We start from the raw sequence: 70,212 nt of genomic DNA, 5'->3' as shown, positions 1-70,212 counted from the left end.
CAGGGTTGGGGAGACTGGGGAGAGAGCTTGGAAGGAAGAGGGTGGTTTAATTAGCTTGGGGGGAGTTTCAAGGCACTTTGCGGGGACTTTTGGTTTTGATTTTTTTTTTTGTCATTGTTTTCGCTATTAAAAGTTGTTTCTCAACAACTGCTCCCTGTCTGTGTGGGAGAGGGAGGGGACACATGGAAACAGTGCCCAAGAAGTGCAAAACCAAACCCCACGGAGCCCCAAATCCCACCCCACAAGCTGAAGGGAACGCAGCCTCCCCAGGGCCGAGCCCCATCCCCAGCAGAGCAGGCAGGGGCAGGAGGGGACTCCCCTGTCACCGGGGAAGCAGCCCCGGACTAGCAAAAGCCCCAAGGAACATCCCAGTGAGGGTCCTTGAGCTCCCTCACCCCACCTTGCAAACAGCACACCCACCCCAGAGAGCCCTCAACTCTCAAGTTATCTGCAAAGGCTTTTATTAACTGCAAAATCATTAAAAAGTGGCTAAAGCCCCAGCTCAGGGCTGCCACGGGCCCGGCTGTGCCACAGCCGAGGCATCTCGGGTTCATTCCACAAGCGAACCTCTCAGCAGTACAGCACACACCGAGCGCTGCATCCCCACCTTCATGGCCTTCTCCCACCTCAGAAGGTTCAGACATCCCTCCGTCAGGCACTGGCTGCGGCCCAGGCCTGGACTTTGGCTCAGAGGCTGACAAGGAAGGGCAGATCGAGGGTATCGGGGATGCGCAGCTCATCCAGGTGCAGGGGGGAGGTAGCGAAGGGCAGGTGCACAGGGAAGAGGAGGCTGGCGTCCACCAGGAGCTGCCTGGGTCTCTCTCCATACTGGTCCTGCACTTGCTTCTGCAGGGGAGGACAGTAGAATCATAGAAACACTAGGTTGGAAGAGATTCACTGGATCATCGAGTCCAACCATTCCCATCAATCACTAAACCATGTCCCTCAGCACCTCATCCACCCGTCTTTAAACCCCTCCAGGGAAGGGGACTCTACGCCCTCCCTGTGTAGCCTCTGCCACTGCTCAATGACCCTTTCTGTGAAAAATGTTTTCCTTATGTCCAGCCTGAACCTCCCCTGGTGGAGCTTGAGGCCATTCCCTCTCGTCCTGTCCCCTGCCAGCTGGCAGAAGAGCCCAGCTCCCTCCTCCCACAATCTCCACTCAGGTAGTTGGAGAGAGCAATAAGGTCTCCCCTCAGCCTCCTCTTCTCCAGGCTAAAGAACCCCAGGACTCCCATCCAAGGCTGCCCCAATAAGGAGGTCCGTGTAGGACAGTTTTTCCCCCAACACTAGGTCCCTCTTACCTCAACGCTGCTGATGAAGCTGGGGCTGATGCGCTCCTCCAACCCAGCCGCTGGGGTGTAAGCCTGGAGGATCCTCACTACATGGAGGAGATGGTGGGTACCAGAAGCAGGGAAGAGACTGGCAGCCCTAGTGCTCCCAGAGAGGCCAAGGAGCCCCAGTCCAGCATCAGGACCTAGCAGGCAGCGAGCTCCAACCCCCCAGTACCTGCTGGGGCGTCAGCACAGGCTACAGAGAGCTCCAGCGCCTTCCTTTGTCACCTTCTTCCCCTGCAGCTGCTGGGTAGCCTGGAGCAGGGGCTCCAGCACCTCGTGTGCCCCACTCTGCTGCAGCCCCTCTGCGCGCAGCCACTGCTCCAAGCGGCTGATGTTGTCCCTGCCAAGGGGAACCAGCTCAGGGGGAGGGCACAGCTCGTAGCCCAGCTCCCCTTGTCCTGCTCGGGGACCCACCTAAGCCAGATGCCACGGCTCCAGGAGCACGTGTCCTTCCTCAGCAGCAGGTAGTTGAGGGTGGTGCCGCTGATGAGGAAGAGGAGCTGGCGCAGAGCCTGGTGGCCCCCGCTGGGGAACAGCCCATAGCACTCCAGCGCTGCCTGGAAGGAGCTCAGCTGCTGCGGCAGCTCAGGCAGGGGGTGGGCAGGGGTTGATGAGGAGCGGCGGTGGCCAGGAGGGCAGGAGGAGGACAAGCCCTGGCTGGGCTCACTCTCCAGCATTGCAGCAACTAAGGGAGAGAGAAAACTCATCGTAAGGAGCCAGAGACCTCGCAGCGTGCCTCAAACAGCCACTACACTGCTCCCTGGCTGTGTCCCAGCTGGGGCTGGTGACACCTCCGAGATGGCTGGTTCAGTCCAGCCCAGGGACTGGCCCGACTCCGTGAAGCTGCAAAGCAACAGAAGAAGGACAGGGACCTGCTGGAGCAAGTGCAGAGGAGGCCACCAAGTTGATCCAAGTGCTGGAGCACCTCTGGTACGAGGACATGCTTATGGAGTTGGGGTTGTTCAGCCTGGAGAAGGCTCCAGGGAGACCTTAGAGCAGCTTCTAGGACTGAAAGGGGCTGCAGGAAGCCTGGGGAGGGGATTTTAACAAGGGCCTGGATGATAGGGTTAGGAGGAACAGCTTTAAATTGGAAGACGAAAGATTTAGATCAGACAATAGGAAGAAATTCTTCAGGATGAGGGTGGGGAGGCCCTGGCCCAGGTTGCCCAGAGCAGCGGGGGCTGCCTCATCTCTGGAGGTGTTCAAGGCCAGGCTGGATGGGGCTTGGAGGAAGCTGATCCAGTGGGAGGTGTCCCTGCCCTGGAAGGGGAGGAACTGGATGGTCTTTGAGGTCCCCTCCAACCCAAACTGCTCCAGGATTCTACGACAGAGGCTGCTCCCCATGGATACATCCCAAGGTCCCCAGGCTGCTGAGCCTACTTTAGCTCCCCAGCCACCTCGTCCAAGCCAAGAGGCTCGAGGAGCACATGGTCCCTAATGGAAGGGGCCCCCATTTCAGAGCCGACCTTCTCCCCAACTCTAGGTGCAGCCTCTGTAACAGAGCAGGTGGCTCACACACAGCACAGCTAGGGAGAATCATTGCAGAGCCCCAAAAGTCACTGTGCCTTGCAGGCATCCTCCAAAGAGTGAATGACGGCTCTTTCCGTTTAAGGGCTTGTAAGGACCCAGCCAGGGTTCACCAGTGCTTCCCTTTGAAGTTTTAAGTGAGCTTGAAGCTGCTCTCAAGAGCTCTCTCAATCCCTGGATCTGCTCCAGCAAGGGATCTGGTACCTGCTGCCAATCCACAATTAGCTGCCCTCTTTCCTGACACGCTGTTCATCCCAGGAGAGAGGAAAGCACAACGCTGGGACATCTTGGGCTTTCAGCATCGGCTCCCTCCGTGCTCTGCCCCGCCAGTCCCATCCTGCCACCCCCATGCGGATGCTGAGCAGGAAGCATCCCCATCCCTCTGTTAGGAGAGCTGAGCAGTTCGCCCAGTTTTCATGAGTTCATGCAACAACGTGTAGGAAACTGTTCTTCCGCACACCTACAAGTCCTCAAGCAGCAGCTTGAAATGACTTTGCATGCTCTGAAATGCAGCTGAAATGCGAGCTGGAGCAGGCAGCTGCTGTCTTCCCCTCAAAAGAGAGAGCAGCAAAGAGAGAGCGCGGCTAGAGCCTGCTCTGGGCGTGCTGATCCTCAGCCCTTTTCTTAGCACTGTCATCAACTGCTTAAAACCGTGATCCAAGGCCATCAAGTTTGGATCAGCATTTTGAAATGCCCTTTTTCAAGGCTGACTTTAGGCTGCACAAAACTTTGTAACCCGTGGTCTTCCCTGTGTCACAAGACAGACATTGATAGGCACAAGATCATAAAGCAGTTTGGGTTTATTGATTAAAGCCTGTTGAAAGGAGATGCTGCCAGAAGTAGAGATCTCTGAGAGTGCTCTTTGTGCTGTAGATTGAGGCTCTTGCTTTGCAGTTCTGTGCCCTGCTGGGATCCTCTCTCTCCTTCTGACATGGCTTAGGGAAAGGTGTAGTGATGCTGTATGGAACCAGCATCCCCCTTGCCTGCAAAGAAAATGATCCTGCACTGAAAATATGGTGTGAGTTCCAGTGTGTGAAGAAACAGTTGAAGCCTGAAGCTGGGATAAATGTGATGGCGCTAGAACTGGCTGAGAGCATTTTAGGCTCTGACCTGAGTCCTTTTTGGCCTGAACAGGGTTTTGGCTTTGCACAAGCACAGCGAGAGCTGGGGAGGAACTTCCCTAAGGCTGGTGTTGGCTTTAGGCACGACCTTGGCAGCAGGGAGGCTGGGGTTCAGCTCACCAACCTTAGGGCCCCATTTTGCCTTCGATTCTCAGTGACTCCCCAGCAAGAAGGGCACTGCCCACAGCTGGAGGCTCTTGGGGGCTGTGGGTCAGGGTTAAAGCTCAGCACCTGAGATGGTTTTGTGCAGGAACCTTCTATCTTCAGGAGGGTAAAGGCTTCTTGAACTCATCTGAGTGCAGTCAGCATCGCAGCCAAGCCACAGGGCTACGCAGCCACTGGGTCCAGTGCCTCTGTTGTGCTGAGCACAAACCGCTCCTTGCCTTTTGGTTTATCTTTCTTCTTTTCTTTCTTTCCACCAGTGAGCTGCTTCTGGGACCTGTACCGACCAGCTTCACCTTCCTGCCGAAACACAAGGCAAATTCCTACAGATAGGGCTGAGAGGAGGCTCTTTGCTGAAGCATCAAGGTGCTCAGCTGTTTGCCAGGATGAAATAAAATTTGATGTTTTTAGAAGCTCAGTTGCCTTCTTGCCCCCAGCGCTGGTCCCTGCCACAACCAGGGACAGCATGGCCCTGCCAGGAGGAGAGAGAGCTGCTCTCTTCCCCTTCAGGAGACGAAAAGTTGTGATGGGGATATTTCAGCAAGGGCAGGGGGAAAACGTGCCAGCATGAGCTTCCCTTGCCCCCTCGAGCTCCTTCCACCAATCCCTCCATCACTCCAGCCAGTGCAGGGGCAGAAGCGCAGGCAAAGGGCACAAAGGCGGTTGCCGTGTGTCACAAAGAGGATGCAGAGCCCCCCACCTTGTGTCCTGGGACACCCCAGAGAGTCCTTGGTGACCGACAGTTAGAAGGCACCATGGCCCAGAGGAGACAGCAGCTCCCACTGCCTGGTGCTCAGGCCTCGGCCAAACGCCGGCGCGTTGAGCCAGTTATCACGTCCAAAGCTTTCTGCGCGGGAGGTAGGGACTCACCCCGAGCTCTGCAGCCCGATTTTGCTCTTGGGGGACAAGAGCAGAGGTGACGCCGACCCCGGCTCCTGTCTCTCTTCCAGGCTCAGCCCTCCTGCCACAGCAGCCTGGGCAGCAGCAGCCCCTGCCCATGGCCTTGGCTCCCTCGGAAGAGGTGGCAGCCCAGGACCTGCAGGCCCCACCAGCAGGTAGAGCTCCCCTGTCTGCTCTGGCCCCCAGCACCTTCCACACCTGCAGCGTCCCCACCAGCCCTGTCCCCAAGCAACGATGGCACAGAGGGCAGCGAGCTGGGCCGAGCGTCCCTGCCCTCGCCCGCGTGACGCGGGCCCAGGAAATCCCAGGGCCAGAGAATCCCAGTTCCTCGGGGTCATCTCTCCCGTGTCACCTCCTGGAAACCAGTCCCCTCCCCGATTTGCAACCCCCCTCCCTCCAGCAACGGAGCTCACCCTGCAGGGAAGGCCCCACCACAAACTCCCCACGTGCCTGGTGCAGAGCTGGAGGTCGTGGGTGATGGGGACTAGCACGGTGGGTACCTCTGGAGGTTCCCCCAGCCTAGCATGACTCCCTCTCACCCCCACAGGGCCGCAGGTCGCTCCAGCTGGCTGCTCTTTGGACATCCATCTCCAGAGCAGCCAGCAGCCCATCACCTTCCCACCTCCAGTGACAACATCTCTTGGAGGGCCCAGGATGGCTCCATGGTGCACGGTCCTCTTGGTTCCCTGGGGCAGTAAGACCACCCTGACCATCCCAGCCCCAGGGACATGCTCCTGCCAAGACCCCAAACTCCTGACATCCACCAAGGAGAAGCCACAGAAGAACAACAAGATGAAGATGGTGGTGGCCCAGGCCCCACCAGCAGCATCTGTAGTCTCCAGCCGTGGCCAGAATAACATCGGAGAGCAGCCCCAGGCCATTAACACCAGCAGTGCAGCCAGCTCCAGCACAGAGGCCTCTTTGGAGAATGGCATCTCCCCAGGCAGCGATGTCACCTCCAGCCCCTCTCAACTGCCTGAGGAGGTGCCCCTCAAAGAGGCCCTGAAATACTTTGATTGTTTTGTGGAGGAGGTGGGGGACGTGGCCAGCAGCAGCCCCACCGAAGAACAACTTGGGGGCACTGCTGTCGCCTTCCCCCCGTGCCCCTTCTCCTCCCTGGCACTGCCTGAGGAGCTGCTCTCGTCGGACTACAGCGTCCCAGAGACTGCAGATGCCATCCTGGGCCTGGAGGAGTTTGCCAGGAGTTTGGGGCCCCAAGACCCATGGCAGGACGGTGAGATGGACTTTGGGCCGTCCCAGTGTCCCGCGCTTGAGCGGCGGGGGGCAAAGAGAGAGAAGAGCCCCTCGCCATCACCACCCAGCAAGCGCAGGGCACTGGGAGAGGGGGAAGGGGTGGAAGGGTGGGATGGAGAAGGGGAGCAGGGTTGGGGAGGATGGGGAGAGAGCTTGGAGGGAAGGGGGTGGTTTAATTAGCTTGGGGGGGAGGTTCATGTCACTTTGAAGGGACTTTTGTTCTTGGTTTTTTTTGTCATTGTTTTCGCTATTAAAACTTGTTTCTCAACAACTGCTCCCTGTCTGTGTGGGAGAGGGAGGGGACACATGAAAACAGTGCCCAAGAGGTGCAAAACCAAACCCCACGGAGCCCCAAATCCCACCCCACAAGATCCAAGCGAATGGAGCCACCCCAGGGTCGAGCCCCATCCCCAGCAGAGCAGGCAGGGGCAGGAGGGGGCTCCCCTGTCCCCAGGGAAGCAGCCCCGGACTAGCAAAAGCCCCAAGGAACAGCCCAGTGATGGTCCTTGAGCTCCCTCAACCTACCTTGCACACAGCCATCAAGGAGGCAGAAATGGACCTTGATCCATCCCAGTGCTCGGTGTTTGAGCGGCGGGGGCAAAAGAGAGGGAAGAGCCTCTCACCATCACCACCCAGCAAGCGCAGGGCACTGGGAGAGGGGAAAGAAGTGGGAGAGTGGGAAGAGGTGGAAGAGTGGGAAGAGGTGGAAGAATGGGATTAGAGAGAGGGAAGGGGTGGGATGGAGAAGGGGAGTAGATTTAGGGAGGATGGAAGGGTGGCCTTCACCCTCATCCTCACCCATAAGCGCTCGACCTCCGCATCGCAGCCATCGAGCTGTGTCCAACCAAACCCCTCCCCAACACACACAGCCCCCCCGGCTCTCCTTCCCTGCCGATCCCTTCGGAAGAGCTCACAGCCTGCACTGCAGCCTGGCCGGCACGGGGCTCAGCCGCCGTGTCTCTGGTTTTCTTTCAGCTTGCAGCAGCTCCTGTCCTGGGCCAAAGCCTGTCTGTGCGGGGGGCACGGGGAGCTCTTTCCCAGCAGCGCCGTCCCCTTCCCAGAAGAGCTGGCAGTGGGGCAGGAGACGAGTGAGCAGGGCCTGGAGTTGAGTGTTGGCCACGTTCTCCTTGCCTGCTTGGTCCCTCAGTGCCTCCAGGGTGGAAGCTGCTGCCTTGGCTGCTGCTCTGGTGCCTTCAAGGGGAAGAGGCGGCTGGGCAAGAGCCCCCAGGGCTGAGGTCTTGGCGAGGGAGAGAGGAGAAAACAGACCTGGAACCGCCTGATCATTGCTTGGTTTTGCTGTTGTTGGAGTTCTGCAGCGTCTTGCTGCACCCTCTTTGACTTATCCCGTCGTGGGCAGGAGGAGTGCGAGTGGCTGGGCTGGGCAGACAGCAGGGAAAGCAAGTGCTGCCGTGCCTGCCGGGGCCTGGAGGAACCGCGATTCTTCAACTTTCTCCATGATTTTTGCCTCCAGGGGCTGTTAATGCTGATTTCTCACCAGGGTGGCCTTAGAGACAAAGGTTTTATTCCCCTGGAAATGGCAGGGGCTGGCTGCTATTCACCTGTTTGCTTCCATTTCCAGCCAAGAGACCTTGTCCACCTGCCCCGTTCTTCCCCCTGGACTTTGCCAGGGAACAGGGACTTTCTCCTCCCTCAGAGCAGGCGCTCGCTGGCTCCGCTCACACCTGACGACTGCTCCACGGTTGTGCTGGTGCTGTGATGCTGCTCAGCCCGGGGACAGGAGGCTTTTAGTGGCAGCTCAGCTCCAGGGCTGGGAGTTGAGAAGCTTCCCGTGTGCCCCGGCCTTGCTGCGGCCACGCTGGGTCAGCGCAGGGCAGGCAGCTGCGGGGCAACTCCCTGCCGGCGAGGATCTCTTTCCACCCCAGGAATGAACTCGGCGTTAGGGAAGGAGCTCCCAGTTCATGGTGTCTCCTTAGAAGTGTTGTGACGCGAGTGGTGTCCCTCAGGGCTCTGTTGTGGGAGCAGAGCTGTTTAATGGCCTCATCACGGGTGGGTACGGTGGATCGAGTGCGTCCTCAGCCAGTTTGTGGGTGCCAGCGAGCTGAGTGGTGCATCGGATTCACCTGGGGAGGGGACGCGATCCAGAGGGACCTTCAGGCAAGGGAACATCGCGTGGTTGAGAAAGGACGAGGGCAAGGTCCCTGGAGCAGAGAAGGCCCTGGGAAACCTTATAGTGATGTGTGGTCATGTGAACCCTTTCAGTGAAGACGTTTTTCCTGATGTCCAATCTAAACTTCCCTTGACACAACTCGAGGCCATGCCCTGTTGTCCTATCACCTGTCAGCTGGGAGAAGAGACAAACATCCACCTCACCACAACCTCCTCTCAGGTAGTTGTAGAGAGAAATGAGGTCTCCCCTCAGCCTCCTCCAGGCTCAACAACCCCAGCTCCCTCAGCTGTTCCTCCTAAGACTTGCTCTCGAGCCCCTGAAGTGTCTGTGAGCTCTGCCTCTGCGTACAGGTTAAAGGAAAACGTTCCTTTGCTCCTGAGGCGCTACACGACTTGTCTGATCTCCCTTAGGAGCGTGGATGGCTCATTGTCCACCCTCTACAGAAGTTCCCTGCTATGAAACATCACCTTGTGGCCTCTGCGTTGCTCAAACGAAAGAAGGAAACTAGTAAAATGCAAAACATTTATTTGAGTGTGTTGTACAAAAAGTTTCCAGTCATAAAATGTATATTACAAATCATTGAAAAAGACAAGACATTTGGCATGCATATTCTAAAAAGAAAAAAAAACCACTTTGAAATGGTAAAGTCTAGATCATTATGTAGTTTTCTTAAGTTCCACGTGAAGGTTTTCATCATTTTTGTCTCTGTCATTCAATTTGAAACCTTTTTCACAATTCCTTATTTTAAAAACTTGAACCTTCAAGACGCGGCAGCAGCTGAGCAAGGGATTGGTGAAACCGAGCGGTGACCCCGAGCCAGAGCTACCGAAGTATCAATTGTTAAAACAACAACAACGAAAAAAATCACCATTCAAGTCACAAGGCATCACTGTTATGTCAAGAGTTCAACTGAGAAGGTACTAGTGTGCCCAAATGGAAAGCATTTTGGCTTAAATTTGTTTAAAAGAGCTTATTGCTTGTAAATTTTAGTGTAATGATGATCTGGGTAGCTGGAATACACAATAACATCCACCTTGCCAACACTGAATTGTCGCTTCATTAAAAGCTAACTAGAAAAATTGGACGTTCAATAAAACACGTTATTTTCCTGAACTCCGAGTCAATTCACTGCTTGTGCTATCCTGAACGGAGTCTTTCCATATCAAGCATCCTTTTCACTCTCTAGACCTTAGCATTTCAAGAAAGGCATTACGTTTACAAATAATAATTGCATGTAAATATGGGTTTGTATAAAAAAAACCACTTTGAAGTTATTTTAAACTGGTTTAAAGCTAAGCATATTGAAGGGCAAATAAAAATTCTGTTTCCCAGGCCATTTTAAGTGAGAAAAGAAACTCTCCGATATAATTTGTCTTGGAATTCAGCTAAAACAATCTTTTGAAAAAATGCAATCATTATCTCACCTTCCACTCACTGGTTTACAACAAGGCTTTGTTTCCTGCTCGCACGGGATTTGGACCCAACAGTGGCAATGAAATCCAGTATCGCCTACGGATACACCTTTGTTAAGACTTTCAAAAGAAGAAACAGACAGAAGAGACAGAATGGTTTAAGAGGGAGGAAGGCAGAGAGAGAATAGTTTAAGGGTGAGGGAGAGAAGTGGCCATGAGAGACACAGGACACACAGCACGCGTGTTTTCACGCAGCGTCAAAGTCTGTCTGGTGCACACAAACACATTCTGGGGCGCACAGAGGGCTTCCACAAGCCTCTCCTAACCAACCCCTGCTCAGGTTGCAGTTAAAGGGCCTTTAGAGGGGGTGGGCATTAAGGAGAAGAAAGAAGGGTGTACAAACCCAGTGAGATCCCTGAACTGAAGATGAGGTGTCCCGTTGGTCAAGGATAAACCTGCACAGTACAGGATCTCGTTCACAGTACGGTCTGCTTCGAGCTGCAGACGCACTCGTCTGGCTTTTGCATCACAGCTCACGGGAAGCAGATGTTTGGTTTCTTCCTGAGACTTTTGGTTCCTGCTACAAACACAAACCGTGGCTGCCGGCTCCCAGCTAACGGCAACCTGGGGCTGCAGGTGAGCGGTGCCAACGGCTGGTTTTGCCAGGGCCGGAGCACGGAGCCAGCCGGAGCGGGCGCGCTGGGGGACAACAGCCGCTCCACTGCCTGGAACAAGTCGCTGTCACACAACAGGGAAAGGAGCGAACGCATAAGCGAGGGAGACAGAAGCGGCACGAGCTGCCCGAGCGCTCGCTGGCCGTCCCGTACTCTGCAGGCTGCCACGTCACCACGGCTCTGCAGAAGGACCGACACGCTCCACCACAGGCATTCTCAAAGGGCACGGACCGAGGAGCGGGTAGCACGTGTTTATCATATTTCATATGATGTTCTGGTATGATCTACACAATGAAGAGACTGGCTGTTACCTATTAATAGGAATTGATTAACTATTCTGCTGTGCTTACGCTTTTATTCCTTCTCCTTCTTTACCAGTGAGAATCATTTAGGAATCATTTTAGCTTTTTCACCCAGAATAAAGTTGTTTGCTTATTTTTCTGAAATAAAAACATCCATGTGGGTAGTTACACTCAAGTAACTACTCTGATAAATGCTATAGCGGTGAATTGCCCTAACCAGAGAAGCCTTAAAATATTTTGTTCTCCTGACAAGTCATATCTATTTCTCCTTCCAGCTCTACACCTGATACCAAACACGGGAGGAGAAATACTGACTGTCCTCCAGCTTCTTCAAGAGCAATGCACATACAGGCTCAAACAGGACAAGAGGACAAGGGGAACTGGGTTTTATTTAACTAAAAGCTTTAATTATCCTGAAAATTAAAAAAACCAAAACTGAACAACCCCAGTCCTTGAAAGATAGAAATAAACCCATTGCTTTTTGGTTTGGTAAAGCCAAAAACCCTCCCAGCATGGAGCGCCAGCTCTAAAGGGATGGTGCCGTTACACAGAAGCTCAGCAGCAAGAGCAAGAGGAAAGGACGGCATCTGGAGAAGATGCACACACAAAAACGTATGTGGAATACAGTAGTTTTACTGTGTCTTGTAATTTACCGCTAGGAATTACTTCTTGCGTTTTCAGTAGCCATTTAGAAAGCCCCGTGGTGCAGAATCACCCACACTCGGTCTGTGGGCATTCAGCTCTTCCTGCAGTGTCGGTCACTGCTGTCTGAACATCCCTAAGTACCTACACACGGTACTGAAGAACAAACTGAACTGTTTCCAGAGCTAAAGGAGACAGTTCTGAGTCAAGGGACAAGTCCTGCAGATGGTTACTGAAGGGCACAGCGCTCATCACAGCAGATCTGCGAGCACCAGGCCTTAAGGCTATGAGAAGACACAATATTCGTACAGTAGCTGCTAAGAAAACTATGGCTCAGGTAGCAAAAGTTTTTTCTTTGTTCAAGCTGCCTTTCCTAGCCCGTCCTTTACAAAGAAAATCATCACAGAAAAAATGCAAAGGACCTACACGGCGTTAGGGTTTCAGATCAAACGTAAACTCGCAGGACAACTTTAAAGAAGAATTAAAGAGTGATCTCAGAACTGGCCGATGTAAAAAAAATATATATACAAGACCTTCAGGAAAAAAAAAAGCATAACACCCTCAAAGATTATGTGAGTGTGATAGGAGCTGTGGGTCAGAAAGGGAAATGCTGCCCAGTGGTTGGAAGGTGCCATTGCAAAAATACTTTTATATTGATTGCATTAATTTGCATAACAGTAAATTTAGAAAAGGTAATTGCTAACAGTTATGTCTGAGAAACATAATTTCACTAGATACATTTTACAGAGATAGACATGATTTACTACATATTTAACCTTCTACTCAAGCAGAGTGGGAAAATCACAGCAAAGTACATCGATCGGGTTCTCCCGTCAGCCCAAACAGCCAAATCTGCATTCTGCTTTTTAATGGATCTTCTGAAAATGGATTAAAACATAATTCTGATTTTCTATTAGTTTCTCTTCAGTAATTCCGTCATCCCACTCAAAGAGAGAAAAGTAGCATCTTCGATTTATTTTTAAATGGCAAAACAAAGCCATAAGCTTAAACCCCGCTTTGTTCCCACCCTGCTTGCGTTACAAAGCCCTCAGTCAGAGCCACTACGCTGCCCTCCTAGGTTACAGCTGTCAGTCACAACGCTGCTCAGAGATCATAATGTCCAAAAGCCACCGAAAACAGCCACGCTTTGCCGCCTGTTTGATGAGTTGGAACGATTTGCTGACGAGATCAGAGTTCATGAGTGCAGGTAAAAAACAGGATTCTACGCTGGCATCACATGGTATCCAAATTCTGTATCCAAAGCAATAACTGGTGGAGGAACCACTCGCCGGTACAGCAGCCACTACATTCTTTGGAGCAATCAGATACTTCCCCCAGTGCTTCGAGATGCACTGCTCTACGAACACTAACCCTACGGGAGGCAGGGATCTCCTCCCAAGTGCAGCAGAAGAAACCCTAAGCCAAAGGGACGCTGTCAGACACAAAAGGCATCAGACAAATGCAAATCACCTGCTGCTCATACAGAGCATTTTTTATACAAAGCGTTATCCCCCCCTCACTGTTAGATTTTACCTCGAGCAGCTGAATGCCACAAAGCAAAGCCCGTCCTGCCCCACAGCCATTCCTTTTAACTCTTTTAAAAGCCATTAAACTATTTCTGTCCTATTTTGCAAATGCAGCTCCTTAGGATATCTGACAGCGTCCCTTTGAACAGAAGTGTGAACAAGCTGCATCTAGTACTGATTAAAATGTCAACATTTACACAGGATAACATTTAAAATCCCCAATATTTATCATCGCCGGAAGTAAAAATATTCTTAACATCTAAAATCATAATCATTCTGTTCAATGCTGAGCGTCAAAAGCATTAAGTCATGATGCTTAACATCATAAACGCTGTTTATCACCACTTACGCCCATGATTTAACAAGGTCTCACTTGTAAAAATGTCAAAATCCCTTGAAAATCAGGCAATTAAAGGCTGGGTGTGACAGTGCCGTACCTTAAGAGGGCGTGGAGAGCCCACCCTCCTCCACTTTTTACAGTCAGGATGTGCAGCCGAGGTGCTGAGAGACTCAGTTTTTACCACTAGGCCGACAAACCCTGGAGCAGGACAAGACGTCGCAGTCCTGGGCCAAGAACATCTGCGACGCCGCTTCCCTCTGTCACCTCTGCTGCGCAGCATTTGTAACAAAGCAGGCTCTGCTCTCCCTAAGCTGAGGACACCAGACACCACTATTTCTTAAAGTACGGCATGAAGGAAACACCCCTGTGCATCTCCTGCAGGTGAACATACTTTCTTCACTTTTTTTTTTTGTTGCGTTATCCTGGGTTTTTTTTACACAATTACTGATTTACCAAACACTCAGGAGTCTCATCCCATTTTAGCTAAATATTTTCTTTCTGCTGCAGGGTTGTACGTAAGACTTTAAACTCTGTATGGGGAAAACTGTTGTATTCCAATATAGTGTTTCAAAAGAGAGGGAAAAATAAAGCGATCTGTTAAAAATCCTGGCAGTTTTGTTCAGTAAAGGTGTTTTTTTAATTTTTTTATGAAAAATGTACCAAGGAGTAAACATCAAAGAAATCAGATGATGCATATAAAAATAGTTTTCAGTGGCTCTGGAGGGAAAAAAATAGCAAAAATAAAAGGAAATAAATGAAGAAAAATAGCAAATAATGGTTTCTTTTTTTCTTTCTTCACATCACTGAGCATCCTCTAGAGGTCGTTCTGGGATCACCCTGAAATAAGACAGACACAGCTGAGCTTGGTTCTTACACTGTAAGCCTGGTGCCCATCGCAGTGGTTCAAAGTGATTTTTTTTGTCATTTAGGGATATTCAGGGAAAACCACGACTAGCAAGAGAGTCCAGCAGAGGTCCCAGCTGCAGCCAGGACAAAGGCACTGCTGCTCTGGCTGTGGTGTTCCGCGCTGGAGTGAGTGGATACTCTCTTTTACACTACTTTTTACACTGATACAGAGGATAAATCAAATTCGTGGTGTCATTGCTTTAGAGCAGGAAGTTCCCTGCATTATCGCAAATCATGTTTCCATCTGAGAGAGATCTGGGCTGCACAGCCTCTTCTTTGGGTAAAATAAGGTTTCTGTTTCAGGTGCTTTATAGAATCATAGAATCTCTTGGTTGGAGAAGAGCTTTGAGATTGAGTCCAGCCGTCTCTAAATCCCTGAGCACCTCATCTGCCTGTCTTTAAAATCCCTCCAGGGATGGGGGCTCCACCACTGCCCTGGGAGCCTCTACCAGTGCCCAAGAACCCTTTCTATGAAGTAACTTTTCCTGATGCCCAATCTGAACCTTCCCTATTGCTGTCACTTGGGAGAAGAGCCCAGCACCCCCCTCACCACAAACTCCTTTCAAGCAGCTGCAGAGAGCGATGAGGCAGCTGCCTTTTCTCCAGGATAAACACCCCCAGCTCCCTCAGCCACCTCTCATAACCCCTGTGCTCCAGCCCCTTCTCTAGACACACTCCAGCCCCTCAGTGTTCTTCTTGTACTGAGGGGCCCAAAACTGAACCCAGGATTCGAGGTGCGGCCTCACCAGTGCCGAATACAGGGGCACAATCGCTTCCCTGGACCTGCTGGCCAGACTGTTTCTGAAACAGGCCAAGGTGCCACTGGCCTTCTTGGCCACCTGGGCCGCTGCTGGCTCATGTTTAGCCACTGTAAACCAACAACTCTCTCTCTACACTATACATACTACAACTGCGCTACTCAGTTTCCGAAAGACTAAGAAAGCCTTCAGAACTCCACTTCAACCCTGCACAGCGTGAGTTCTGTGTAAGAAGAGCTCCTGATGGGCGCTGCTCAGGAGGACAGACCGCTTGAGCTTGGAATAAATGTACAATATTTTCTGATACCCTTGTATCAAGTGTCTTTATCCTTTTCACTCAGCTGACTGCTGGACAGTTACTCCACAGTACTTAACTAAGGGTTATGAGAACATGCAGGTGGCATTATTACAGAAAACAGGTTGATTTCAGATGCAGCAGGTAGATACTACCAGAAAATAAACCAATAAGCTGAAGCTTGCAGCAACCGCAGCATCCCACCCCTGCCAGCTCCCGGTTTTTAGGGGTTGTATTTTCCTATGGTCACCTTCTGCTTACAGCAAGAACAACACAAACTATTGTTTATAGAGAAACAAACACTGGCATGGGAGAAATGCTAAAACTGCTAAAACTAATTTACCAACCCTAAAACCAACTTGTGCCGTTGCAATGCTGCGATCTGCCATGGACTTCCACAGATGCCTGGCACCCTGACCTGACCGCAGCCACTGCTTGAGCCGATTCCTGATTCATCTTCAATTCATTCCTGATTCAAGCAGTCATTCCCACAAGAATCGCTCCCATGAAACTCTATCTGAGCATGGTAGCAACACTGCAGGGCTGCAAGCCATTCTGAGATCGCGCTCTGCAAGCAACCACTGGAAAAATGGACTAGGAAGCTCAGAGCTCGCAAATGCTGGTTTGCCCATGAATCTCGTGCCTCATTAGTCCAACCAATGAGGCACAAATTAAACGTGGGGCTGCATCTTATTACCTGTTGGTTGAAAAGGTCATCTTCTCCAAACTCTGCTTCATCTTCTTCGTCTTCGTTCTCTCGCATCACTACTGATTTAGTGACGCTTCTCACTGCGACTTCCTACACAAAATGACAGACAGATAAGGAGATGGCCAGTAGTTTATATCTCTGTCTTTAGGTTTTGCTGTACTAAATATTACAACCCTACTAAATTTTGGAGGGTTTAAAGCAACTTGCCTGTGATTTAACACTACCTATGCAAGCAAATACTGGTAATATCCTGCAAACCACAACAACATTCTTATTTCTATCCACTAAAAGGCATGGAAATGTAATTTCCAATAAGTGCCAGGAATTTTTGATCATTACCTAGGGATGTGAGAGGAAGCAGCCATGCTACAGGTGGCTATTAATCAATTTTATATAAGCTCACAGCAGACCCAGCCAGGAGCCATTCTGAGGCACCACAGTGGCAGAAAGTGAAGTTTTGCAGTACGATTACATAGCATTAAGAATATTCCTAATTTCTACTCAATATTCAGTATCAATTCCATATATCAATTATCAGGATGATCTTCCAAACCAGGCACTGAAAGGAATTCTAAAAGGCCAGGAAGCTTTCTTTATTACTGAATTATTTTAAACACTTCTTAGTAGTAACAAATTCTTCTGTACGCTCGCACCCTTGAAATCAGGGGGGCAAACTTCTACTTGTTGAAGAAGTTGCCCAAAACACACCTTTCCAAGCAGAGATGCTAAGGGCAGCCCCAGTGGGAAGAGACACGGATCTCAAGCTGATTTGGATAGGATTTTAACCACTTCTATCGGAACAGAGAGCCAGTTGGCTTTCTATTGCTACAAACAACTCTGCCTCCTACCTTGTCCTGTGCTAGTTCCGGCACAAAGTGCTCCACAGAACTGCCAGCAAGGAAGGCAGCAGGAAAACTGACACAACTGTGTTCTGTTTCTCTTTCCTATTTCTATCAGTTCGCTGGGACAGCAGCACATTTATGGATAACAGCCACGATTCTGCCTTGCAGGAGGCCTCTGCAGGGATGGGGTTAAAAATCAGCTGTGGGCAGATGTAGGACAACACAGAGAACACAGGAACACGGGCCCAATGAAAACCTCTGATAGATTTCCAGCACCAAAAGGATGGCTGTCTGCCTACAGTAACCTCTACACCGCACCCCAGAATACTGCAGGTCTGATATAGTGCAGCTTTGAATTACCAGCAATACTTATTTTCTTTGTCTCTTCTGAAAACACGTACTTCTAAAATACAAAATATTAAACAAATTCTCTACTAGCAGAGTGTTTTTCTAAAATAGGGGAAAAAAATGTCAATGGATGTAAGCATGATGGTCACAGTATTCCAGTTTCCCCAAAATCTCAGCGATACATGCAGTGTTATGAACTGTCTTACTTGAGAAGGGGGATCTTAAACTGAAGATTTTGCCATCGCTGTGTGTCCCACCCCCAAAATACAGAGTTTGGGAGGTAACCCAGCCCTCAGCTCTGTTCGGTGCAAACAGCCTACCTCTCCTTCGGAGTTTACGAGGTATGTGCGGATATTTGCTCCAGTGCCCCAGCTGCCTTGATTCTTCCACACAAGAACAGAGGGGGGGCTGTGAGATACACCTGCATCTGCACCCCAAATCTAGGGAGAAAGACATTCTGTAATTAGCTATTTAGGCATGTTTTATTTTTAAATATACAGAAACCCCTAATTCTCCTGCTTCTCTCTACATACCAGTTTCGTTTCTGAATTCAAAGGGCATTTTTACCCCACCTTGACCTAAACCATTACTTGTGCAAGTAATGCAAAGAGTATATTTAGTAAGATATTATATCCCCAACATAAGGATATGGAACTGTTGCGATGAGTCCAGATGATCCGAGGGTTGCAGCACCTCTGCCATGAGGACAAGCGGAGAAGGTTGGGGTTGTTCAGCCTGGTGAAGAAAACACTCCAAGGAGACCTTAGAGCAGTTTCCAGTGCGGAAAGGGGCTCCAGGAAAGCTGGGGAGGGGCTTTTTACAAGGGCCTGGAGTGATAGGATGAAGGGGAACGGCTTTACATTGGAGAGGGGCAGATTTAGACTAGATATCCAGAAAAAGTTCTTCACAGTGAGGTGGGGAGGTCCTGGCCCATGTAAGTCGCGGCTGCCCCATCCCTGGAGGTGTTCAAGGCCAGGTTGGATGGGCCTTGGAGCAGCCTGATCCAGTGGGAGGTGTCCCTGCCCATGGCAGGGGGTGGAACTGGATGGGCTTTGAGGTCCCTTCCGACCTAAACCATTCCATGAGTGAGAGAAAGAGAAAATTCTCCAATATTTCAGTCATCAATTCTTTTCTGAATATACAAATTTCTGGTAGTGCTGTCTCAACGACTAGGCTGTAGGGAGCCAGGACATAAAATACAGCTTGTAGGATATCGGATTTAATCTTTGATGCGCCTCACCAATTGATACTTCAGTAGAAATAGCTGGAGCTAATCAAAAGAAAAGCATCTTTTCTTCTGAAAGAACATCTGCTGCAGACTGAAAATAACACAGGAAATTCTAGGAAAACAGCTGTTCCACTATGGCTGAGAATGTTCAAGTCTCAAACTGAACCAAAGCCTCCTACACTGAAGAGGAGTTGGACTCGATGACCCTTGTGGGTCCCTTTCGACTCAGGTTATCCTACGGTTCTATGACTAAACGCTCTGAAATGTTCCTGTTTCATTCAGAGGTTGATCAGGATCAGAGTTTCAAACCTGGGCAATGGTAGTTGAAAACAAACAGCCCTTGACCTGTCCCCTCTTTTTTCTCTGTGCATGAAATGGTTTCAAAGACTGAAGTGCTAAAGTAGAAATTTAATTTCTGTTCTGCATTTTTATAACTGAAACCCCCCTCCTGTAAAGCAAGATCCATGAACCAAGAAATTATAGATAGAATCAGGCTGTACGAATATCAGATTTACAACAACCCAGCATCGACAGAATTTGCCAACACGTTGTTGGCGTGATGCGAGTGTGACTTACCGTTACAGTCTGCCCAGCTCTGAGGACATATTTCGGAGTAAATTTGTAAGCAATTTCTTCTCCATCTCCAAGTTGTCTCTTCAGTCTCCAGTTACCCAAGGACTGATCCTGATGGACACAGTCAAAAAGTTATTTAGGGTGAGCACAGCAGAGCAAACAGGCATCAGGGCCTTCTCTAGGTCTCTTTGTTGCTAAAACAATCCAAATATAAATTAAGCGACATGGTTGTTAGACACCTGCATTCTAACTTGAAAGTATTCTACACCCACTAACGGTCTGAAGTGTAAATACCATAAGGATTCAGCAAACTTTGAAGAGATACAGGTCTCCTGCAGAACAGTTCTGCTGGCAAGGCCGTTGACACAAGCAAGGTACCAGCACACACGTAGATGTCTGGGACACAAGCTATGTTCTCTTCCTCTGCAGCAAATGTTACACCCCTGCTGGCACACTGCACTGCTCTACTTTCAAATGGTCCTGTTCATTACTGCAGCACATTGCTCCTGCTCTCCAAGCGACTCCACCCACTCATGCTACACAGAGCCCTTGTAACCTTCCAATTCAGCTCCTCCTGCTGGTTCTCCAGCAATTCTACTGACATTCACCTTCTCCGAGTTGTTCTTCAGTTGAACGTATTTGCCCTCCAGGTCTATCTCTTCTATGCTGATACTTCCTGTAGCCGAAGCTTGCTGGGACATCTGGAAGCTGCTGCTACTGCTGCTGCCGCTAACACTTCCAGTGCCAATTCCGCTTGTTCCACTGCCTGAAAGCTCCTCTGTTTCAAGACGTTTTCTCTTGCCCCGGGAAGAGCGAACAAGGGAAGTGCTGCTACTGCTGCTGCTGGAGGTAGCCCGAGAGACTGTGACACGGGAGGAGGGACTTGGAGAGAGCTTCAACCTTAACACAAGAAAGCAAGCATTTTAATGAACTCAAAAGGGAACTACACACAAAGCAGTAACACTACAGGACTCTCTGTAACCACTGTCATACCCCCACGGCCAAAAGCAGTCTCACTGTGTGTCAGGACTGCACGGGACAGAAGTGGGGGGCTATCCTGGGAGATGGAACATGGAATGCGGTGCTAAGAGAGCACCACAGATCACTTAACCCTCCCCTCCAGTGTATCTGCCACTGAACACACCGAGACCATTACGAAAACCAAAATAACATAAACGTGGTGTTCAGATGAGAACACTTGCAAATCTCCTGTACAATACACTGTGGTGTGAAGCCAGTATGACTTCAGTGAAAGAAAATCTGACATCAAATGGTAAAAAAACAAGCATACGAAATGAAAATAACACCTGTTAGTCCCACAAAAAGAACGTGGAATCTGTACGCACCTTTCCTCTTCTCCCTCTAGGAGTTTTCGGTAAGCACTGATCTCCATGTCCAGTGCTAATTTAACATCCAGCAACTCCTGGTACTCCGTGAGCTGCTGCTGCATCTGGTCCCTCATTTCTGTCATTTCCATCTCCTTTGCATCCAGCATCTTCCTAAACTTTTCCCGCTCACCAGCCATCATTTCCTCCAGCTCACGAATGCGATCTTCTGCTGCGCTGGCCTAGGTGGACAGCATAAGGGAAAAAACAGTTGGCATCTACGTGGGTACAGTAAAATAGCTAAAAATTCATCTCCTTCCTAACTGAACAGAACAAAGATTTCTCTGATTCAGAAAATATGAAAGCACAGCAATGTATTGTTGGGGTTGTTCAGCCTGGAGAAGAGAAGGCTTCAGGGAGACCTTAGAGCAGCTTCTAGTACTGAAAGGCACTCTAGGAAAGCTGGGAGGGGGGGGCTCTTGATCAGGAGGACAGGGATAGGACGAGGGGGGACAATTTTCAGCTGCCAGAGTGGAGACTGAGATGAGATCTTAGGGAGAAATGTTTTGCTGTGATGGTGGGGAGGCCCTGGCCCACGTTGCCAAGAGCAGTGGTGGCTGCCCCATCCCTGGAGGGGTTCATCGCCACGTTGGATGGGGCTTTGAGCAACTGGATCCAGTGGGAGGTGTCCCTGCCCATGACAGGGAGGTGGAACTGGGAGGTAGTGGAGACCCCATCTCTGTAAACATTCAAGGTCAGGTTGGAGGGGGCTCTGAGCAACCTGAGCTGGGTAAAGATGTCCATGCTTGCTGCAGCATGGCTGGACCAGATCAGCTGGAAAGGTCCCTTCCAACCCAAAGTATTTGATAATGTTCCATGTACCCAAATAATAGTGTTCTCTATCAGAGAGGAAAGCAGATGTAGTCCCTTTACCTGCTTCTGAAGACCAGAAAGCTGGTAGCTGAGAGATTCTATTCTCATGCGAGCCTCCTTCAGCTCCTCTCGAGCTGCACCGGCAGCTTTATCGTTTTGATCTGAGGACAGTTTGGCATTCTCCAGCTGGAAGGCAAGTTTGATACAAGTGAAGAAACAGAAGATATTTAATTAGAATGGAAACCCGGTAAGTTTAGGATAAGAACTGCATAACATTAAGGAAATACTTTATCTCCCTCAGACCTGTTCCTGAAGGATTTGCTTATGCTATTAAAATAACAGTCCATTAGCCTTTCCTTTATTCAGGCTGTCTTACAGTTTCCAAATACTGAGGTTCATGTGATCACACAATCTGCCTGTTCATCGTAAGAGCAATCATACTGGGTCAGAGCAAAGGCTGCCTCGTTCACATCCCAGTCTAACAGCTCCTGGGATGCTCAAGGATGAAACTCAATAAACTATTCTGCAGGTAGTATGTCTCAGCTGGCCATTTGCAGCTCAGGGGCTTTCTAAGCCAGGGATGATATTTCAATGCTTACTCTGTGGATTTTTCAGACAGAAATTTGTCTCCATCTTGAATGCACAGGGCACAGAGTTCAGCTCTGTATTACAACCTGCTTTTGTTTCTTCTCAGTCTGCCCCTGGACATTAACTGTCCATGCTTCTACTGAAAGACAATAAACAATCCCTCCCCGTTCACCTTCTCGATTCTACCATCCTTGTGCAGATATCCCTTGTATCTTCCCTGTCTCTCAACTCACTGCTCTGCCCAGGTGAAGTTTTATTTTAACCTCCCCTCCCACAGGACCCGTTTCATGCTCCGAATCACCTTTGCCTCCTCTGCATTCCACTACTTTTTCAAAAAGGACTAAAACTCTGCACAGCGCTTCAGCTGACATCCTACCCCAGGGGCAAAACCCAGCACAGCTGGGTGTATCCTCTTTCCTGAAAAGCTGCCAACACAGCATTTGTGTTCAGTTTTTATTAATGTCACCTAGTGAACCAGCTTCATTTCAATTTCAACTGAAGCTGACACAGCTCAAAGCCGTTCCATGCTAAGTTTCATCAAAGCAGAGAGCTCAGAACACCATCCTTTTCGTGCCTGGCAGCTGGAGTTCAGCAATTCCGCTCCACCCCATGGAGCCAGGAACTGAACTGCCCCAATTCTAAGAGCAGTAACAGGAGAAACATGTTCTCTAGGCACACTCACAAAGCTTTATAAAAGCAGCATCTACATTAAAGGTTTTGAAAGAACTTCAAGTCAAATACATGCTCCACTGCTTCTTGTCCGGTTTAAACCTAAGGAGTATTTGAATGCTGACAAACATTCCCTCCCTTACGGCCATGCTGGCACAGTGCCACATCCCTAGATTCAGCATTTCCGTTGCTCGGTGTCAAAGCCCACGGGCAGAGCAAGATGCAGGCTGTTAGCCAAGAGCCTGTCATCCCAGAGAAGCTCAGCACCTAAACTTAACGCCCTGCTTTGAGATCAGATTCTGTAACAGCTCAGCCTCTCCAAAAAGGGACACATCTTTATCCACAAAATCAAGCTCATGGCTAGACTCGTTTTTCCCTTCGCATCCCAACTTCATCCACAACAACAACCATCTCTTATGTGGGGAAAAAGCAGCTGAATTTGTTCATCCTCTGGTTCAAATCTTGTCACTTTTTCACTCTCCAAGTCTCTATTTTGCACACTTCCTTTGTTCTACGAGGCACCTTCACACTGGACCTTCTTCAGACTAAGACATCAATCCAAAAATCTCGGCATATAAAAACATACGTTGCTAGCTTTGGAGATTAGTATCTCTTATTTATATTGTTCCTGCTGTAAGAAATAGCTAAAGATCTGTAGACTGATGTTTCACAAACTGTAAATCATCAAACCAAAGAATTCAAAGGGAGTCTCAGTGAAGGGCAGCTGAGAACAATGTTAGCAGCACCATAACTTTCTCCACCACAAGACAACTGGAAGTGGCCATAACTACAGGCAAGTATTGTCAATACCAGAACGCTGGCAGCTCCCCAGATCTTTCAGTGAGGACAACGAATATTAAAGAAACCCAAACCTATAACCAGCAATTGTACCGATAACGAAGTCGATACTCATCCCACGTCACCAGTGCTGGATGAACTGGAATTTGCTAATTTGGGAGAATTAGAAAATTAGAACTTGCTAGTCTGAAGAAAAGGAGACTGAGAGGAGACCTTATCACTCTCTACAACTGCCTGAAAGGAGGTTGTAGTGAGCTGGAGGTTGGTCTCTTCTCGCTGGATAAGGGGAAATGGCCTCAAGATGCGCCAGAGGAGATTTATGTTGGATATTGGGAGGAATTTCTTTGCTGAAAGGGTTGTCAAGCATTGGAAGAGCTGGTTGAGTCACCCTGGATGTGTTTTTACTTGGGGACATGGTCTAGCGGAGGACTTCGCAGGGCTGGATCGACAGTTGGACTCAATGACCTTAAAGATCTTTTCCAACCAAAACCATTCTGTGTTTCTGGGATTTGCACCTGTGTGATGGATACACATGACTCCCAGCCATGCTTTGGTTCAGGCTGACCAAGGAGCAGCAGCCCTCAAGCCCTCAGGGTGAACTTGCCAGTCCCTGGCCCAGATTCAAGACAATGAAAGCATCTCAGAAAAATATTTGGAGAGGTGGTTTCGAAACCCAGTAGTGCAAGACAGCAAATACAGAACAAGATACCAGAGCGAAACCAAAGGATCCACCTTGTCTATAGTACTGACTGGCAGCAAACTACTTCACCCGATAAATATTACCCTCAGGGTGGGCCCAGACTGAGCTCTCCCCTGAGCAGTAGCCAGACTGCATGCCCGGTGACTCCCTCCTAGAGCAGGGACCGACTTCAGTGTTAGAGATCCCTCACACGAGACCCAGAGATCCTGCCTTAGCCAAGGTGGGGAGATCCCCTACCCGCAACACATCCTTGGTAACTGACTGATACCATGTTGAATTAATACTGTGAAACATTGCTGATCCACAGAGCTACTCAATGTTATAAACATTGTATGGATAAATCCATTAGCCATAAACCATTGACCAATTCCGAGACTAAAATTGGATCCAGCTGCACCCAGGCTCCAAAAGGAGTTTAGAAAGCAAGGGGGCTGCTCTAAACCTCACGACGCAATGGGAAGTTTCTCCTTACTCTTTGTGTCTCCAGCCTCTGTGTGAATCATTCTCACTCAGTTTTCCTTTGTACGTTGCTTACATGCAGTGATTAATAAGGTGAACCTTGGCAAACTTACTGAACCTCATCAAACCACTGTCAAACTTCGTTAAATTCCATCAAACTCATCAAACACATTCAAATCACTGTTTTACCTCAATAAAACACTTTGCCGCTGCTCTCTTTCAACCAAGATGCATTCCACTCATCCGCACCAACAGGCAGGTAAGTCAAGAGAGTGCAAATATTTTCAAACTTTTAAGCAGCATGGATTAAATGACTCCTGTGTTAACATTCCTCTCCGCTCCGGGAAGAGCTTCGCGTCCAGCTCTGGAGCCCCCAGCTCAGGAAGGACATGGATCTGTCAGAGCGGGTGCAGAGGAGGCCACAGAGGTGATGCGAGGGCTGGAACACCTCTACTTTGGAGAAAGGCTGAAGAGCCAGGGTTGTGCAGCCTGGGGAAGGCTCCAGGGAGATCTGATTGAGGCTTTTCAGTTCTTCACAGGGGCCAATAAGAATGATGGGAACTGAGTTTTAGCAGGGCCTGTTGTGAGAGGAGAAGGGGTAATGGCTTTAAACTAAAAGAGAGGAAATTCAGTCTGGCTGTAAGGGAGACTTTTTTTTGACAAGGAGGGGGCTGAAACACTGGCCTGGGTTTCCCAGAGCTGTGGGAGAAGCCCCATTCCTGGAACCATTCAAGGCCAGGTTGGATAGGGCTCTCGGCAACCTGCTCAAGTGGAAGACAGGCCTGGTCACTACAGGGGGTTGCACTGGATGAGCTTGAAAGTTCCCTTCCAACTCAAACCATTCAATGATTCTATGATTTCCAATTTATAAACCATGGTTTTCATCACCAAAGTTGGTCCAAAAACGTCCCACAGCTTGTGTGCAGTTTACCCGTCACCAATGAAACCGTAACTGAATCCAGTAATTTTCCATCTAGAACTACCTCAGATCACTGACATGCGAGAAGGCTTATGCACATTTAAGAGTATCTGGGCCAGTAAGAACACTTCAAAGGCCATTGTAAGAGTAAAATGACAACACCACATCAGACACAGAGCCCCTCCCAGTATGTCCATATCAGTTTACAAGGTAACTGCATCCACGCAAAAGCCCGTATGGAAATGCAGCTGTTCCCCAAGCTCCAACCCATTCCTCCGGCTTCTCAGAGCCAACATATTGCACCTCTGCAAGTGTCCTCCCTGACCTCCACTTGGAGGAAGAACTGGATCTACTGACATCACGAAAGAAATCCTTCTAGCAGAAGACACTGCTTAATCAACTACCGCATGGCATCCTCAACTCCCACTCCCTCTGCAGTGACCAACAGTTCCATGTGTTTTCTCACAAAGGGCCTTTCCTGGCTAACGCTGTTCATAGCTGTTCCCTCTGGCTACCACCTCTCTGGAAACTCATCTGGGCCCAAGCACAAGAGGAGGCACCTGCACCCTGCAACCAAGCTCCTTCAAATTACAATTGCCCGTCTCCTTAAAGCCAGCAGGGCTGATGGAAGCGTTTGTACCTTACCCACCAGATCCCATGTCAGCCAGCGTGCTGCGCAGCAGCGGTTACCTTAGCCTGGTAGGTCTGCTCCAGCTCCAGTTTGTACAGCCGGACCTGCTCATCATGTTGGTTTCGCAGATCCTCCAGGGCCTGAGTCATTTTGGACTCGTACTCCTGCTGGCGACTGGTGTCCACCTCGACCAAACGATGTTCATGCCGTTTTCTTGTTTCTCTTATTTCCTATACATACAAAAAAAAGGGGGATAAATTCCCATATTAGGGTAAACAGTACAAGCAATTACATTCACAATTAACTATTTCAGCGCTAATTATTTAGTCTACAGGAGCTGCCATACTGCAGGCATTGAAACCTAAGGATTACTGCAGGTACTAAAGGGTGCAAGTTCTCATGCTCATTTGGCAGGAAACAGTTCTTAAGTGATCCAACTTAAAAACAAGTTTAAAAATATCCATATACAGTTTAAGTGAGGAGCTGTTTTAAGTCACGAAAATCAAAATGGCGAGAGGGTGGGAGAAGAAAGAGAAGGCTCTAGGGGGACCTTAGAGCAGCTTCCAGTACTGAAAGGGGCTCCAGGAAAGCTGGGGAAGGGCTCTTGGAGTGCAGGGATAGCACAAGGGGAAATGGTTTTCAGCTGAAAGAGGGGAGATTGAGATGAGGTCTTAGGGAGAAATGTTTCCTTAGGAGGGTGGGGAGGCCCAGGTTGCCCAGAGCAGTAGTGGCTGCCCCATCCCTGGAGGTGTTCAAGGCCAGGTTGGATGGGGCTCTGAGGCCCCTGATCTAGTGGGAGGTGTCCCTGCCCACGGCAGGGGGGTGGAACTGGATGGGCTCTGAGGCCCCTTCCAACCCAAACCATTCCATGATTCTAAGAAAACATGAACACAGATAAAAGAGAGATTCCATGTGCTACGCTACAAACCTTTTCCTTCTGAATGTACATCCCTACATCACAATCACAACCTGCAAAGGGTCGAATAACAATGAATACTTTTTGTGACCATTACAGATATTGAAGAAATAATCATTACAGATTAAAACTTCATCTCCAAATTTCTCCTTTGAGCACATGCAGATGTTCTCTATCTATATACTGGATGACCTCTACTCATTAGATTCTGGTTACATCAGTAACAAAGCAATGACCCAAACAGTCTTGAAGACATAAACATATCTTTTTCTGGTCATAGTTTCCACTAAGAAATGTGCATTTTCACAGAAGCCGGGTCCTTTGTGCTGGTCCAAACCAGCGAGGGAAGATTACTCATCCACTTATTCACGCTGAGCCCTGCAGAGACCTGGATGAACAATGTGAGAAAGCAACACCTTCTCCCCTCAGGGCAGGACAAGAAACAAGGCAGCAGCTCGTGTGCTGGGAGGAGGAATGGCAGGCAAGAAGCTCAATTTGCCTGCCTGCTTTGAGGTCATAGCAGGCTAACACAAAGCAAGAGCAATGTTAGAAGTTGTTTTGCACGAATGCTCTGGGTCTAAAACCAGACTCTTCGTCTGGTCGTCTTGCCCACTGCCTGTGCCAGGCAGCAGGAGTTCCAGGGGCAGCCAGGGATCCCTCATCACTCCAGCTCACTGTGTTTGTACAAAGGTGAGGATGCAAGGGAATGTTCTCCCATATCGTGACTTACCCTGAGATTGCCAAGTGGCAGGATGGGGGCTGCAGTGCTATGCGAGGGCGCTGTTCCATGGGCAGGTGAACTAAAGCAGCAGCTGACATCTATAGGAAAAGGAAGTCTGATTCCCTCTCTCTGGGCCTGGTTGCATGGCCCTGCTCCTTATCTGGACCAGCTTTGGTGGTTGTTGGGCCTGTTTTCATTGACCAGAACAGTAAGCGATCACCCTGCTTTTTGAAGGGCTAGGTTTTCTGCCTGTTCAGTGAGTTGAGTTGACTCATAGCGGCTCTAATGAGGATTAGAGTTTTTATAAAGTAAATAGGGGGAATGCCCAGGAGGGGTTTGGGAAAGGGAATTGTAGCGCCTATGTACCAGACGCGAAGTGTTCTGTCAGTTTATTCCATCTTGTGAAAACCCACTGTGGCCTTTCATTCATCTGCAAGCTCATGCAGCTGGTGGCTGCTGAGCAATTGCCACACACTGCTGCCTTTCCTCTCACCTCTGCTAGCTGTGACGTTTGGTTTGCCATGCACCAAACTATTTCAGCCTGTTTAAAAGTACTTAGGGTTTTTTGGTTGAGTTTAATTTTTGCCAGCTTAGTCACCTGATGGCCTTGGTGCCCCCACAGACTGGATCACAGCCCCAGCAGGACGATACTAGAACTGCACAGTCTGGCCTTGGAAAATACCAGAATTACCTAACCTGAATTATGGTCAGAATAGAGAAACATAGACCAAAGTCAAGCATGATCCTCTAAAGAGTGGTCCTAACCAAGACCCTTTGAGCTCTCCCAGATCTCTGTCACCAGCATCTCTCCCTGAGCTGGGACACTTCTGAGTGATCAACAAGGGTCGTCAGCTAATGAAAGCAAATGAAGCACTGAAATTCTGTGAGGATTCAGAGATAGTCTGCTAACAAAGCCAACGAGGTGTAAGGGTGAAGTCACAGACTTCCCAAGGCTCAACAATCACCTACTGAGGAATGCTGACACATTAGAAATAGGTAATTCACTAGCCTCTAGAAGAAGGGAATTTCAGTTCAAGGCTAGCTTCTGTATATTTATGCACTTACATGTTTTTGTGTTTGGGGGGGGCGGGATTTGAGTTAGGAAACCCTGCAGCAAAGTCTCATATGAACCTTGACATTCTTAAATCTTAATTAAGTCACCGTTTTGATTGTAACAAACTCTGTTGAATCACCTTCTTCAATTAGCTGATGTTTAAGTGCTATTAAAATCACATATTTTAATCTTGTGAAATACCTCAAACTATTAATAAATCCTTAATTCCTGTTAAATCAAAGTCACGTAAAAATCCATTTGTGACACCCTGCCACTTGGCTCTCATGCCAGCTCAGCCACTGACTCACTCTTGGAAAATCTTTAACTATGGTACTACGCAACTCATTTACAGCAAGAACTGCACTGATTTTCCTGACCTAGACCACTTGGTAATTGCTTATAGTCAGTTTGAATAAAAGCTACATAAACTTCAGATTCTGATGAGATTACATGGTTGCTGATACCTCCTCAAACACATTCTTCCTGAAATCCAGATCCTCTTGCAAGCTCTGGCACCGATTCTCCAGGTCCACACGCATGAGCGTCTCCTTCTCCAGCTGCTTCTTAGCCACAGCATGTCCATCTTCAGCCTAGTCATGAATTTTAAAGAGAAAGGTTTATTTTGGTCTAGATCACTATTTTTCACCCATAATCCATTTACAACCTCATTTGACATCCTTGGACCAATTAGTCACAACCACAAACCTAATGTTGAGCCATTGATTAAAAAAACCCAAAAACACAACAAAAAAAGAGTCTGTGTGCTTATGAATACCTAAAACAAGCTTTCCTATTTGTATTTAAAACATGGGATTATTCCAATACACTGTGATAATGGAGCTGAGGATTATTAATTCCCTCAAGCACAGTACGTTTCACGTTCTTTTTCTTGCTCTGGCAGTCCCACTGGGTACTCCAGTATAGGTCTAAAACTGTACAGGACCATACAAAGGACAACATCTAGGAAACTGGTATCTCATAAATATAGAAATGCCTACCAGATGTGTTTAAAAAAGCTTTTGACTAGCAACATTTCTAAAATACCATGTTGCTTTGGGTGTTTCAGAGACTTCTTATAATTCAGTTTTAGATACAAGAGGGCAAGGAAAGATCCAGCAGTAACTGAGTTGGATCAGGGATGCTCAGACTATAAACTAACAGCAAAGAGAAGTAACATTTTTTCCAACACACAGCCTTTCCTGTGCTAAAGCAAGAAAGCCTTAAGAGACAAACCTTAGCAAGCTGGGCACGCAGATCGGCCACCTCTGCTTCCAGACTCCGTTTCTCATTCAGGACAGTGTTGAGTTCTGCTTCGCTTCTGTGGAACAGCACCTCCAGGTCCTTAATGCGACCCTGAGCCACAGACAGGTCTGCATCTTTCTTCTTGTAGCTGAAAAAACAAAAGCTCATCGTATTTGCATGTGGGTGCAAACACCCCTTCAGAACATCTCAGTTACAACTCGTATATTTTGATATCACACACACTTTCTCAGTGTCAGGGCACGACGAAGTGGCTCCTAGAGTGCCCTGCACATGAAAGCAATCACAAGCACCTCTTAAAACTCACAGCTTCTACTGAGGTGTTGCAAACACATTGATTAATAAAGAATATATGTCATGGGCAGGCAAGGGAGAAACAAGAAGGCCACAGACAGCTGAGAGATGACAATAAATCTGTGTTACAAATGAGGCGTGAAGAGTATTTATTCATCTCACTGTTGCACAGCACATTGAATTGCTGACATCCACCACTCTGGTCCACAGCCCCTGAGCAGCAGAGCACACACATGTCCCAAAGAGGCCCATGAGCACCCAGAGTTTTGTACTTGATGAGGCCAAACCCATTCCCTAGGCTCTATTCCCACACAAACTAGTAAAGCAAGCCACAGTGGAAATGTGGTCAACTTTCAGGAATAAAGCAGTATTTCTGTAGCGGTATTCGTTATGAGTAACATCACTTCGGTCACTTTAGATATTATTACTTGAGCTTTTCTATCTAACTCACAGCACTCATCAAGGTCATCTTCTCCCTCCTCACCTCCTTCCTCTAGCACCCCGCCTTTCTGTGGCTTCCCTATGTGTGCGTCCTTATGTTATTAAAGCCATTTTGCTATGTGATATAATCCTCCCTTGTTGCAGTTTAGGCCCACTTATCTCAAACACTGTGAAACTGCAAAGAGGTTTTGGTCTTTTTCTCTTAGAATTACAGAATCATAGAATCACCAGGTTGGAAGAGACCCACCGGATCATCGAGTCCAACCATTCCTGTCAAACACTAAACCATGTCCCTCAGCGCCTCATCCACCCATGCCTTAAACACCTCCAGGGAAGGTGACTCAACCACCATTAGTTTTTCTCCTTCTCTTTCCTCAAACTTCTATGGATCTGCCATTTCCAGTCTGTCGTCAGGAAGTTACTTTTAAGGGCCCACAGAAATAACTCTGAAGAGGAGCCCTACTACCTGGAATCCTGTGTGCAGTTTTGGGCCCCTCACTACATGAAGGACATTGAGATGCTGAGTGCATCCAGGGAAGAGGAACAAAGCTGGTGAAGGGTTTAAAGCACAAGCCTTGAGGAGCAGCTAAGGTAGTTTAGTCTGCAGAAAAGGAGGTTGAATGCAGACCTTATCACTCTCTACAACTGCCTGAAAGGAGGTCGTAGCAAGGTGGGGGTTGGTCTCTTCTCCCTAGTAGCTCATGACAGGACAAGGGGAAATGGCCTCAGACATTGGGAGGAATTCCTTTACTGAAAGGGTTGTCAAGCATCGGAAGAGACTGCCCAGGGAGGAGGCTGAGTCACCATCCCTAGATGGGTTTAAAAGATAAGCAGACATCATTCTTGGGGACACAGTCTAGTGGTAACTTAGCAGGGCTGGATCAAAAGTTGGACTCGATGATCTTAAAGGTATTTTCCAACAGAACCCACTCTGTGATTCTATCAGTAGGCTTTAAACAGCTCTGTCCTCCAAACATGGAGAAAACACTATGTTTGCAAAGAAAAAAAGCTGAAGCCCACTGCTGTAGATCACACAAACCCAGTTCCCCAGTCTGAACCCCAAGCTGTGGCTCCTCATCTTCTGATCACTTGTACTGTCCTCTTGGATTTCTAACACGCCCATAACGCTAACAAAACAGTGTCTAGATTTATTTTACACAAGTCCTGCTTTAGGGAATGTTGCCATGTCCTGCACACAGGATTTCTTTGCGTGACTCGGCAGGATGTGCATCTCTTTCTAACTAAGCAATAAATAGGCACCTATTTTGTGACCTGCTCGAGCTATGAGGATCGAGTTTTCTCTCTGCATTCCTTGGTGTAGATATTGGAATTTGTATTTATTTAACTGTAACCAATTTTTGTTAACCATTGGTCCCATGTGTCACTGTGAATCCTGTTCTGTAACACATACGGTGTCTTCAAGCTCAGCAGCTCACACATACAAAACAGAAATTCAACTCACAAGACAGTTATATCACAGCAACCAGACAGCCTCCCCAGCCTCGTGCCCCTGCATCCCACGTGTCACACAGCAAAACCAGCCACTGCGCATGTCGTGGACAATCGGATCTGGAAGCCTCCTCTCTGCGCAGCACCTAACGGGCAAATGCCCCTTCTCGGAGCAGGAACAGCAGTGTGTGCTTGCATAGCCTGAGGAAGCTGGGCAGCATGCAATATTCCCAGTGAGAGGGGAAGGAATAGAAGTGTTGTATGCAGGGCTTGACAAAGCACCATAAAGAGTTCCTGACAGCTATAACTCCTTCCTGCTCCTCCAGGAGCACCAACACTGGAACACACGCCAAGCTGTTTGCATTCACACTTTTATTTGCATCTAGAATTTCAGCCTGATTTATTGTCTGCATGCAGAAAATGGACAGAAAGCTTTATAAAGGTGCAACCTGCTTTGTGGGTCCTCGAGGTTACAGAGTTACAAAGGGCAGTTTCTGTTGAGATGAACCAGATGCCCTTGGAAGGATGCTAGGTTGGGCAACTCTCTAGTGCTCTTGTTTCCAGAAAGCAGAAGAGTTTCCTCATGGGAAACATTTCAGCAAGCAGGGTGGGCAGCAGGGAGAGGAACCTGCAGCAAGGTAGTCACGTAACTGGGAGCTTGTGGCTCAAGTAGGGAGATCGCTAAAAGGGGCAGATGGAGGAGGCCTATATGTACCTACCTCCAGGCTTTGCTTGACCTGGGGACCTGTGCCACATGTAAAGATATGAACAGACCCCTCATGAACATTTGGGCAGGGTAAATCCTTAACCAGGCCACAGTTACCCCTGCTGTGATTGAGTGGAGCCTCATCACTATCCTGTTCCGTGATCAAGAGCCCCTCCCCAGCTTTCCTGGAGTCCCTTTCAGTACCGGAAGCTGCTCCAAGATCTCCCTGCAGCCTTCTCTTGTCCAAACTGAACAACCTCAACTCTTTCAGCCTGCCCTTGTACAAGAAGTGCTCCAGCCCTTGGATCATCTCCATGGCCTCCTCTGGACTCGCTCCAACAGCTCCATGTCCTTCCTGTGCTGAGGACTCCAGAGCTGGATGCAGGGCTCCAGGTGAGGTCTCACTACTGCAGAGCCAAGGGGAAGAATCCCCTCCCTCGCCCTGCTGGTCCCACTGCTTTGGATGCAGCCCAGGACACAGATGGCTTTCTGGTCTGCAAAAGTGGACACTGCCAGCTCACATTCAGCTTTCCATCCACCAATACCCCAAAGTCCTTCTCTGCAGAACTACTCTCAATCCACGCACTGCCAAAGCTGTATCCATGATTGGGATTGCCTCGCTCGACTCAGGCACGGGACCTTGCACTTGGGCCTTGCTGTACTTCATGAGGCTGGCCCAGGTTCACTTCTCCAGAGGTCTCTCTGGATAGCATCCCATTCCCCTGGGGTATCAACCACTCCACACACGTTTTTGTTGGCTGGGTTTTCACATTAGGAAGAAAAGGTGCTTTTATATTTTCCTAAACAAAAAAATTAGACAAAGGCAGCAACAAGAAGTACTGGCACATGCAAGAGCACAAAAGAATGTGAATATTCAAAGTCCATTTGGCTTCTAACAAGGGAATGTCAGGGGGGTGAGCAGGGCTCAGAACCCAGCAGGACAGGGCTCTGTAGAAGAAGAGAGACAACCTGACGGCCATGTAACGCCAACTGCCACACAAAATGTGTTATCCGAAATGAACACCAGGACTGCTGGCCTAGGGCTGCCAAGGGGAAAACGAGTCCCAAGAGGAACATCGTGGTGGGGCTGGGTAGCAATCACCCCACTTAACTCCAGGGGTTTAGGTCTGACCTAGTTACCACAGGGGTTTATGGTTAACAACGGCCTGGCTCACTGAGTCTGCAAATCTCGACCACAGGTTGAGTGGACCACACACAGGACAGTTTTCTGGTGTGAACTGAGCACCAAGTCCCACAGGCTTTACAGCAGCATCCTCAAATGGAGATGCTTCCACTGCAGCTCTTTCATATTTGGGCAGTTATTTCTGGGGCACAGCCCACAGCGTTATCTCTGATGGCTGACCATAACGAGAAGTTCCAGTGATATAGCAAAGTTTATAGAGAAAATAAGAAATACTTCATGATAAATCAATGAGCTGTGAAGAAAAAATCACAAGGAAGAAAAACACTCCATTCCTTTTCTCACCACTGAGATGCAAATGAAGGGAAATGGGAGCTTCATGGCACTGCTGGATTAAAAGCAAGATTATGGCCAACGATATTCCTTACAGGTGACACAAACTAACATGCTCAGGGAAAAATCTGTAACTCCCAAAACTTTTCTATTGAAATAGGAACCAAAATTCAGTCTGAAGCAAAAAAATAGTTTTGCCACATGTATTCATTTTAACACTAAGTTTCAACTGATAAACAGTCTTTGATCACAAGCACTGCCTAGTGAGAAGAGAAATAATGGATTATATTTTCATAGAATCATAGAATAACCAGGTTGGAAGAGACCCACTGGATCATCGAGTCCAACCATTCCTATCAAACACTAAACCATGTCCCTTAGCACCTCATCCACCCATGCCTTAAACATCTCCAGGGAAGGTGACCCAACCACCACCCTCGGTAACCTGTTCCAGTGCCCAATGACCCTTTCTGTGAAGAATTTTTTCCTAATGTCCAGCCTAAATCTCCCCTGGCAGAGCTTGAGGCCATTCCCCCTTGTCCTGTCCCCTGTCACTTGGGAGAAGAACGCAGCACCCTCCTCTCTACAACCTCCTTTCAGGTAGTTATAGAGCGCAATGAGGCCTCCCCTCAGCCTCCTCTTCTCCAGGCTAAACACCCCCAGCTCTCTCAGACGCTCCTGTTCTCCAGCCCCCTCACCAGCTTTGTTGCTCTTCTCTGGACTCGCTCCAGAGCCTCAACATCCTTCTTGTGGTGAGGGGCCTAGAACTGAACACAGGATTCGAGGAGCGGTCTCACCAGTGCCGAGTCCAGAGGGAGGATAACCTCCCTGGACCTGCTGGTCACGCCGTTTCTGATCCAAGCCAAGATGCCATTGGCCTTCTTGGCCACCTGGGCCACTGCTGGATCATGATCAACCAACACCCCCAGGTCCCTCTCCTCCAGGCAGCTTTCTAGACAGAATTCTCCTAGTCTGTAGCTGCTCAGGGTTGTTGCGCCCCAAGTGCAGGACCCGGCATTTGGCCTTGTCAAACCTCATCCCATTGGTCTCAGCCCAGCGGTCCAGCCTGTTCAGATCCCTTTGGAGCCTCCCGACCCTCCAGCAGATCCACACTTCCACCCAGCTTAGTGTCATCCGCAAACTTGCTAAGGGTGCACTCGATGCCTTCATCCAGGTCATTGATGAAGACATTGAACAGGGCTGGACCCAGCACTGAGCCCTGGGGAACCCCACTTGTCACTGGCCTCCAGCTGGATTTCACACCATTTCCCACCACTCTCTGGGCCCTCCAGCCAACCAGTTTTCCCCCCAGGAGAGTGTGCGCCTGTCCAGGCCAGAGGTGACAGTTTCTGAAGCAGAATGCTGTGAGAAACTGTGTCAAAGGCTTTACTGAAGTCCAGGAAGATACATCCACAGCCTTTCCCTCATCCAGCAGCCGAGTCACTTTGTCATAGAAGGCGATCAGGTTAGTTTGGCAAGACCTGCCTTTTGTGAACCCATGTTGACTGGGCCTGATCACCCGGTTCTCTTGCATGTGCTTCATGATAGCACTCAAGATCACCTGCTCCATGACTTTCCCTGGCACTGAGGTCAGACTGACAGGCCTGGAGTTCCCTGGGTCCTCCCTGCGACCCTTCTTGTAGATGGGCACGACATCAGCCTCCAGTCCAGTGGGACTTCCCCAGTCTTCCAGGACTGTTGGAAGATGATGGAAAGGGGTTTGGCCAGCACACCCGCCAGCTCCTTCAATACCCTTGGGTGAATCCCATCCGGCCCCATAGACTTGTGGGTGTCTAGTCGGGCTAGCAAGGCCCTGACCACCTCCTCTTGGATCATGGGAGCCTCATTTGGCTCCTCTAGCTCCTGGGTTTGTACACAGATCGAACGACTTTCTTTACAATTAAAGACTGAGGCAAAGAAGGCATTAAGTACCTCAGCCTTTTCCTCATCCCCTGTCACTGTTGTTCCTTCTGCGTCCAATAGGGACTGTATGGTCTCCCTAGTCCTCCTTTTAGTATTTATATATTTATAGAAGGATTTTTTGTTATCTTTCACAGACTTTGACAATCTGATTTCTAGCTGAGCCTTAGCCCTTCTGATTTTTTCTCTACACAATCTCACTTCCCTCCTGTAGTCCACCCAAGAGGCCTGTCCCCTCTTCCAGAGCCCATAAACGTTTCTCTTCTTCTTGATATCACTCAAGATGTCTCTGTTCAACCAAGCTGGTTTTCTCCCCTGCCAGCTTTTTTTCCGGAACATGGGGATGGCTTTCTCCTGAGCTGCTAGGATTTCCTTTTTGAAGAGCTCCCAGCCCTCATGGGCTCCCTTGCCCTTAAGTACTGTCTTCCATGAGACTTTGCCACCAGCCATTTTGCTTCAGTAGCCACTTTATTAGGCCAGTTCTCTTTGATGCAGGATGCACAGCAGTTTTTTAGTTTGTAGTTGGTCCACAGTCTTTTTTCACAACTCTTATATTGCAGCCTCGCGTGTTTTCAAGCCCACACTGCTTCCATATTCCCAAATTGCGCAGGGCCACCCTTTTCCTTCATTTCCGCCACCAGCCAATACAGTGAACCAGACAGTAACACTGACAGCATTTAACCATTAACCTTCCTTGCATGGATCAGTTCTAAATCTGAATCAGTTTCTCAACCCAGTTTACCAAGCAGCTGCAGGCTGCACTCACATAAGGAGAGGGATAACAGAAGCAGGCACAGCTGATCATTTCAGCCTCCAGATGACTGAATTGCTCAAATCACAGGATATTTAATCTTACAGCTACAAATACATTTGTGTATACACTGCTCAGATTATCTGCGCTGACCAGCTGTATCAACGTGCTCAGGAATTCCCTCTGACAAGGCTCTGTCTTCTCACTGATCTGCAATGCTTCCAGAAGACATCCACTACAGCATTTTTAAAAAGTATCCATAGCATCATTCCTACTGCAAATATTGCCCATTTAATAAATAAATTAATTAAATGGATAAATAAAAAATACAGGCCTTTCCTTACCTTTTATTGAACTCCTCTAGTTCTGCCCTCAGTTTTCCTATTTCGATCTGTAATCGAGCCCTCTCTTTGGCAGTTTCATCCAGAACTCTTCGAGCATCAGCCAGCTCAGACTCATAGAGACTCTTGATTCCGCTCACCTATGGCAAAAAAAAGAATTCAGATACAAGAACATCCCAGGTTGTCAGAGAACTGAAATGCAGCACCCAGTTTCACATAGCATTCTTTGAAAAAAGGGTGTATGAAAACATTTCTGTTGTTTAGGAACATTTGATATTGAACATTTTCAAGTAACACACACAAGAAACAAGGAAGCAAATGCCGCCAATCCTAGGAGTGCCTATTTGAACATCAGAGTGGCACCAGCGACAGACCCAACCATCTGGTCTGCAAAACGGCTGATTAAAAGCAGTCAGGGTAGAATTCAGTTTCTGACAGACAATAGTCTTGGTTCAGTTCTGTTCAGTTTTAGGTGACAGCACAAGGGCTGAGAAGCCCCAGTTCACAAGCACATCACACACCAGAAAGCACTGGACTGCCTGTCCATGCAATCTTACTGCTTTCAAGAATTAATTCTTTTAAGCTTTATTCAGCTTCAGTCTTGGAGTTTGCCATAGCTGAATGCCAGAGACTGTCAATGGCACAAGCCACCACAACTCTATTACCAGTCTGGATGGAAACTCCAGTTCAGTTTGAATTCATCCAAACATCCAGTTACCTTGTGTGAGAACACTTTGGTCCCTTCACAGAAGCCACCACATTAGAAGACTGAATCATAAAACAGTTCGTGTTGGAAGTCCATTAATCAAAGTCCATCCAGTTCCGACCCCCTGCTGTGGGCAGGGACACCTCCCACTGGATCAGGGGCTCCAAGCCCCATCCAACCTGGCCTTGAACCCCTCCAGGGATGGGGCAGCCACCACTGCTCTGGGCAACTTGGGCCAGGGCCTCCCCACTCCCACAGTAAGACATTTCTTCCTAAGATGTCATCTCAATCTCCCCTCCTTCAGCTGAAAACCATTCCCCCCCATCCTATCCCTGCACTCCCTGATTAAGAGTACCTTCCCAGTTTTCCTGGAGACCCTTTCAGTACTGGAAGCTGCTCTAAGGTCTCCCTGGAGCCTTCTCTTCCCCAGGATGAGCAACACCAACTATCTCAGACTGCCTGTCCTCATATGGGAAGTGCTCCAGCCCTTGGATCATCTTCATGGACTCATTCCAGCAGGTCCATGTTCTTAATTATTAGCAAATTGCGATACAAGATACAACTGAGCAAAGGCCAAGCATTGATTCTGAACCATCAGGTATTGCACCTACAACACCTCTCTAATGCTGGCCCCTCCTTACGCCATCTGCCCTTTAGCTCTTAAATATTCTAAAATCCACACCCTAGGACTTCTACCAGGAACTCAGGGCTGCATTGCTGTAGGCTCACACTAAATCACAGTGCAGGACACAAGGACAAAGCACTTCCCAGTATGCCAAGGCATAAACTGGAATTTTTTGTCAAGGTACCAAGGAAGAAAGCCTTTTTCCCTATGTCTTTGTGAACACTGCCACAAAAAGGTGCTGGTGTGACACTGACAACAGGCAATAAATAATTTATGCTTCGAAGGCACTACAGACAGTTCACAGCGTAACACCACCAGAACAACATTCTGAACAGAGAATAAAACTTTAATATAATTTCTGTGTAGGGAGAACACAGCTAGATGGAGCTAAACACTGCATGATGAAAGCAGTTTCAGAACCTGCTGGTGAACAGAGAACCAGTGATTGAGCTGCTTAATTAAAAAGAGCAGATTAATTCACAGCATAACCAGCTGTGGTGGATTTGCGTGTGTTCCTGCAGCACATTAACGTCTTCTCTGCCCTTACTCCAGTAAAAAACATGAGAAGAAAACACACAGGTCTGATTCACCACCCAAAGTGCCGGTTGAAAAGCCCATTTACTACACTTTTAAGCTGATGCACTGAGCAGACAGAAATAAGCAAGACAAGAGGACACATGGAGGCTCCAGCACAGGGAGGCAGCGCAGCCAGGAGCAGCAACACCTCCCAACGCTGCAACAACCCCGCCACAACCCTAACGGCAGCTGCAAAGAGAATACGAATACAGGACAGCATTGATAACAGCTTTAGATGATCCAGCTGAACTGGAGGACAGTTCAACAGCAGAAACAAGAACTTCTCAGTTATTTCAGCACTGGCCAAACGGAAAAGAGAACCGAAGGCAGCAGCAGGCTCCAAAGACAGCAGGGAGTGCCCACAGCTGAAGCAGCCTGGGACCATGTGCTTGAGCACACTTTAAACCCCAGACAGTTATGGAACGCACCCTTCTAACCCAGCATCGAGAGAAGCTCCTGATAGTATTTCCATTCCTTGAAACTGCCACCTCTCAAACTCTGTTCTGGTGGAAGGAACATAACTTAGAGCCCTCATTCTGAAAAAGTCCAGAGAAGTAAGGTCCTCAAAGCACCACTGGGTAGCGTGCACCTATGCTTTTGCTTTGTTTTGACTCTACAGACGCTCCTCTACCTGCTGTTTTAACCACTTCACATCAGCTGCTCAGTTTGGTTTCCAGTACAGTGACACTTCCAGACATTCCTAAGGAGGGGCTGTTAAACCAAAGCCAGACTCCTAGGACAAGCCACACCTGCTCCTAAGTCAAGGGGCACAACAGCCAGTATCCACAACAGGAGAAGGAAGGTGAATAAATGCTTCTGGCAATGCGGAAGTCCATTTCTAGTTCTTTGTCTCATCCACTCTAAGCAGAGTGCCCGACAGCACCCACCTGTGCCTGAGCACTCCCAGACAATACTGGATGCAGAAGATAAAACATCGTCAGACAGGTTCTATTTTTTTTGTCATCTCCTATGATTAGATTCTATCAATTCAAATTCCTCCATTTGTTGTTTCTCAATGCCGTTCAGGCTACCGCAACCCATCATCTCCTGCTCCCCACATCAAGGGGAGACACAAACTCATCCTGGAAGCCTGTCCCCACTCCTCCAGTGTAAAGGAACAAAGAGCAGCAAATGCCAATGGGAAAAAGTAGAGAGAACAAGGCAAATGCACAATGATTCTTCACTCACAGGTACTCCCAGCTTCTAAAAAGTAAAAAACCAAAAATCTGATCCAAAACTTGCTTCCAGGCACCCAATCCCAGTAGTCAAATGCTGTCCATTTGTCTAATCCTCTTGTACATGTCTTTAGCTTTTGGTTTCCACAACTGAAAGCACCATGTAAGCCCAACAGGTGGATTCACACCTACTGCCTGGTAATTTCATTTCATGCCTTTAGTTTGTGTTGTGACAAATGCTCAATATTTGTTTCCTGCACAAATCCCCTTGGACTCAGAGACTTGAGAGACTTCTGTTTTCTTCTCATCACTTTTCCAGATTTGCTCCTAGTCAGAAATTATTCTGCTGCTCTGCTCATCTTTGTTGCCTTTTCCTTACACATTTTTCCCTGGCTCTGGATGTTTCTAAGTAGGTGAAGAGAACTACAAGCAGCATTCAGAAAACAGGAGAAACACTGACTGACACAGTGATAATCGACTACCAGCTACAAGGAAACCAGAAACATCACAGGAGATGAGGGACACAGGAGTTGCAGTAATCCTAACAGGTTTCAATTGGCCCAAGCTGCAATCCTGGAGGCAACACCTGAGCTTATTCCCACATGCTGGCAGCGAGTGCTGTGGAGTGGATGCCACGAGAGAAACCAACTCTTCACCTGGTTCTCAGCAGCAACAGGAGCAGACTTGCCAAGACACTGGCAAGAACCTTAGCTGACTTGGTTTCAGCATCCTTGCAGAAGCAAGAAAAGGCAAAAAAGCCCCAAATCTACAACTGCTGCAATTGTTTCAGCATGGCAACTAGGGAATGCTGCGGCATTTGTTAAAACAAATGAAAATCAGTTAAGAATAAAATCTTTCTAGAAAGCAAGATACTGTATAAAGATATCGCCACAAGCTAGGAAGACCACACATATAAAATATTTCAAGATGATCATAACAAGGAGGATATCAGACATAGTAACACATTTTTCAAAAAGCTGAGGCCAGGTGATCAATAAAATTGATGATGATTTCTGTTAATCACAACATAGCATTGCAAGCAACAAGAAGTAGTCTAAAGAACAACTCATAAATGGTGTAGAAAGTAGTCACTCTCACTCTGCTCGTGACAGATAAGGCCTCATATCAATCATGTAGAAGAACCATCTAAAAATGGCCTGATAATGGACCTTTTGGGTTTGGTTTCTTTTTTTCTTTTACTCATATTTACACCACAGGAATCTTTAAGAGATTTCTGCACTTCATCATCAGTTGAAAGCACCAAAGAACACATCAATCAAAGAAGCACTAACAAATCATCATGTTTAAAAAGCATCAACAGCTTTCTAAAGCCTACTTTCTGAACTAGAGCTATCAGTACGTTATTTGATCTCTCATTCAAAGCTCATTTTCTACTACAATTAGTAGATGGCTTCTGCCACACAAGTCTCTAAAGCAGGAACTGCCTGTCATGAGCTCTGCAGCTCGCAGCAGACATTAACCTGAAGAACAGAATTCAGGACACACGAATAGGTCATAGAATCACAGAATACTTAGGGTTGGAAGGGACCTTAAAGATCACCTAGTTCCAACCCCCCCGACATGGACAGGGACATCTCACTAGAATAATCATACCGAGGAACAATCTGTGTGACTTGTGCAAAATACAAGTTTCACAAACCACTGGACTTGCTCAGCTACTCAGGGAGCAGGTATTCCCAACACACCTGGTCAATAAAAAAAAAAAAGAGGAAAAGCAGTGGATACAGCTATAAGCACAATAGAATGGAGGAAAGAGTAACAGAGCTGTCTTTTTCAGCAAGAGCAGACTGGGAACAAGCATATGATTTAGTAAAGGACAGGTACAGTTGGACTCAATGATCTCAGAGGTCTTCTTTAATCTAGCAATTCTACAATTCTATACAAACAAGAGTTTGTGAAGTCAAGCTTTCAGCAATGGGAGATGCAGCTCAGCCAGTGTACCTGGACTCCAAAGGCTTGAACAATATCCCCCACCAAAAGCTCCTACAGAGTCCACACAGAGCCTAAGCAGGCACAGAAGAAAAAAAATGCAGACATCACCTTCCAGGAGTTGAGGTGAGTTGATTGCCTGCAGTTCCCTGGATTTTCCTTCTTGCCCCTCTTGAAGATAGGCATATTAGCCTTCTTCCAGTCACCAGGAACCTTCCCTAACCATTGTGACCTTCCAAAGTAACCGAGAACAGCCTCATCATGGTGCCAGTCAGTCCTCTCAGTACTCATGAGTGCAACCCATCAAGTGCCATGGACTTCTGTCCAGTTTGTTTACATGTTCCCCATCCTGATGCTTCTCTACTAAGAGTTAAGTCTCCCTTGTGTCAGATTTTCCCTCTGGTCTCAGGGGCCTGGGATTCCTGAAGGCTGCTCTGATCACAAGGCAGCATTTAGTGCATCAACCTTCCTTGCCTGAGTTCAGTCAGGACCTCCTGGCTCATCTGTACAGATCTCCTCCCACCTTTGCTCCATTTCCTCACTGTTGGGATGGACCACACTTGAGCTTGGAGGTGGTTATGCTTGAATACCAACCCAGCTCTGACAGACCCCTTTTCTCTCCAGGGCTGTAACCTATGGGATCATTCCAAACACCACCCTGAAGAGGCTAAAGTCTCCTCTCCCAATATTCAGAGTTGTGGTCCTGCTTTTTGCTCTGCTCCATCCTCTCCCACCATTTCATGGTCACTGAACACCCCTGATAATTTCTTCCTTATTTATTAAGGTCCAGAGCACAAAGACTGGGGCATGCATGACTTCCAGTTGACTGAAGAAGGCCTCATTTACCTCTTCTTTATTAAGTCAGCAGCAGACGCAAACCACGGTGTCATCATCTTGGTCTGTGCACTAATCCTGACCAAGAAGCTCTGAGAGCTCATAACCTGTCCTTGAGCAGATCTCCAGACATCCCCACCACTCTCTCGCATGAAGAATAACTCCCCTCTTCACCTTCTTGAGCAGCCCAGGTCCATTGTCACTGCACTCTGGTGGTGTGAGCTACCCCGATCCCAATGTCATAACTGTAACTGCCCACAGAGTCCCACACCCATTCCCCACATCAGTTACAGGGGTTTCAGTGGTTCCCAAGCATGATGATTCGCCAGAAAGAGCAGGAGAGCTATCACCCACAAGGCTGTCCAGTCAGCACTTCCTTCTTCACAACCCTATGCCAGGAACATTTCCATTTCACGCTTTTTCTGTTGCCTTCTCTTCTGTTCACATAATCCCAGGCCTTTTACTTGCCTACTCCATCCACTTCTTCCTTACCTGATCTTACCTGAGCAAGGAATCTCTCCCTCCCCCATCATTTTCATTTAAAGCCCTTCTCAGCGGGCTGGACCAGCCCTGCTGGCAAAGATACACTTGCTCTACTTAGCCGGGGGGATCCTGCCTCTTTGAAGCAGTCGTCAACCCTGAAAGACAGTTCCATGGTCATAAAAACCAAAATCCTATTGCCCACAGTAGTTGTGCAATCCTGTGTTGCTCTGCGGGATCTGCTCAGCCATCCCCAAAGCCTCCTGCTCCCCACATCCCAGGGCCCTCAGACCACTAACCACCACTCCCAGGCACAATTGATACTTTTAAGGTCATCCAATCAGCATCCTTGGTGCCCACATGCAAGAACAGCAGGGGTAGCGGTCACAGTCGAACAGCCAAGGGAGCCTCTGTGTAATGTCTGGAACACAAGCCCCTCCGAAGCAACAATCCCCCAGATGACAGATTAGACAGTTAAATGGGTCCCTCCACTCTGAAAATGTAGCCCCATCTGAAGTTGATGGAAGAAATTAAACCAAAACCTCAAATGGAGCTCAGTGGGAACCAGAAGACAGGCTGCAGCTGATCCACTGCACAGCAACATGCAGCCAAGCCCAGTTCCCGCACAGAGGTGAAGCTGGACACCCTACACTGCATTATGAGTTTGTTTCCATTTCCCCCCCCCCTTCTCTGGCTGGCAAAAGAGCTTGCAAGTTTGTAATTTGGCAACACAAGGGAAAAGGAAGGACAATTTAGGGCCACAGAGATGATGGGACTGAAGCATCTCTCTTAGGAGGAAAGGCTGAGTGAGCTCAGCCTGTTCAGCCTGGAGAAGAGGAGACTGCAGGGATCCCATCGATGCTGATCAATGTCTAAAGGGCAGGAGGATGGGGCCAGACTCTGCTCAGTGGTGCCCAGTGACAGGCCAAAGGACACAAGGCACAAATTGGAGCCCGAGAAGTTCCACCTGGACACAAGGAAAAAATTCTTTCCTGCAAAGGTGACAGAGCACAGGAACAGGGAGGGTGTGGAGTCTCCTTCTCTGGAGATAGTCCAGCCCACCAGGACATGCTCCTTTGCAACTGCTCGAGGTGACCCTACTTTAGCAGTGGGGTTGGATGGGATGAGCTCCAGAGGGCCCCTTCAACCCCTACCATTCTGTGAAGGAAACACAAACATATTGAGAACAAGAGAACATAGATGTTTCCATAGCACGGTCTGAAAGGCAGGACTGCTGAACGCTCTCTGACCCACCAACGGGTGCCGGGAGCACTCAAAGCTCCCTGTGCAGCAGCTCATGGACAGACACACCAACATGGATCCTCCCACAGCAATCACTTGGGAAAAGCTGCAAGACATCACTCGATGAAAACACAGGGAACAAACCAAGAAGGCAACAAGCCTACATACTAGGCAAGAAGCATGCCCCACCTGACCACAAGTGAGTCCAGACAAACATGGCAATGAAACACCGGTCTTGTTAACACACATTAATATAAAAAACATAAGCGTATTCCCACCAGGTGTGGCTCAGTATGTTCTTATTCACCCAGCTAAAGATTGATGAAGGACTGCCAGTCCGCTATGGCTCTGACTCACCAAGAACATCAGTCAAGTTCTCAAGAACAATGAAGACGTGTTTATCACCACCACCACCTCCCAGATGATGTCTACAGTACCAGAAGACCACATCTTGGAGGGTACAAGTCTTGGAGTGACCCACCATCCACAGCAGCATCTGAACATGTATTTTGAAGGTGACAACTAGGCAGCACCAGAAACACATTAGCCTGGTCATGACAGCAGCTCTGATCAGTACAACTGGTGCAAATGAAGGGCACAGAGTCGCAGCACTGGTGGGTGAGTGGAGACCAGGGGAGACTACAGTGAAACCTCTGACAGCTGTGACGTACAAGATTGCTGTCACCCACAGTCACATCCACAGATCTGGGAAGATGCAGGTGAAGAGGAAACCCCTGTAGATACTGCTTTTGTCACAAGGGTAATAGCTGTCAGTAGCTGAGGCTCCCAGGGATGTTCTCGTTTTTCCTCCCTACTTCTCCTTTCTGTGGGCGAGAATAGTGGGATGTCCTCAGCGCAGTAGTCACCCCTCCCACGCCCAGCAAATCATCTTTTTTGGGAAGGCTACAATCACAAGAACTGCAGGGACGACAGGGAGTTAGCAGAAAGGGGACTGAGGGGAGCTTGGACTCTTCCTCTTCACCCCTCCAGAATTCCCCCTCTCAGGTTCACAAATCAGATTATTTTAATAGAGACCCCAACCCGGTGAGAACAGCACCAGTCACGTACCAGAGAGGCAGAAATGCGAGGGATGAGCTACATTTCACTTTTGCCACAGGCTAAGCTACACGAGGAGAGTCATGCAAGAGAGCAAATAGAAAGAATGAGGTCAATTATAGGTCCCCCAGCTACACAGGCAAAATGCTTTTTTGCATGTCTGAGGACTTAATATATACATTTTGATTTGTGTATACAGGTAGAGGTAGAACAGTGCTGGACAGGGTTAGGGAAAGCAGGGAAAGGGTTGCCATTAGTAGATGAGTGGAGATAAATCCTAACTTCTGCAAAGTTCCTTTTCCGTACTGCTAAGAGGCGGCAGCCCTGTGCTCCTCAAAAACAGCAACAGGAGTGACTTTGTTCCAAGGCCATGATGTCACCATGGTCCTAAAACTAAAGAGGTTGCCCAGAGAAGTGGCTGCTTTATCTTCTGCAGACTGGTGATTAAAACAAAAAAGGAAAAAGAAGCTCCTGATCAGCTGCTGCTGAGTCTCTGGCACAACAGTGACTGTGGTCCTTGCCTAACAGCATCAGCACAACTTCTCTCTTCTACAAGACATCCCCTAAGCCAGGGCTGCGGGAACAACATCAGAAATGCCAGCCCTCTCTTCTCATGCACACAGGGGCAGGGGGAGAGGATGCTGGTAACAGTCTCACCCCAGTCCCATTCTCCTATATGGCCACTGCAGGATAGTGGAGCGACAAGCAAGGGACAAACACCTTTCTCATGGCACCACACTCTGTGTACTGCTTGTCAGCCCTCAGCCTCCCGTCTGCCTTGGATTACGGCCCCACCACCTGCTCTCAAGGCAAAGGTCTCAGGTGTTAATGCAAAGTCCACTGGTGAGCAGCCAACTCTACCACATTGGCAGGTAATGCTCCCGGCCACTACCAGAGACAAGCTGAAAATATTACGGCAGCTAAAAAAAATATCACACAGTTGAGGACAACCAAGGGGAATTTTCACCTTGAATGACCCAAGAATACAGTCGATTTTAAGCACGTAGAACTAATATAAAGCTATAATTACGCAGACAAAACAGCATGCCAATAGCACTGAAGTACATTTAACTGTGACACAGAAGGCAGAGTTGCTTTGGGGTTTGTTTGGAAGGCTTATTTTTAATTAATATCTTATTTCATGCTTAGCCTAATCATCTTCTGAACACAAATTCCAACAGTGTAACAAGGAAACTGAGATGTCAGCAGAAAATCCGGTTTACTAAACTGGCCCTGAAAGTGAAAGGGCAGGATTCCAATTCCAGTAAACACCAAATCTCACACCCATCTGAAGCAGCACTGCTCCCACTGACCACTATCCGGCATCAAAGCAGTAAGACTACAAAGTCTCCTTTTCCAGACACATGTGAAGAATAACTAAGCTGTCCTAAAGGGATGGGGGAGGCATTAAGAAATGCGCTCCAGAGACTAGCTGAGTCTCTTACACAGTCTCTGATGTGTCAAAGAGCAGTTTGAGAAATCCTGACAAGGCTTGTTAGAAGATGTCTAAGAATCAGGATGCTTTTTGAAGTCTGGAGGAAAAGCGAAAAAGGAAAACTCAAGAGGAAAGTAAGTAAAATATTTATATCAAAATCCCCAAGTTTACTTCCCATCAGAGTATTTTTCCAGAATGGATAACAGACAGAACTCCTGTTGGGAGATGGTTTAAGTTCATACTAAATATCTAATGAGGTTATAGTTATGTTTTCTGCTTGTCTGTTCTTACTCGTTACATCTCTGCTGTCAAAAGAATTACCATCTGCCTCCCACATTTAAAGCCCACGCTCCCGCCAGCCTTCAGCAACCTACAGCTTTGGAAGCTCCTGAACCAGACAGGGATATTTTGTTTACAGCAAGCAATGTAGCCACATCTCATGTTTAGAAACACCTAATTATTTGGAAGTTATAGTGTATCATCAAGTAGCACAAAGGGACTTCAAGGCGTTTGAATCCCCGGTGTGCACCCGATTGCAGGCAGACCCAACCACTCCCAAAACAAGACGCTACCATATCTGGTTTGCTGAAACTGAATTAATTCAAACCCTCCTCCCACCACCTCCAGCATCACCAAACCAGACCCTCGGCGGGGCGGGAGCCCACGCAGCGGCACAGCAATCCGTCACATCACACTTACAGGAAAGGCTGTTACCTGCAGGCTTTCCGCAGCAGCCAAACCTCATCCCGGAGTGGGGACAGCTCACCCACCGACGGGCTGGTACAGGACGGGTGGGACTGTCCCCAGCTGGGTCACTGACTACATCCTTCCTCCCGACGGGAAGGAGAGTCCTGGGAAAGCGGATACCGCAAGAGGGGGAAAAGCAAAACACGGCACAGGAAAAAAGATCAGCCAGTTTTGCCTCGAGCTCCCAGGGAGCGGAGCAGATCCCTTCCGCGCAGGGAACTGCCAGCAGAGAGCAGTTCACACTACAAAGATTCCATTCTAAGCATTTGGAGAACAAGTCTTAGGAGGAGAGCGGCTGAGAGAACTGGGGTTGTTTAGCCTGGAGAAGAGGAGGCTGAGAGGAGACCTCATTGCTCTCTACAACTACCTGAAAGGAGGTTGTGGAGAGGAGGGAGCTGGGCTCTTCTCCCAAGGGACAGGGGACAGGACGAGAGGGAATGGCCTCAAGCTCCACCAGGGGAGGGTCAGGCTTGACATCAGGAAAAAATTTTTCACGGAAAGGGTCACTGGGCACCGGAACAGGCTGCCCAGGGAGGGGGTTGAGTCCCCATCCCTGGAGGTGTTTAAAGGACGGGTGGATGAGGTGCTGAGGGACATGGTTTAGTGACTGATGGGAATGGTTGGACTCGATGATCTAGTGGGTCCTTTCCAACCTAGTGATTCTATGATTCTATTTGTGGGAACCAAGAGATTTCCTCTAGTGAGGAACAGAGTCAGGCTAAACCCTTTCAAAAGCTCCATTTCGTCTCCTCAGCCGGCAGGACAGGCACCGCGAAGGCACGGGGACCTCGGGGGGCGAGAGCTGCTGCCCCCGAGCCCGGGGACCCCGAGAGCAGCTGCCAGCACTGAAAGGGGCTCCAGGAAAGCTGGGGAGAGGGTCTGGATCAGGGGGGAATGGTTTTCAGCTGCAAGAGGGAAGATGAGTTGAGATCTTAGGGAGAAATGTTTTGCTGTGAGGGCGGGGAGGCCCTGGCCCAGGTTGCCCCGAGCAGTGGCGGCTGCCCCATCCCTGGAGGGGTTCAAGGCCAGGCTGGATGGGGCTTGGAGCCTCTGATGCAGTGGGAGGTGCCCCTGCCCGTAGAACTGGATGGGTTCGAGGTCCCTTCCAGCGCGAACAGTCCCACGGCCCCCGAGGTCCCGCCGCCGCCCAGCTCCGTACCTCGCGCGTGGTGACCTCCTCCTTCTCGGAGATCTTCACGAGCAGCCGGTCATTCTCCAGCTCCAGCGCCCGCACGCGGTCGATGTAGACGGCCAGGCGATCATTGAGCTGCCGCAGCTCCTCCTTCTCCTGCAGGCGCGAGATGCGGGTGGGCGACAGCGGGGTCCCGGCGGGGGTGCCGCGGCTCGGGGTGCCGGACATGGCGCTGGGCAGGCGAGCGGGCGGCGCGCTCATTCAATCCCGCCGCACCGGGGGAGGAGGCAGCGCTAAGATGGCGGCGACACCCCGCCTTGCCCCGCCGCGGGGCCGCATGGGAAATGGAGTCTCGGCGCCAAGATGGCGGCGGCGGGGGAGGAGGGCGCGGCCGCCATTTTGTGGCGTGGGGTGGAGGGGCTCAATGCTGCTTCCCGCCCCGTTCAGTGTCTTTATCAATGACCTGGATCGAGTGCACCCTTAGCAAGTTTGCGGATGACACTAAGCTGGGTGGAAGTGTGGATCTGCTGGAGGGTCGGGAGGCTCCAAAGGGATCTGAACAGGCTGGACCGCTGGGCTGAGACCAACGGGATGAGGTTTAACAAGGCCCAATGCCGGGTCCTGCACTTGGGGCACAACAACCCTGTGCAGCTACAGACTAGGAGAAGTCTGGCTGGAAAGCTGCCTGGAGGAGAAGGACCTGGGGGTGTTGGTTGACAGCGACTGAACATGATCCAGCAGTGGCCCAGGTGGCCAAGAAGGCCAATGGCATCTTGGCTTGGATCAGAAACGGTGTGGCCAGCAGGTCCAGGGAGGTTCTTCTCCCTCTGTATTCTGCACTGGTGAGACCGCTCCTCGAATACTGTGTTCAGTTCTGGGCCCCTCACCACAAGAAGGATGTTGAGGCTCTGGAGCGAGTCCAGAGAAGAGCAACGAAGCTGGGGAAGGGGCTGGAGAACAAGAGGAGCAGCTGAGAGACTGGGGGTGTTTAGCCTGGAGGAGGCTGAGGGGAGACCTTATTGTTCTCTACAACTACCTGAAAAGAGGTTGTGGAGAGGACAGAGCTGGCCTCTTCTTCCAAGTAACAGGAGACAGGACAAGGGGGAATGGCCTAAAGCTCTGCCAGGGGATGTTCAGACTGGATATCAGAAAAAATTTTCACAGAAAGGGTCATCAGGTCCGGGATGAGGCTGCCCAGGGAGGTGGTTGAGTCCTCATCCCTGGAGGTATTTAAAAGATGGATAGACGAGGTGCTGAGGGGCATGGTTTAGTGGCAGATAGGAATGGTTGGACTCAATGATCCTGGAGGTCTTTTCCAACCTAGTGATTCTAGTATTCTGTGACAGGGCTGTGAGGGTGCTTGCCTCAAGGATGCCCACAGCTGCAGCCGGCTCCTGGCATGTAATCACTGAACCATTTGTTTGGAAAAGATCTTTGAGATCCAACCCAGCCATCCCTGTCACCACTAAACCATTCCTGAGCTGGAATGCTTGTCTGCCTGGAAAGCTGGAAAAGATGGAAAGCTTGTCTGCCTGGCTTTTAAAGTTCTCCAGGGATGGGGACTCTTCCACTGCCTTGGGAGCCTCTGCCAGGGCCCAAGAATGCTTTCAGTGAAGGCATTTTTCCTAATATCCAATCTGAACCTCCCCTGGCACAGCTTGAGGATTCAGAGGTGGCCACAGGGATGATCCAATGGCTGGAGCACCTCCCATATGAGGGCAGGTTGGGAGAGTTGCAATTGTTCAGCCTGGAGAAGAGAAAGCTGTAGGGGACCTTAGAGCAGCTTCAGGTACTGAAAGGAGCTACAAGAAAGCTGGGCATGGACTCTTTACAAAGGCTTGTAGTGACAGGACATGGGGCAACAGCTATAAAGTGGTGAGGGGGAAATTTAGACTAGACATAAGGAGGAGTTTCTTCACAATGAGTATGGTGAGGCCCTGGCCCAGGTTGCCCAGAGCAGTGGTGGCTGCCACATCCCTGGAGGTGTTCAAGACAAGGTTGGATGGGGCTTGGAGCAACCTGATCCAGTGGGAGGTGTCCCTGCCCATGGCAGGGGGTGGAGCTGGATGGACTTCGAGGTCCCTTCCAACCCAAACTATTCTATGATTCCTTCTCATCCTGTCGCTGTCACTTGGGAGAAGAAACCGGCATCAACCTTGCCACAACCTGCTTTCAGGCTGTTGTAGATGGTGATGAGGTCTCCTCTCAGCCTCCTTTTCTCCAGGCTAAACCACCCCAGCTCCCTCACCTGCCTCTCATAACCCTTGTCCTCCTGCCCCTTCTCCAGTTCTGTTCCTTTCTCTGGACACGCTTCAGCCCCTCAGTGTCCAGGTACTGATGAGCCCAAAACTGAACCCAGGATTCGAGGTGCGGCCTTGACTGGTGCTGTGTACTGGGGCACTGTCGCTTCCATGGTCCTGCTGGCCACTGTTTCTGATCCAGGCCAAGATGCCACTGACCTTCTTGGCCACCTGGGTCACTGCTGCCTCTGTCACAGGGTCCCTTCCACAGGGGTTTTCCCAGCATTGTCACCAAGCCCTGGTCTGAGTTGTCACAAGTTTACCATGCTCTGCTCTTGCTGCTAAGGTTGTGTAGCCAGGGAGCTGCTGTCCGATTAAGTTGGGGGTGGAGAAAAACACCTATCCACTGTTTCCAAGGGTGAAAGTACACGAGTGCTGTTTTGTAGGCTGTAGAAATACCTTCTGAAGTTTTCCTGACAGGTTACCATGCCTCCTAGTCTTTGATAAGACCGTTCCAGAAGGAAGCTATAGTGAAATCCTTCTGCAATCATAGAATTGTTTAAGTTGGAAGGGACCATAAAGGTCATCTAGTTCTTCCCCCTGTAGTGACCATGGCCATCCTCCACTGGATTCGGTTTCTCAGAGACCCATCCAACCTGACCTTGAATGTTTCCAGGGTTGGGGCATTTACCACCTCTCTGGGCAACAGCGTTTCACTACATTCAGCATGAAAAACTTCTTCCTAATAGGGAGTCTGAACTCCTCGTCTTTTAGTTTAAAACCATTACCCCTTGTCCTATTGCTACAGGCCCTGCTCAAAAGTTTTACCCCATCTTTCTTATCAGCCCCCTTTAAGTACTGAAAGGTCTTCTCAGAGTCTTCTCTTCAACTCCAACCCCAACTCTCTCAGTCCCTTGTCATATGGGAGCTGTTCCAGGCCTTCGATCATCTCCGTAGCTTCCTCTGGATCCACTCCAACAGATCCATGTCCTTCCTGAGCTGAGGACTCCAGAGCTGGATGTGGAGCTCCAGGTGGGCTCTCCCCTGAAGGGAACAGAGGGGCAGGATCCCCTCCCTCGCCCTGCTGGCCTCACTGCTGGGGATGCAGCCCAGGAGACGCTTGGCTTTCTGAGCCAGCTCATGTCCAGCTTCTCATCCACCAGGACCAACAGGTCCTTGGCACGGCTACTCTCAGTCTTTTCATCCCCCAGCCAGTATCGATACTGAAGGTTGCCCTGACCCAGGTGCAGGACCTTGCACTTTGTACAAACTAAAACCTGCTGGGAAGTTTGCCCTTCCTAAAGATTTAGAGTGTCATTTTCTCCCAAAACATATTCCACCTTCCATTCTTGCACATTAACCAGTATAAACTGGATTACCATTCCCATGAGCTAATGCCTTATGTCCCAGAACTTTGGAGGTTACTGCCATTGTCCCTTTTGGCTACCAGGGAATGCTGAGAAAGGGAGATTTTCTGCCTGAGAAATGAAAAAAACAGATTCAGAGTCTGTCATCCATTTATATGGAAAGCAAAGGAAAAAGCAGCATGAGCATAAAGCAAAGAAGTGCTGTGCAGGAGTGGGAGGGCAGATCCAGAGAGGGAAGTGGGAAAGGGCACAAGAAAATACTGCAGGTGATAAATGAAAAGAAATGTAGGGAGCCAGGCTGAACAAATAGGTGTGAGTGGGCTTATCCTCGAAGTAAAAGCTAGACAAGTGGGTCTGGGATCCTAATATCAAGTACACCTCAAACTGGAAAATCTCAGAGTAAATCCAGGAATTCTGGATGCTCAATACCCTTGTTAACACACAGCCGTAAGTCTCTCTTGAAGTTGCTCTGTATCTGTAGTACTTGTTCTGTGCAAGTAATAGGTTTTTACCTGAATGCATTTGTATAAAAATACACATCCACTGTGAGAAAAGCTTTCCTGGCTTCCTCTGCAGAGAGCAACTGCCCATCCTGACTGGCTTGGGCATCCTTTCTCCCGGGACAGCACTGACAGCTCCTCTGTCTCCTGTGGACAGCTGACAGCGGGGATTTGCACAGCACATCCATGAGACCACGAGTGTCAGTAGGTTGCTTGTAAGGAGTTAATGAACTATAGTTAAAGTGAAAGTGAGCCTGTAGGTCACCACAAGTGCCTTTTCATGGGCATTCACAATACCTCTCTATCTGAAGGTCCCTGTTATCAGTTCTTTCTTAGTGAACGCTGATAATGTGATACACAGCTTGGTGTGATACTCAGCTTCTTCACTGAATTCAAGCTGGTTTTGAATTGAATTTGCCTGGAAAGGCAGCAGAAAGAGGAAACCACAACTCCCAGAGTTCTGTGGCCTCTGCTCCCCAGGGTCTGCTCCTGCCCAGAGTCCACAGCCGCTTCCTTCCGCGTTAGTTTTCATCCGTGCCTCCGAAGTTGAAGTAGAGTGCGGCTTTTGAATTTTGGCGCCTGTCTGCAAGCTGTAAACCAACTGCTCCTGGCCCTGCTCCAGCTCCAGCCCCATCCCTTCTGCCAGAGCTGCCTGTGCGCAATCTCTGTCATTTCAAACCCTGCTGCCTTCCCCCAGCAAAGCAAAAAATGCATGTGAGCATCAACTCATGCACTTAGAATGAACTCTTTCTCTCTCAACATGCAGTTTCCAACACCAGCAAATTCGTGGAAGACTGGTTACAGACTTTGGTTACGTTAAGCCAGAAGAAACTATCCGAGGAATGCTGAACGCGTCAGTGTAAGCCTTTCTGGGTTAGCTCATTCCTTCTCTTGTGATTTGATGCGATACTCTGCACATCTGTCATATTTTGGAAATTCTTCTAAACCCATTGCCTAATTTTGATTGATAATGTAATCCAGATGTAAATCCCCTTTGCTCGTGAAGTTCAGCCCAAAATCCCCTATTATTTCATCTGTCAGATTTTTTAGATAATGGCTTAGAATCTTGCAAAGTTTCTTCAGTCTTGGGTGTTATTTATGCCTCCTAATGTTATCAGTTATTTTCATAGTGCTGATAACAACTGTGTTGCAGTAAAATCTCCTTTTTTCCTAAATATACTTCCTGAACTATGCCTCAATTCCTAATATTTTCTACATTTTTAAAGGTCCCTTTCTTGAGCAGTAACCAGAACACTTTCACACCTTCCTCCTTAGCACCCATCTCCCCTCCCTGTTAACTGAACACGTGTGTTCTCTTTTCCCGTCTCTGCTAAAAGGAAGAGAACTGTTTAGGGGTGGGATGGGGAGAGGAAACCATCAAGGGAGGAGGGGAAGTGCAAAAGCTGACAGCCTGCTAGGCAACTGTGTTTTACAGGGAGTACAATGCATACTTTAATCGTGGAATTAGTATCTGTTCAAACACCAGTCCCCTTGGATCACCCTGATGATGTAGGTTAGTGCTGAACCAGTCAGTGTTGTCATTCCTCTCTGAATATTTGGCAATTTGTTTTTCATTAAGGACCTTGACAATTTAGTGCTACCCCAAACAATTTTATAATGAACTTCCTCTCTGCTTGCAGAAGGTAGAATTGATTTGTTGGCCCCAGAGACAATCATTTAGCGTTAATAAAGGGGCAATCCAGGGATGTGCCAGCCTCCCCTGACTCGGGGGGCAGAGGACCATGGCAATTCCTGGGGCTGCGTTCCCTGGACTTTGCAGATTGGGAACATCTTCGGAGCATATGCAGGCTCCAGCCTTGCCTGCTCCCTCAGGTCTGCTCTTTGTGGAGGGCAGAGCAGAGAAGGATGGTGCATGTATAGGTTTCACCCTGATAGAAAGTCAGGAATCATAGAATCATAGAATTACCAGGTTGGAAAAGACCCATCGGATCATCGAGTCCAACCATTCCCATCAATCACTAAACCATGCCCCTCAGCACCTTGTCTACCCACCCCTTAAACACCTCCAGGGAAGGTGACTCAACCACCTCCCTGGGCAGCCTCTGCCAGTGCCCAATGACCCTTTCTGTGAAATATTTTTTCCTAATGTCCAGCCTGAACCTCCCCTGGCGGAGCTTGTGACCATTCCCTCTCGTCCTTGGAAATGCCTTGGGCTCAGTATCGGAGCTGTAGCTCAAAGGTACTTGGAATACATCAAACTGTCTGAGTAGGCAAAGATTACATTTTAGGGATGTCAGAGAACATAGACTGCAGCGATAGGCTCTGCCCTGCACTGAGTTCCTCTCCCATAAGGTAATGAAGAGATTCCTTACTGTACATAAAAAAGGCAAAGGCAAACCTCACATAGCATTTGATGTAGAGCATCCTCTTGGTTGTTGACCAGTTTCCTGTACAGTTGGTGTAACGAGTTTTCTGATGCTGTCAGAGATTTCGTAATGACTCTGCCATTTTCACAAATCAGGGATGCAGGATTTCCACTGCTGTTTCTTGCCTCACATAATTTTGTTTCTCAGCAGCCATGCCCTCCCCTTTCTCATTCTACATTTTATTATTTGTGTTCTGTCTTTTCAGTAGTCACATAACTTCCCCTCTGCCTGGTGTTCCTTAGCTCACTCTGAACAGCCTGTCAAGGTTTCATCAGTTCTCTCAGATGTTTTCATTTATTTCAGGAAAGGGCAAGGATTGAAAAAGTAGCACAGAACAGTTTCCTATCTGTCCAAATTCAACTCAGCTCAGCATCGTGGCTGCCCCATCCCTGGAGGGGTTCAAGGCCAGGTTGGATGGGGCTTGGAGCCCCTGATCCAGTGGGAGGTGTCCCTGCCCATGGCAGAGAGGTGGAACTACAAGAGCTTTGAGGTCCCTTCCAAACCATTGTGTGATTCTATGATTCTGTGATTACTGCTTAAAGAATTGCTAGCAATGACTGTAAGCCTGGAAGAAGCACTCGTACCTCACTACAGATTTCTGCTCCAGAATTTCAGCTTTTATTGAATAAAACTATTCCCAGCAGCATCAGGAGAGAAAGCACCAAAGCAAGCAGAGAAAAGTAATAGTGTGCCATGTGTCATGAAGATCTTCCTCATCTCCTCTGAGAAAGTTTGCTAGGAGACAGATGCAAAAGAGCAAAGAGGAGCACTATGTACAGTTGTGGGATTGATGCAAGCAGACAGCAAACTGTATGTAGAACAAGGGTTTTTTTTTCAGGACATGGCACCGTACTGCAACATGTAGAAGGCCTATTTATTTCTGATTCCAAGCATATAATGTTTGGTGGGAGTCTTGAACAATAATATACTGCTACTACAGTATTTACCTCCTTAGTGAGGCAGAATTCAATTCATTTTACACTGGGAGAAGCATTAACTAAACTCAGGGAGTGAAATTCACGTCTGTGCTTGGGATTGTACACTGTTTAGGAGCAGGAGGGCGACAGATTTCATGGGTAGTTGGGCCTGGGGGGCCCTTCAGACTCTTGTACTGGAACCAGACCCTTCTCTCCCCTGACCAAAAGGAAATGAGAATTCCATTAAAAAACCTTTTCATATTACCCGCCCCCCCCCCGCCCCCCCTCAAGAGAACAGAACCAAAGCAAGAAGCTGGGGTGGGGGGGTGTGTGTGTGTGTCAGTGCTTGGGGTTCCTCAGCTTTCCACAACTGCACTTTGTCACTTTTCCACGCAGTGATTTCCTTGTCATACCACATGCTAAAAAGAGCCACATCTGTGACATGAGAGCATGGAGAAGCTTTTGCAGCACAGCTCCTTCCCAGCCTTTATCAGGCAAAGGAAGTGTTGCAGTGTGCAATGCACCACAGCCTTCCGTGTGCCGCTGGCTACGGAGACTTCTCTTGCAGGCTCCCCATAGCTCAGGAATTCTTCCAACTCCTAGCAAGACAGATTTCTTGGCAATGAAAAACTGTGAAAACACCACTGCAAATGGATGAGGTGGCCAGGTGGGAACAACATCACTGTTTCCTTCTCGTCCGGCTGTCGGCAGCCCTGGAGACTGTGGAGATTGAGCAGTAGGCGCTGGTGTGCGTAAGTAGCTGCTATTTATACAGGCAAATATATTCTAAGATCAAAGAAGGGCTTATTCATGACACCTTTAATGAAATATTGAGTCAACAACCTCTGACTTTATGAGTTTTGACTCTCAAGTACTCAGCTGAATTTCATTCTAGTTACACTTCCTGGGATCCAGAGGTATTCCCAGTGCTCGGTGGGGTTCAGGTTCCCTCGCAGCATGAGCAGCCCCTGAGCTTTGAGCCATTCAGCAGTTTGGAGAGTGAGAGGAGGAGGGTGGGGACTGGCTGCGAGATGTGGTTCCTCTGAGTTCAGAGCCTGCTTTATCAGCCAGGAGCAATCCCAGCTCCGCTCTGTGCGTCACTTGGATCGCTGCTGCTCCGGCGGAGCTGTGGGAGGGGGCACGCAGTGCTCGCACCCCCGTGCTGTTATTGTACGAAACCTGGCACTAATCTCCACGCTAAAGAAAACAAACTCTGTGTTTTTTTTCAAAGCAACCATTTGGCGCCTGATTTTCAAACCCGCAGCCCAACTGCAGCTGGCCTGGTGCCCGTCACCACTGAGCTGCTGACATATTCCCCAGCAGCTGCAGTAACCTGCGACGCACCCCGTGTCCAGCCAGGCTGGCGCGGTCTCCCTGGGGACAGGGTAAGATTTCAATTTTACTCTCCTAAACAAAAAAAAACCCCATTGTGTTAGGGGCTCAATTTTAGCAAGGAAAGGTGAAAGCAGAAACTCTTAGCTCCTCGGTGAAAGGTAATTAGCCCATTGTGCCCTGTAACATAAAAAATGTTGGGAGTTCCTTAAGACGGAGCCTCTGATCAGGGTGAAGTTTACAGAGTAAGTGTATGTCGGGGGTGGGGGAGAAGACAATTCTAGGGAGATAAAGAGGTGTGTGCATGGGATCCGTCTCTCCTGTGCATATTACATAATTATAAAGGAGATGAACGCTTTCTGCAATTCTGAAGTGCTCTCCACCCAAGATCTCAAAGTATTTTACAAAGGATAATTTATCAAGCTTTATAACGATCTTGGAACAAATTTCAGACGACCATGAAGATTACTTTGTAATGTCTCTATGTCTTGAACTTCATGGAGTAGCTGGGTGGACCTGGCTTTCAGGTCCTACCAAGGCATCTGTCTCTTTGGAGAACATTTTTCTGGTCTGCAGATGGTGACACCAGTGAAGTGCTGGAGCACAAGGTCAGTTAGTGCTTGTGGTGGAGCTGCAGGTCCTTCGCAGGACAGACAGCTCTGACTAACTGGAACCGTTTGCTGTCTGGAATGTGGTACCTGACTGCAAAAAAACAGGCCCTGCCTACCCGGTTTTCATGCAGCCTGTGGATGGGAAGGCACAAGAATCCAGTGTCATGGGCAGCCATGAAAGAGATTTACATGGATGGAGTAAATGAGCAGGAGCTACAGCAAAGGTGGAGGAGCTTTAGGTTGATGGAGATATTTGCAGGCAACCTCAACCCTGCTGAACTCCATTTCTGGCTATGAGAATACCATAGCTGTGTAGGATTTAATTGGTTTTACAGGGTCGGCGTGGTGCAGCGTGGCCATAGTGGCAGGCAGCTTTCCCCACTGGAAGACTGGGGCCAGTACTCAGTGGGGGCTGGGGCGTTATCGTTTCTTGGTGGGTAATCCACCCAAATGCAGGAATTTCAAAGCTGGCCCTGCTCTGACTGAGCCTCTCGGCTCCCTCAAGAGCGAAAGATTATATATAACGCCATGGAATTCAGATAAATACCTGGTGAGTTCAAAGCATTGAGCTTCCCAGCTTGCAGAGAACAAACATATGACACAAATTCACTGACACTTCTTCCCAAGCACCAAAGAGACCAGGCCCGTTCTCTCTCAGCACATCACGAATGATACAGTTTACAGCACCATGTCCACTGCTGTCCCTTGCGGCAGCGTGGGCAGGGGCTCTGAAGGGCTCTGCAGTGCTGCCATCCTAAATGATTCAGGGCTCCATCAGTCTCCGGGCTTTTACTCACAGCACTACTTGAGATGCCTGCCCCAGGCACAATCCCCCTGCCGCAGAGCCCAGTGCGGATGTGCGTAGCCCCATGGCACATCTGGATGTGTTCTTGGTGACTCCAGCAACTTTTTGGTGGTTTCTTGGAGAGCTCTCTCCCTGAAAACACTTGCCTGATGTGCGAGACTTGACACTGTCTGCTCAGCTGTAACCAGTGAGATTGATTTGGTATCTGCTGGAATATAAGGAGGCAGTCGATAAACCTTTATGCTCCCGTGGCTGAGGTTGCATTTTTATGATTCATCTGGAGTGGGAGACCAAGGAGAGCTAGGAAACCATGAACTGCTGAGCAGTCTCAGGAGTGGAGGAGGGCAGAGGGATGGTGTGGGGTTATGTGGGTGCAAGTGTGGATCTGCTGGAGGGTAGGGAGGCTCCAAAGGGATCTGAACAGGCTGGACTGCTGGGCTGAGACCAGTGGGATGAGGTTTAACAAGGCCCAATGCCGGGTCCTGCACTTGGGGCACAACAACCCTGAGCAGCTACAGACTAGGAGAAGTCTGGCTGGAAAGCTGCCTGGAGGAGAAGGACCTGGGGGTGTTGGTTGACAGCGACTAAACATGAGCCAGCAGTGGCCCAGGTGGCCAAGAAGGCCAATGGCATCTTGGCTTGGATCAGAAACGGCGTGGCCAGCAGGTCCAGGGAGGTTCTTCTCCCTCTGGACTCGGCCCTGGTGAGACCGCTCCTCAAATACTGTGTTCGGTTCTGGGCCCCTCACCACAAGAAGGATGTTGAGGTTCTGGAGCGAGTCCAGAGAAGAGCAACAAAGCTGGTGAGGGGGCTGGAGAGCAGGTCTTACAAGGAACGGCTGAGAGAGCTGGGGGTGTTTAGCCTGGAGAAGAGGAGGCTGAGGGGAGACCTCATTGCTCTCTCCAACTCCCTGAAAGGAGGTTGTGGAGAGGAGGGAGCTGGGCTCTTCTCCCAAGGGACAGGGGACAGGATGAGAGGGAATGGCCTCAAGCTCAGTCAGGGGAGGTTCAGGCTGGACATTAAGAAAAAATTTTTCATGGAAAGGGTCATTGGGCACTGGCAGAGGCTGCCCAGGGAGGGGGTTGAGTCACCTTCCCTGGAGGGGTTTAAAGGACGGGTGGACGAGGCGCTGAGGGACATGGTTTAGTGATTGATAGGAATTGGACTTGATGATCCAGTGGGTCTTTTTGAACCTGGCGATTCTATGATTCTACGTGGTTGGTGAGGCCATTGGCAGCTTGTATGGATGATTTAATTTGCAAAGCAGTAAAGAGTTAAGTCAGTGGTGCACCTGTGTAGCCCACGTGCGTGGCTGACATCACATAGATGAACCCCACTTGCAGGAGTCAGCTTGCTGATGGTCGCTGCTGAGCACCCTCATTCTTGTGCCTGTGGCGCGCTGGTCTGCACTGGTCTGAGGGGCAGAAGCTCTGGTCTGTGCAAGCCCGTCACATCTGTGTTGCAGAACAGAAATCACTATCCACCCTCCTGCTAAGCAAATAGGTTTTGATCATGAGTCACCCAATGGTTCTGGTCCAGTGGCCACCCCACCCAGTTTCCCAGTGGCAGGGGCTGGGTCTGCAGGACTGGCCAGAGACCAAAGAGGGGGATAACTCCACCCTACATCTGGCAAGGAGTTGGGAGTCCTTCCAGTGCAGTGACTGGGCACGGCAGCTGCCCAGAGGTGCTCGGCCAACCTCAGGACCTCTTTGGCTGCATGAGTAGAAAGCAGAACTACCACAAGGAGAAAATCCTGTGTGAGGAACCTGCACTGACAAAGGCCACACTCACCACTTCATCTTTGCTCTGGCTTTACACTTGTCTCCTGAATTCTGTTTACTTTTTCATTCAAGTAGCTTTCTGCTCTCTACTCTGCACATTCCTCTTTCGGTGTCAGCCACAGGCAGCACCTGGCCACACCAGGCCAATTCATGACTGATTTTCCTGTTCATTCTTGTCAAAAATGCCTTCTTATGTAAAAGCAACTGCAACATTTGCTTTCTGCAGGACTCTCCTGTTGGCATACATACAGGGGAAGGACCGACACCTCCTGGGAAGGTGGATACCCCCATTATTCCCTTCTGCTTGGGAAACAGCCTTGCAGGGTTGTCCCTGCAATCCTTGGCCTGTTGGTGGGTCTTCTTCTGAAGGAACTCACTTTGAGAGGGACCTTCCCTTTGCGGTCCCCCCATCTTCCTCAACCCTTGCATCATTCTTGCTGATTTTCTGGCTTCCTTTGGCCTGAGAACCTCTGTGACCAGTGGCTGCTCCCAGCCCTGCAGGTGCGCCCTGGCCTCTGCAGGTGTCCCCAGCCTCCAAGGATAAAGTGTGGGTAGGTAATTGCAGAATCACAGAATGGTTTGGGTTGGAAGGGACCTCAAAGCCCATCCAGTTCCACCCCTGCCATGGGCAGGGACACTTCCCACTGGATCAGGGGCTCCAAGCCCCATCCAAGTTGGCCTTGAACCCCTCCAGGGATGGGGCAGCCACCACTGCTCTGGGCAACCTGGGCCAGGGCCTCCCCACCCTCACAGCAAAACATTTCTTCCTAAGATCTCATCTCAATCTCCCCTCTTTCAGCAGGTGATCCATCCATGCAAGCAAGGAGTGGGAAATATTGGAACTCTCAGCCTTTGCTGGATGTGCTGTGTTACAAGCGCAGTTGTGTAAAAACACTTTGTAGCTGCTGGTGGTGCACGGTGCCTGCAGGCAGCACAGCCGAGAGCCAGCTCACGCGCAGCAGCTCCTCTGGACTGGTGTCACTGGAGAAGTGAAGCAGAGCCCCTATGCTGGGGAGCCCGTCTCAGCTCCACTGGGGCATGCTGGGCACAGCCCTCCTGGGGTGGGTAGGGGATGAGCTGTGTCCGGGCAGGCAGTGTCCAACCACAGGCAATGCCACTCAGCTTCTCTTACCAGATGCATTAGGGCCTGCGCAGGTAAATGCCCCGGTCACCTTGGGGCTATGGCCTGTGCCAGTGAGGTGCAGGATCCTTCACATGGGTGCTCTGAGCCTGGACAGCCTTTGTGCCCCTGCAGCAGCCACACCACCCTCCTGCACAGGGCACTGCGGTTGGTAGCAATCATCCCATCGGCTGGAACTGCTCCCCGAGTTTCATAGAATCATAGAATCACCAGGTTCAAACAGACCCACCGGATCATCAAGTCCAACCATTCCTGTCACTAAACTATGTCCCTCAGCACCTCGTCCACCCGTGCCTTAAACCCCTCCAGGGAAGGTGGCTCAACCCCCTCCCTGAGCAGCCTCTGCCAGTGCCCAATGGCCCTTTCCGTGAAAAATTTTTTCCTAATGCCCAGGACCAACACCCCCAGGTCCTTCTCCTCTGGGCAGCAGGCTGATTACGAGGGAAACCTGTGGGGTTTCCATGGCCTTTCCCCCTTTCCAGGGAGAAACCTGGCCATGCTCAGCAACAGCAGCAGGAAAGGAGGTGACTGCAGTCCTACTGAAAGGTGAACCAGGATGGGGGAGAGGTGGCTCTGACACCCTAGTACAGTGGGTGCAGGGGACCCCAGGGTCCTCCTCTATGTGGTTCCCTACAAGAAGGCAGGAAATTTGCTTCTCAATGCCAGAAATCAAGTTGTTTACCCTTAGCATAGCTTTGTCACTTGGATGTGATGAGCAACTTACTGGGAAGACCAAAGCTGAGGCACCTGTAATTGCTGTAGCGGAAACAAAAGGAAGGCAACAGAGGTGAAGTAGATTAGCCCAGACTGTAAAAAACAAGTGTTGCAAGCCACAGCTCAGCCCCAGAGGGGTTAATTCCCTTCCTTTGGCAGATGGGAATAGCCTGCTGGCCTGGCAGCTGCAGATGGTTCCTGTGCTCAGGCAGAGCTGGCAGTTGCCCTGGCCAGGTGGACAAAAGCCATCGGTCAGCAGGAGCTCCAAGGAACAGGCAGGGGTTGTTTTCCAGTTTTTCCTGGAGCAGGTGGACTCAGGAACAGATGCCGGCCTGTGGCAGCACAAGCGACAGTTTTAGCAAGGCAGCCGTGCTGGGAAAGAAGCCTTTGCACAAAACATCATGTTTGAAATACCCACAGCCTTCCCTGTTGGATGGTGTCAAATACTGCAAGAGGAGAACGGCTGCAGGGTCCTCTCAGGAGCGTGGTTTCCGTGTCCATGTGCCCGCGCACAGGAGCTGCTTCAGAGGGAAGACATGGCCTGAGGGGAGCAGCCAGTGCTCTCGCTCCTGGGATGATGCAGAAGGGTTCACCCCACTGTGTCATCCCCTGGTTTTGGTGGTAGAGGCTTTGGGTTCTTATTTTGCTGTGGGAAGTCTTGCAGGTATCGTCTGGATCCCAGTTTACTTACCAAGACCAGAGTTTTCTTCGAAGCTGGGGTCAAGCCACAGCAGCTGCAAGAACCAAGGACCAATGTGAAACTCGCCCTATGGTGTGCAAAGCAGGGGTTTGGTTAAAAATATGCTTAAACCTACCTAACACACCAGAGACAGTAAGAACCCCCGCGTGCCTCAGAGCAGGGCTGTAAAACTCTGTGAGAGGCCGTGAGCAGAAGGCAGTGGGGGGGTGAGCATCCATCAGAAGGCAGCACATTCCCCAGGGCTGAGGCTTTGTGTAGGACAGAGACAAAGCATCAGAAGGCAGTGGAGTCATCCCAGCAGCAGAGGGCTGTTTCTCTTCAGAGGTGGCAGTGGGGACCTTGCAGTGAGCTTCGCTTCCCTCCCAAGAAGCTTAAGCAAGGAAGGGCCACGTTGATTTGGCCCTGGTTGCTCCCTGGAGAGCCTTGTTTCACACCAGGGACTCCTCCACCTCCAGCATCTCGCCAGGAGGGCTGGATGAACCCCTTCCCTTGCTCTTTCTGCACATCACAGCATTGGTGGCAGCCACCGCCAAGGGCCCAGCAGTGCCAGCACCGCGCTGCCTGCCCGTGAGAGAAGCCTTGCTCACAATCACAAGTTTCTAGTTCCAGACAGCCACAGTCACTTTTTTGCTGGCATAGAGAGATGTTCTCACTTCTGCTGTGCCCACATCCTCTTCTCAGAGCCCTGCTCTGTCTTGGCACATGGGGGTGTTCCCACCCCTGGCAGCGAGGGCCTTGGTTACAGAAATATTGTGTACGACAAACGCTGTGCAGGGAGTTTTGCTGGTTGCTGTTGTGAGTAATTATTTCCTGGAAGACCGTGTGGCTGCCCCACTTGGGGAAACACCGTGCCCGAACCTCTGAGGGGGAGGCTGATCAGCACAGAGACTTGGGTGCAGAACCAAACACCCTCGAGCCTTGTAGAAGTGAGTGGGGCTTTCAGGTGTTTGAGGTCCAGAAGTGGGACAGCCAGGACACACTGGGGAAGGGACACTTGCAGAAGAAACCAGAGTGCTGAGAGCAGCAAGGCGTCAGCTCAAAGGGGAGGCCTCTGGCTATGATGGGAACTGCGACGAAGGGCTTTCACACTGGTTGCTATGCATGTTTTTGTTAATTAACATATGAGAGTGCCCTCTGCGTTTAAAGTAGCCTGGACTTCAGCATGAGGGCGAGAGTCTCCTGTTTGCCTCCCCGCAGCCCAGCCGCACCAGCCTCCCTGGGGCTGCAGGCTCACAGGGTGACCCACGCTGCTTGCCAGAAGACACCTGGCAGAGAAACACAGCTGGATCTTGGCAAATGCAAACATCTGGGACTTGCAAGGCTTTGGCCAAGGAGGGGTGAGGCAGGAAGGGTACAGCCTTCCGACTGTCCTCCTCACCTCTCGAGAGGTGACTACGTTCATGCTTGGAATCACTGGGTAAAGGGCCTCCAGCACTGTGCCAGCTTTGGGAGCGCATCCCAGGAGAGCTTCTTTAATCATAGAATCATAGAATCACTAGCTTGGAAAGGACCCACTGGATCACCAAGTCCAACCATTCCCATCAATCACTAAACCATGTCCCTCAGCATCTTGTCCACCCGTCCCTTAAACCCCTCCAGGGAAGGTGACTCAACCCCCTCCCTGGGCAGCCTCTGCCAGTGCCCAATGACCCTTTCTGTGAAAATTTTTTTCCTAATGTCCAGCCTAAACCTCCCCTGGTGGAGCTTGAGGCCATTCCCTCTCGCCCTGTCCCCTGTCCCTTGGGAGAAGAGCCCAGCTCCCTCCTCTCCACAACCTCCTTTCAGGGAGTTGCAGAGAGCAATGAGGTCTCCCCTCAGCCTCCTCTTCTCCAGGATAAACACCCCCAGCTCTCTCAGCCGCTCCTCTTGTTCTCCAGCCCCTTCCCCAGCTCCGTTGCTCTTCTCTGGACTCGCTCCAGAGCCTCAACATCCTTCTTGTGGTGAGGGGCCCAGAACTGAACACAGGATTCGAGGAGCGGTCTCACCAGTGCCGAGTCCAGAGGGAGAGGAACCTCCCTGGACCTGCTGGCCACGCTGTTTCTGATCCAGGCCAAGATGCCATCGGTTTTCTTGGCCACCTGGGCCACTGCAACTCCCTGAAAGGAGGTTGTGGAGAGGAGGGAGCTGGGCTCTTCTCCCAAGGGACAGGGGACAGGACGAGAGGGAATGGCCTCAAGCTCAACCAGGGGAGGTTCAGACTGGATATCAGGAAAAGATGTTTCAGGGAAAGGGTCATTGGGCACTGGCAGAGGCTGCCCGGGGCGGGTTTGACTCCCCGTCCCTGGAGGGGGTTCAGGGCCGGGTGGATGAGGCGCTCGGCTCCCTGGTTTCGGGCCGGGCGCGGTTGGACTCGATGATCTCCCGCGCTCCCTCCGGCCGCCAGGGGGCGCCGCTCCCCCCGCTCCTCCCCGTCCCGGCGCCCCGCGCGCGCTCGGCCCTTCCTGAGCGGCGCCATCTCCGCGGCCGGAGGGGGCCCCGCGTCCATCCGCGTCCATCCCGAGCGCCGCCGCTCCCCGCAGCCATGGCGATCCGCTACCCCATGGCCGTTGGCCTCAACAAGGGCTACAAGGTGACCAAGAACGTGTCCAAGCCCCGGCAGTGCCGCCGCCGCGGGGTGAGTAGGGGCGAGCGGGCCGGGGTGGGGGGGGGGGGGGCGGCTGCCGGCGCCGCGTTACCGGCCCCGGTGCCCAAAATGCCGGTCAGTAAAGTCTCTAAGAGCTGTAGAATCGCTCGGTTGGGAAAAGAGGTTTGGGATCGTCGAGTCCCACCGGCCCTGTCGCCGCTAAACCGGCCCCGAGCGCCTCGCCTGCCCAGTTTTTAACCCCCGGGGTGGGGGCTCCAGCTGCGCCCGGGAGCCTTTCGGTGAGACGCTTCTCAGTATCCGCTGTGAACCCGCCCCGGAGCCGCGTGAGGCCGTTCCCTCTCGTCCTGTCACCTGGGGGAAGAGACCCAACACCCACCTCTCCCCAGCCTCCTTTCAAGCTGTTGTAGACGGCGATGAGGCCTCCTCTCAGCTGCCTTTTCTCCAGGATAAACACCCCCAGCTCCCTCAGCCACCTCTCATAATCCTTGTTCTCCAGCCCCTTTCCCAGCTCCATTCCCTTCTCTAGACACACTCCAGCCTCTCAGTGTCCTTCTTGTACTGAGGGGCCCAAAACTGAACCCAGGATTTGAGGTGCGGCCTCCCCAGTGCCGAGTTCAGGGGCACAATCGCTTCCCTGCTGCTGGCCACGCTGTTCCTGATCCAGGCCCAGGTGCCATGGGCCTTCTTGGCCACCTGGGCCGCTGCTGGCTCATGTTCAGCCAGCAACTCATTTTTGAGTTTTAGAAAGCGAGTGGCCTTTCTCAGGTCTCGGCTACACGAGGTGGTGATCTCCATGAATCGTGTGCAGGGAGACGAGCGCTGGGACAGAATCATAGAGTCATAGAACAACCAGGTTGGAAGAGACCCACTGGATCATCGAGTCCAACCATTCTTATCAAACACTAAACCATGTCCCTTAGCACCTCATCCACCCGTGCCTTAAACCCCTCCACGGAAAGTGACTCAACCGCCTCCCTGGGCAACCTGTTCCAGTGCCCAATGACCCTTTCTGTGAAGAATTTTTCCTGATGTCCAGCCTAAACCTCCCCTGGTGGAGCTTGAGGCCATTCCCTCTCGTCCTGTCCCCTGTCACTCAGGAGAAGAGCCCAGCTCCCTCCTCTCCACAACCTCCTTTCAGGTAGTTGTAGAGAGCAATGAGGTCTCCCCTCAGCCTCCTCTTCTCCAGGCTAAACACCCCCAGCTCTCTCAGCCGCTCCTTGTAAGACCTGTTCTCCAGCCCCCTCACCAGCTTGGTTGCTCTTCTCTGGGCTCGCTCCAGAGCCTCAATGCATGTGTATAAATTTTCCTAGAAATCATTCGCATATTCTGTTACTTTCCAAGATCTACTTTAAATGTTATTTTGAACTTCACAAAAGTGAAATCTCTGCTAATGTGGGGCTGGCTCCAGCGCTGGCTCCAGCGCTGCCTGACCTTGCGTTAGTGATAAGGAAGGACTGGAAACCGAGGGGATTACAGGAGACACCTCTGTTCAGTACAGATCACACTGAACACAAGACATTAACATCTCCAGAGAATGAGCAGTGTCTGGAAAAAACACTGCTTGAAAGAAAATAACACTATTGGAGGGACATTCTGTTTAACTTCCAAAAAATACAATTTGATGGAAGTTAATTCTGCTTTACCTTAAATCAAAAATATTTCACTTTTTGTAATAGGAACTACTTCTTGTACAAGGTGCCTCTGAAACTGGCGGGAGGCGAGGGCACTGGGGGCTGCAGGGTGCGGGACTCGGGGTCTGTTCCATCTGTGTTTCGGGTGCAGGGCTGGGACTGACAGGGAACCTGCAGGCGGACGCAGCCCTGCCAGGGTGGAGAGGCTGATGCTGCCACCCAGAGCGGGAAGTGTCAAAGCTGAGTGCAGAGCGAACTGGCTGGTGACAGGGAACCAGCGATGGAGCAGGCTGTGATGGAGGGCTCTGGGGGATGCATTCCAACCCCAGCCGAACCTGAATCAGCAGTGGAAGAGAAAATAGTCTAAACAACTTCTGCAGTCCCTTGTAGTCCGCTTCCTGGAAGCCACAACAGGTGTCCCACCAAAACTGCCCAGTGGTGACAGATAACCGGGAGTTATCCTGGTTCAGGGAATGTGTGTGTTTGAGTGAGAGCTGGATTCATTTTCATAGAATCGTAGAGTAACCAGGTTGGAAGAGACCCACTGGATCATTGAGTCCAACCATTCCCATCAATCACTAAACCATTCCCCTTAGTACCTTGTCCACCTGTGCCTTAAACCCCTCCAGGGAAGGTGACTCAACCCCCTCCCTGGGCAGCCTCTGCCAGTGCCCAATGACCCTTTCTGTGAAAAATTTTTTCCTAATGTCCAGCCTGAACCTCCCCTGGTGGAGCTTGAGGCCATTCCCTCTTGTCCTGTCCCCTGTCACCTGGGAGAAGAGCCCCTGTGGTTAAACGCTGTGTTTGGGTGCGGTGTTTGAGATACATCACGATGCATGCACCAACAGCGAATGCTCCTGCTTTTTCTAAAGATGTGGGTGCATGCAAAGGTGTAAAAGACTTGGTGTTGCGGTGAAGCAAGAACAGCCCAGCAGGTCCCATCGAGATCTCTGTGCTGCCTGCACGGGGATCGTACTCGGCAGGAGCCCCGTTTTCCACAGCCTCGTGCAGCCCAGGCTGGGGACAGCAGCGCCTGCATCCATCGTGATCTCTGTGTTTGTTTCCTACAGCGCCTGACCAAACACACCAAGTTTGTGCGGGACATGATCAGGGAAGTCTGCGGCTTCGCACCCTATGAGAGACGCGCGATGGAGCTGCTGAAAGTTTCCAAAGACAAACGTGCCCTGAAGTTCATAAAGAAACGGGTAGGTTGATCTGCCATCGGCCTGAGGATGGCAAGAACTCCGCTGTAGTCCACTTTGTTTCCTGCCCTTCCCTAGGAATGCCGTGCTCTTATTTTTTCAGTAGTTTGGGAAGCTGTTGGCCCGATCTGAGGGAGCAGAGGGACTGGTCTTTGGGTTGGGTGGGAGAAGTTTGATGTGGAGGTGGACGTGGAGGCAGGAGAAGGATGTGGAGGTCTGTGCCCGTGCGGTGCTGGCTTTGTAAACGTGGTGGGGGGCAGAGGAGAGCGGTGCGGAGAGCAGCTGGGCACCACCAACCTGGGGGCATGAGAAGGGCTCACCGAGGCGGCTCCCAGAGCTGGAAGCAGCTCTTGCCTCAGCTCAGGTAATTCTGGAGCAGCACTACTGCAGCCCTGGCAAGGAGTTCCAGCTGGGTTAGGAGTTCCTGCCTGCTTCTCCAGTACAGCATCTTCAGAGAACGCCTGAGCCACCAGGAGCTTTACCTGTTCTCTGGTAGGATGCGTGCTGCCTACACTGCTCTCTCCCTGCAGGTCGGCACTCACATCCGGGCCAAGCGAAAGCGGGAAGAACTCAGCAACGTCCTGGCAGCCATGAGGAAAGCTGCTGCGAAGAAGGACTGAGGTGTGCAGTCTGTAACTATAATAAAGTCCTTTCTCAAACAGTGCAGAGTGTGGGTGCTCCTTCTGCCTCAGCCTGCAGGAACGGGGTGTTCTGGGGATGCTGAGGGACTGTGCTGTCGAGGCCCAGAGCTGCGCTTGCCCAGAGCTCACCTTGCTGTTTTATTTCACCTGCAGCTGGTGATGCCAGTTAGGGTGTTTCTGATACTGGTACACGATACATTCCAGAGGGGGAATCCTCCTCCAGTGAGCTGTTTTCAGGGCAGGAGGGACTTTGCAGTAGCTCTGCCTGCAATTCCTTCTACCTCCTGGCTGGCTCCAGGGGTAGCAGAGAACTCAGTGGGCAAAAACTGGTGTTTTGTCACAGCTTTGTGCTCCTTCTCCAGGAGCTGCAGCTGCCTGCGCTCTCCCTGCTCGTGGCGTTCCCCTCCGTTGGCGCCCTCTGTTCTGCA

At 49.8% G+C, this 70,212-nt stretch overlaps 2 protein-coding genes and 1 long non-coding RNA gene across 3 annotated transcripts; 2 read left to right on the top strand and 1 right to left on the bottom strand.

Annotated features, from left to right (window-relative positions):
• The first annotated feature begins 2,092 nt into the window (after positions 1-2,092).
• On the top strand, positions 2,093-4,560 carry LOC138731665 (uncharacterized). Its single transcript, XR_011339187.1, has 2 exons — positions 2,093-2,267; positions 4,408-4,560. It is a non-coding gene; the product is annotated as an uncharacterized lncRNA (long non-coding RNA).
• Positions 4,561-12,971: 8,411 nt separating this feature from the next.
• On the bottom strand, positions 12,972-49,537 carry LMNB2 (lamin B2). The gene is made up of 12 exons (XM_069878080.1): positions 49,259-49,537; positions 37,277-37,413; positions 29,871-30,027; positions 29,102-29,227; positions 26,006-26,176; positions 21,243-21,368; positions 20,331-20,551; positions 19,593-19,884; positions 18,988-19,095; positions 17,504-17,623; positions 15,982-16,083; positions 12,972-14,162 (listed from the first exon to the last, which is right to left on the bottom strand). Exons 1-12 carry the CDS (start codon positions 49,490-49,492, stop codon positions 14,121-14,123), a joined length of 1,836 nt encoding a protein of 611 aa, XP_069734181.1. The 5' UTR covers positions 49,493-49,537; the 3' UTR covers positions 12,972-14,120.
• A 16,613-nt stretch (positions 49,538-66,150) lies between these two features.
• Positions 66,151-69,804, top strand: RPL36 (ribosomal protein L36). Its single transcript, XM_069877840.1, has 3 exons — positions 66,151-66,340; positions 69,012-69,146; positions 69,674-69,804. Exons 1-3 carry the CDS (start codon positions 66,248-66,250, stop codon positions 69,761-69,763), a joined length of 318 nt encoding a protein of 105 aa, XP_069733941.1. The 5' UTR covers positions 66,151-66,247; the 3' UTR covers positions 69,764-69,804.
• The last annotated feature ends 408 nt before the right edge of the window (positions 69,805-70,212 follow it).

This window comes from Phaenicophaeus curvirostris, chromosome 28 (assembly GCF_032191515.1).
Source record: "Phaenicophaeus curvirostris isolate KB17595 chromosome 28, BPBGC_Pcur_1.0, whole genome shotgun sequence".
Lineage (NCBI taxonomy): Eukaryota > Metazoa > Chordata > Aves > Cuculiformes > Cuculidae > Phaenicophaeus > Phaenicophaeus curvirostris.
The sequence above is the reverse complement of the archived record's forward strand: the minus strand, read 5'-3'. Positions and strand labels throughout refer to the sequence as shown.

Coding starts and splice junctions, on each gene's coding strand:
- LMNB2 (XM_069878080.1), bottom strand. CDS start 49,492: ATGAGCGCGCCGCCCGCTCGCCTGCCCAGCGCCATGTCCGGCACCCCG. Junction 30,028..37,276: donor CTAGAGGAGTTCAATAAAAG/GTAAGGAAAGGC, acceptor TTGTTTTTTCAG/CTACAAGAAGAAAGATGCAG. Junction 16,084..17,503: donor TCGTAAACTCCGAAGGAGAG/GTAGGCTGTTTG, acceptor CATTTTGTGTAG/GAAGTCGCAGTGAGAAGCGT.
- RPL36 (XM_069877840.1), top strand. CDS start 66,248: ATGGCGATCCGCTACCCCATGGCCGTTGGCCTCAACAAGGGCTACAAG. Junction 66,341..69,011: donor GGCAGTGCCGCCGCCGCGGG/GTGAGTAGGGGC, acceptor TGTTTCCTACAG/CGCCTGACCAAACACACCAA. Junction 69,147..69,673: donor TGAAGTTCATAAAGAAACGG/GTAGGTTGATCT, acceptor CTCTCCCTGCAG/GTCGGCACTCACATCCGGGC.